Source organism: Solanum pennellii, chromosome 11 (genome assembly GCF_001406875.1).
Source record: "Solanum pennellii chromosome 11, SPENNV200".
NCBI lineage: Eukaryota > Viridiplantae > Streptophyta > Magnoliopsida > Solanales > Solanaceae > Solanum > Solanum pennellii.
In genome coordinates this window covers 19,816,019-19,879,484 of record NC_028647.1, presented here as the reverse complement: position 1 = coordinate 19,879,484, position 63,466 = coordinate 19,816,019, and the positions used below count along the sequence as shown (strand labels likewise).

At 34.5% G+C, this 63,466-nt stretch overlaps 1 long non-coding RNA gene and 1 pseudogene across 1 annotated transcript in view; one reads left to right on the top strand and one right to left on the bottom strand.

Moving 5' to 3' along the window:
* Nucleotides 1-2,722: 2,722 nt before the first annotated feature.
* On the bottom strand, nucleotides 2,723-38,389 carry LOC114074721 (annotated as a pseudogene).
* Nucleotides 38,390-60,313: 21,924 nt separating this feature from the next.
* The window catches only part of LOC107003453, an 8,713-nt gene continuing 5,560 nt past the window's right edge, over nucleotides 60,314-63,466 (top strand). Inside the window, exon 1 of the long non-coding RNA XR_003575008.1 lies at nucleotides 60,314-63,189. This is a non-coding gene — a long non-coding RNA (uncharacterized LOC107003453). The remainder of the gene's footprint in view (nucleotides 63,190-63,466) is intronic.

Genomic DNA, 63,466 nt, shown 5'->3' with positions numbered 1-63,466 from the left:
AATTTGAGATAGATGTTCTTGTGATGATGACTTCCAGATTTTGGGGAATTAATAGATGTTGATTTGTTTTATTTAATGAGTTTAAGTCTTCCGCATTATTTTCTGTTGATATATGTTAAAATGATAAGGGTTAGATTGGTTGGTTCGCTCACATAGGAGGGAAATTGTGGGTGCCAGTCGCGGCCCCGGTTTTGGGTCGTGACACACAAAGTACTGAGACTTTACATATCTTGATACAAGTCATGGATGTGATGAAATAAGTTAATTGTAATAAACAATGACTTTGATTCAATCTTAATATTTTTTTGTTATAAGAGAAAATTTTTTGGTTGGTCCTTGAGGAGTCGTACCTTGAAGTTAAACCCGTAAACACCTCATCATAAGTACGGGGAAGCAATTTTACAACATTAACCCACATATCAAACTCTGAAAATATCATGTGAAGGTGTAGTTTCACTTACTATTTTTCTGGGTGTTACATTTTGTCCCTCTTGGGAACAAACGTTCTCGAATGACATTTTTAAATACCTCTCTGAATTAAAGACTCAATATTATCAAACCATCATGCATACAACATACTAGCTGGAGGGAACATCAACTCCATCTCAACATGATTAATGAGACATAAGGAAATAGGAACTACATCTAACAACCCACAATTCATGAAATTATCATAAATAGTCATGTTCCAGGAGGAACTACCTTCTCCTAGTCATAACATGCTCAACACACTCTCATGGATCTCATATGTCGTTTACTCTAAAAAAAGCATTTTATTCAAGGAGAAATCTCTCGACTCCATAATAAAGCATGGTCATATATTCTTCATATGAAGTACAATAAGCAACTCATACTCACTACACTACAAAATGAGGAGAAGAATTCCCAGTAACTCATTTTCTGTCAAAAACAAGTTTTCATGAAAATTCATAGCATAAAGAAATCATGGGAACACCTAAACACATAATAACCTTGCTACCTAGCTACACCTTTTCCACATTGGGAGTAAGGCTATAGAAACTCTTCTCAGCATCATCTATCACATAATCTTAGGAGGAACTACCTTCTCCAACTATGGAGCCAATATGGAATTTTACCAAAAGAATACAAAGCATGTTCATCAAATCATCTTATGACACATGAGGAACATATATATTAGGAACACTCATTCTGTACTAAACATATATTCTCTTATAAACATGCATAAAATAAGGAGATCATGGAAATTTCAAAAACACTCATGACTCCAAAGACGTAAAACAAGACTGAAAAGAAATCTTGGTCTCAAGCTAGAACGAAAATAGAAGAAAGGGATGAGTATATCGGGACTCTCAATCAATCTTTCTATCTAAGCATATCTATCCCCCTTTGGAGTAAGCCCGTTACTAAGATCTCAAATACTACTCATTTCACACAATCCCAAAAGCATCACCAAAACTCATAATAACCTTATCGAGTTCTAAAACCAATAGAGGTTTAATAACAATGCATCCAAATCCTACCAACTTTAACAAGAGTAACTCTATGGTATAGGCAAATGGGACATCTTCTATACACTCTCTTAGCCAGTATAAACCGAAATGGTTCTAATAACTCTTCCGTGGGAACATCAAATCTCAATTCCATATGAGGCATCACAAAAGATAAGGTAGTACTGGGATCCAATAAAGCATATACATTACTATGAAAACTTTTAACCTACCGGTACATTTATTCGGAGATCCCTCTAAGTTACATGAATAGATAAGTGCATAATACTTCACTTGCCTTGGTGTACTAGTACCCTAACCACTTGGAGGAGCTTGCTTCCGTTCTCTTCTTCTAGCCATGAGAATCGGGCAATCTCTCATTTAGTGACTACTTTAACCACAACTATAGCAACCCTTCATGCCGGCTAGACACTTACCATCATTTCGTTTTCCATACCTATCACAAGTAGTCCTAAACACATAAGATCTACCACTACTCAGTCCTTGAGATTTAGGGCTAGCCACACTCTCTTGATTAAACTTTGGGGGAACCTTAGGAGAGATTTTTCCATAAAACCTTTGTCTATTCCTTGAATGATCTTGCCCCATGCCACCATTCTTCGCAGGAATTATCATCAAGAAGCCTATACCTCTATTTTCCTCTAGACCTTTTTTCAAGTTTTTCCCTTTCACTACACTATTTTAGGCCCACGTCCACCCCTATAAAGTGTACCCTAAACTAGCAAAGGACACACTTTTTTACTTTAGACAACACTGTTATAGGGGTTGCCTAAACCAGCGTAACCTTTGATAAGGCAACACTTTTTTAACTGTTTCCTTATACACAACTCTTAAAAAGTGTTCCCTATTCTATATTATAATAAGGCCACACTTCTAGAACCTTATATGAGAACATTTTTATTACCTGGAACAACACTTTTTATGTGTGGACTTTGCTTCCTTTTTGGTCACACATTCAAACGTTCCATTTGATACTCATCTAAAGTAACATTTATGAAGTGTGGTCTTTACTACTGTAAATGAAGTAATTTTATCAATAATCCACATTATTGATGTCTCTTTGATTATCTAATAAATAACACAAAAACATATAATTGCAATTTACTTTGAAGAAGCAATAGCAAAAACGTCCCTTGATTTAACAGTTTAATATTCAAAAAGTCGCATCAACTTCAATTGATTGAATTGACTTGTGGCCACGATTTTAATATCCCTTGACATATCATCCTGCATCATCGTATCACCGCTGATATACAATCCCAACCAGAAAATGGAAACCTACATAAGATAGATTAAATACACAATCATTTAAAAAAATATTCATTAAATCCTTATTAGAATCCTTTCAGTACTTTCTACAACTAAATTTAAAAGAAATACTTGGATATCACAAATGTTACCGTGCAAACAATCTGTAGCAACAATGGCTTCTTAGCCTTTTCTTATTGAATCCTACATTTGCTGCAATAATAAATAGCAATTTGTGTTGTTGCAAACGCATCCAGCAATCAGAGTCCTATTTCAACACATGTTGCTCGAGAAACGGAAAAATTAGACAAAATTTGAAACCAAATGATGGCAAACTAAACATATTCCATGGAACACACCGTTAAGTCAAACCAGATGTAATTCAGGTAAACACATAAATATATATGTATTTGATACTTCCCTTGACCATGGGACATGCATATGCAAGGCCATATTAGCATAAACATTAAGATTAGATGATTTCTTTCTTAGCAGTAATAAGTCACCTTTCCCTTAGTATGATCAGCTTAAATACAAATTTACAAACGAAGAAGGTTAAGAACACTTGAAAATGCTATCATAACAATAATTTTTGAAAATCCATAATTTTTTTAACAAGGATTTGTCAAGTCTGGTTGTCTAAAAGGAAATAGTAGTAGATTCAAAACAATATTTCTATTTAACTTCCTAACTTCTGTGACAACCAGATTTTATATACGTGATCACACAAACCATGAAAAAAAGAAATCCAGCTTACTTTTTTCAAGGTCATGCATGAGCCTTTGAAGTTGAATTCCAACATTGAAATTGATCAAATAGTTGTTAGTAGTTAAAGTAGAACAATGCTTATAATCCATTGCTAGCAAGGAGGAAAAAGGGAAGAGAAAGAGAGCTAAGGTTATCTGAAAGAGAATAAAAGGCAAAACAATTCCTCCATTGTATAACAGATCATACGCCTAACTCTCTAAACACAATAACAACTAATACAATGGCGAAGAAGTAATTTACAAATATACACAAATGATACATCAAGATCAGGATATATCCTCTAAAAAATCAGGGATTACATGACCCATTTAAAATGTTCTGTGTACTTCCACAGTGAAATTTAGATTGACTTATGATCAGAAAAGAGTGAATTATGTAGAAACATATGAGATTAGGTGATGCATAAATGTTTATAATTACCTTCTGAGCAGGTGAAACAGTGTTGAAGGAAACATCAGGATAGTACCAAAACCATGAGGTCTGCTTTGGTACCAAAATTTCATCTTTTTCAAACTGATGAAGACAACAAGAAGTGAACTTATGAGCTATCAAGTTTCGGAATAAAGAGTAAAAGCTGACTATCAATGTGTTGCGATAAAAATAAGAAAGGTTTACCCCCTCTAGATGTAACCAGCGTCGTCGTCCTATTTGAGGACTAAGACTAGCCTCTTAGTCTCATGTCATTACATTCATAGATTGAAAATGCGGAAAAATTTAAAACATTTTATTTCATCTACTTAGAGGTTTATATAGACTTCTACATACACATAATAGATATGTATCGAGTATACATACATAGATCCTTCGTATAGGAAAGTTATATAGCCTTCAACTCTTATTAAACATACATATATATAAGATAGAAAGATAGTCACAAAGATTGTCTCATCTCATACCATCTAAAAGATCATCACAATTTGGGCATAGCCCTGCAACAAATGTAAAGAAGCAACATATAGGCTTATACAAGTCGTACGCAATGAAAGTGGAATGAACATAGAAGTATTAGAAAAACAAAGGAACTTCATAGGCAAGATATTGATATCGCCCTCAGAAAGTGAGGACCTACCCACTTGGATGATAGAGAATATCCAAGCCTTCTTCAAGTCGTCTCGAATGAGCCTTCAACGACCAGAACCTAAAATATTTGGAAAAAGGAAGAAAATGGGGTTAGTACTCCACATGTACTAAGTATGAGACCATATACACATATAAGAGCAAAACATGATAAAAAGGGACATTTAGTCAAAACATGTCATTTTACCCTTTTAAAAGTCTAATGCAAAATCAAGCAAGTCATACCAATCAACCAACATGCTTACTAACTCAAACAAGTAATATGTATCCCAACGTACTTGAACCCATAATTTATTACAACCCTATCATCAAGGAATAACATCAAAAGCATGACTAAGAGTCAATTTTATCATAATAAGCAAGACAACTACTAATGAATCCTTAACAAGACAACAAGTGTAATGACCAAGCAAAGCCCCATAATTTTACTCAATCAAGTATCCCCAACAAGAAAACCATAACCAATATCGAACTCCACATAGTATAACATTTAGATATACATTTCATCTTATTTTAACAATATAAACCAACCCATTCTCATAAGTGAACTAATCAACATATATTATGAACAATGTGCATGTTCATTATGTACATATCATATATTATCATATGATAATCATATATAAGAACATCCTCCTAAGACTCCCCTCAAGTCTAACTAGTGCAATACTTAGGTAGAGTCTCATACTCCTACCTAGACTAAGCTAGACCCCTTAGGTTATCCAAGTTAGAGTTCAAATCCTTTGTTTCATTTTACCTTCTGGGAACATCTTGGCCTAACAGACATAGACCACATGAGCTAGTGTGGAATCCGGTGTCATGAAACCCTACACCGAAAGAAGGCGGACTGCTTGCAATGTTCTTGTTCATAGAGGGAAATAGTCTTCACAAACATAGACCATGTGAAATACATGGAATCCAGTGTCATGCCCCACACCGTAAAGTGGTTTCCTACTTGCCTAAGGTACAATTGATGTTTATTAACTTAAATGAATCCACCAGCTGAAGACCTACATGGACATATAGTTATAAGATAAGGAGATTGTTACTAGAAACTCGGACTTACTGAGATAAAAGGTTTCAATCTTATGAGATAACTCTTTTGGGAACGCTGACTAGCGTAAAAGGAATCCATTTAGAAAGCCGGACTAACTAATGTAAACTCTTTTATTTGGAATTCCAGACTAACTTACATGAACTCTTTCATTTTGGATACCAGACTAAGTGACATAAATTCTTTCATTTGGGATGTCGTACTAACTGCATAAAAGCTTCTATCTAATATTCATATCCACTCGGTGATAGGTATATTTCCCTTTAAGTTCATGTTGAGTCTTGACTTAAGTTCATGTTTATGGGAGAGTGACTTAACACTTAATCCACAAAAATATGAGGATATATCTTCTAGGCTCATTAGGTGAGAATTGCTTTTCAACCATAGAATCATTTATATGTGACTAAACCTTTCATATCATTTTCACTGTGTGTTCATGCGAATAGCCTTTCATTCAATACAACAAGATTATCATAGTCATATAACTTTCATGATTAGCCATGTGTAAGGGTTTATATAATCATAACGTTTCAACAACACCATAGTTACATCATAATTACATTCATGCATGAAGTGTGTGTGAGGTTGTCCTTTCAATAACATTACGATAATATCATCATTATACACACTTCGCTTTAAAAGTGTTCATAAAACATGTACATAATATCGCAATCATGCATAATTCTCATATCTTGAATTCAAGGATCACATATCATATTAAATCAACATATCCAGCCCTCACTACACTAGACATGAATAGAATCACATTTCAGCCAATGCAATTAGTTTGTGCTCAAACTCAATATTACTCAACCATGATCCATGATATAAGCCCTAATATACTTAATTCATGTGTAGGAGATTTAATTTTAAGTAATTCATATCCAAGTGCTCTAATCTCAAGCAATTCATAAAGAAAGTCATCAATCTTTAAAGGTCACATCTAAGCCCTCAATCCCCTCTTTTATAGCCTAATACTAACTATATCAATTTCACCCTAGAAACACATATTGAATTAAGAATACATGTATAATCATAATAAAATCATTTAATTTCACGATATACAACAATACCCACACTTAAGATGCAAATTGGGGAAATAGGGGATTTCATGGGTTCTTGGGGTAGTTAATCATAAACCAAATAATTCATCAATTCAATCATAATTCATCGTAAATAAACCATTGAAATGTTTTGTAAGACAACCCATGACTGTGAGTGAAACCCTAATCTTTTGGAGAAACACTAGTTTCAAAATTGAACTTTGAAGGGGTTATATGGGTGAAAGCTATCATATATGATAAAATACCATAAAATATGAGTATTCCTCATGAAATTGAGTTAAAATATAAGTCTTTGAACCTTAAACCTTAAGATGTTTTTCTTCTACAATAGTGGTTTTAGTGAGAGAAATATGTGGGAAAAAAGGTGGTTATTATTTCAGTCTTGTGATTTCATAAAAAGTAATGTATTACTACAACAATATTAAACTAAGCTACAATAAAATAATTAAAATAAGAATTACCAAAATTAAACTTACCATGGCTGAACTTAGGCAAATTTGCAAGAAGGATCCACGACCTAGGACCCACAGTCTGTGAGTAGACTCATGTTGCATCCTTCTGGTCCTTATATGGTGGCCTCAAGCTCACAGTTGGGGTATTCACCCACGTGGTGTGGATGGACCTACGCCCCTTAGTTCCCATCCGTAGCTCACTCTTTTAGGCAGTTTTAGGAACTGCTTTGGGGTCCTCCTCAAGGACCCCTTTGGTTTGTCCTTGAGGACTCGTACCTTGATGTTAGACTCCTAAAAACCTAATCCTAAGTATGGGAATCAATTTTATAAAATTAACTTACATATCAAAATCAAACTCTCATGTGAGGATCTAATTTTACCTACTAGATTAAGGTTCTTCAATTGGCAGGTAAGAACACACTTCAACTCAAAGATGAATTTTACTTGCATTAACCATGGTTACAACAATGTTTTCTAACCTCTTATCTTATGGTTTTAACTTGGTATTTGCATTTCTTGAAAAGTTCCTTTTTAGCATGACTTTGTAAATCTATGCATTTCTATAATCAAAGGTACATTTTAAACTAACACATACTCTTCCCTACATTGTTTTTTCCCCAAATGTAGGGTCTGACATTCAAATTTTCCATCTCTGTGGCTAGGGATCACTTAATATATGTTGAAGATCGGTGAGTCCTCATATTCCTTGGACTGCGCCTTCGTTTCTTATTATACCTAATTTTCTGTATTATTGTGATATAAGGGTTACGTCCCAATCACTATTAATGTCATAGATGGATTTTGAGACTATTATCTTTTTTATGCATTGTAAGTGGCTTTTGTAAGGCCTCTTGGTGTCGTATACACCATGTTACAAAAAGGGTATACTTTGGATCATGACAAAGTTAGTATTCAGAGCATAAAATTTAGGAAGGTCTTATGATTTGTCATTAGCCTTGTCAAGTAGAGTCTTGTTCATAAGTGTGAAGAGCGTCATATATATATTAATGAGAAGCTATCAAATGATTAGGAAAAATCAACTTCTTTCATTACTCTCAGTCGTGCGATAGAGTGTAACTCTATATGTCGTTTCTCCTACCCCTATCGAGTAATTTTTAGGAATTGCCCCTCGAAAAGCATGTGTTAGGAGGAATGTGAATGAGAATATGGAATAAGAAGCTCCTCAAGTTTCAGTTGATCCTTTGGTCAAGCAAGTGAATAATGCAAAGTTTAGGGCTGCTTTTAAAGTGTTGGCTCAATCCACTAGGTAGTTGTTGGTTCTCCTGAACTCTAATAAGGGTACGACGACATCTAGAGTAAGAATTCACTAGAATTAAATCCCCAGAGTTTCATTTTTCTAAGGTTAAGAACATCCTCAAGAATTCATTTATGAAGTGTATAAGGTGTTGATAATAATGGGATTGACACCAGTGAAAAATGTGGGATTTTTCTGTTACAAATGTAAGGGTGTTGGTCATGTTTGGTTCTACCAATGGAAGGAAGGGAGGGTAGATTATTTGGGTCCTCTCAATTGGGAAAAGTTTAAGATTGAATTGCTTGATAGGTTGTTTCCCCTTAAGATGAGGGAGGCAAAGGTTCATGCATTCATCAACCTTCGTCAAGGAAACATGAGTCTAGGTAAAGGATGAGTAAGTTTGTGTTTGAATTGTATGAGATAGTAGTCAAGGAATATCGTATCACTATGCTTCTCAATGATACATTTCTTGTCTAATAGTACATGCTACACAAATAGAAGAACAGAAACTTAAGGGAAGATTACAGGAGTCAATGAAGGCAAGGACCGGTGATGGTTACTTTTCACATTCAAGGTTCAATGGATGTTGTCATTCTAGATTGAACAAATATAATGTCTCTAATACTAAACCTCAAGGAGGAAATGTTAGTATATCTTTGTTGTCTACTTGTGCTAAGTGTTGAAGGAAGAATGGGGGTAAATGCTTAGATGCTACAGAATGTTATGGTAAGAGTGTTTGTAAGATAATAGATTGTCAAACACTTACGGCTAAGGGAACAGTGTAACAACCCGAGAGCACACCCATGTCACTACACTGTGTACTCAACCTCTCACAGATCTTATACTAGCCCTTAGACATCATTCATCGCATATATATGAAAAGCAGTGGTGAATTAAAATTTTTCACAACAGTAGTCTAAATCTTTATAGAATTTAAGAAAAAATTAAGTATCAACATACTCCATCTTAGACACATATAATATCATAGAGTCACGACCCTTACATCAATTTGAAAAGGAAATATAGTCTATTATAAAGTCTTTTAGAAAAGGAAACAAAACATAAGCCTTGTCCTCGAACATATGAGGACATACAAATCTTAAGAGAATGCTATTCACAAGATTTAACTTCTAAGAATAATCTTCACTTGCCACCTACACTTGTAGACCTAGAAAACATGTGGAATTAGCACATTGAATGTACAAAGTATCATGAACATGCAAGAAAGCTATGCTAAAATAGACATTTACTTTAAAATATACTTTTCATGCTCTTTTGATAGAAATCTTCCTCATAAGAGTTTAAAAGACATATACAATTCAACCAACACATATAAGAGATGTTCAACATTAACTAAATAAGCCTTTTCATTCCTTTAGACCCTCTACCTAAAGTTTACTCTAAAACTCACTAGAATAAGACATGAAGAGGTCGCCATACACCCTCTTCAAGCACACCTAAGTTATCCTCAAATCTACCTTAGATAAGAACCTTTTCAATTAGACATTCTTTACTAAGAGAACCTTATATATTAGAGTCATTTAAAAGACAAACAAGCAATTAGAGGACTTCACATAATGGTCTTGCAGGACCTAGGGAACCCATCCTAGCATTATCAAAGCCTACTCGTTCCATGTATAGATAGCGTCCTATTCCACTACCTACACGTTGTAGATCTTCTCCAATACTACAATGCACATACCATATGATGAGAATAGGCACTAACAGACATAGACCACACGAGCTAGGTATGGAATTTGGTGTCATAAATGACCCTACACAATGGAAGTTGTTTTACTTGCCAAAGGTAGAACTAGTAACCATCCCATGTTGGCATAACGGATATCAAGGGCTTGTTTGTACTCTAGTCTCCTACTCAAGTAGAGCTACTACCATAAGCATATCGTCTCGGTGGTTTGACTTGTTTCTTATAGAGTAATTCATTCCCTACTTGTGTTAGAGAAGGTACCATCAGTATTTTTCACCAACTCGTAATACTTCTTCTTTTAAGGATGGGTCCATTAGGGCTGCCAAACAATGTCTATTAGGAAAATTCACTTGACTACTCTTGAAAGGGCGCCTTAATCCTACTAATCAAAAAGTTATCATTAACCTTCTTTACATTATTCAAGGATTCACATTAAATTAAGGTTGTAGATTAATCAAGAAGGGGCACCATGCTTAGGCCTACCGGTCAAGACATACTCTAGAATACCTCATATAATCATTCAAAGGAAGGACACTAACTTAGGTCTACTGATTCTAGACTTTTATTCTTTCATTCATTTAATACCTTTCAAGTTACAAGTAGGGACAACTAGTCTACCACACATTATACATCATCATTTTCTAAAGGCTCTCGCTAGTCCTTTACCACACATTATACATCATATGTCAACAACTAGAGAAGCAATACATTCAACCATATCCATACAAGATCATCACATGAGTACCTTCACTTTATACCTTTGCATATACCATATCATGATCATACAATAGTTCACTTAATAATACAGACTAGGTCATGTACATAACATATAACAATTAACCACCGCCACTATAAGTGGAACTTACCAATCATTGAGTATTGAATCTCAATTCGGTGTTGAACACAGGAATAATGTCAATTCACCACCTTCAAATAGCCATAATCACCATTCCCTAGCCTTTCCAAAAAATCCATATATCAAGAGACCTTTTACAGTAATAGTGAATATAAGACTAGGCCAACAATTCGTTAAAGCATGCTATGAACAATTCTAACATTGATCAATGCACAATTAAATAGCACAATACGATCTACACATAAATTCAATAAGATTAACTCATGATCAATTCACCCACTTTAGAGCAAAAATTAGGAATTCATAGAATGCATGGGTTCATAGAATTTTTGACCTTAACACATTCAATTAACATTGATCAATCCATAAAGCTTAACTTAAAACCTTTTCATGCAAGACCCCATGCTTAGACTTCAAAATAGGCCTTTAAGGTTTCAAATGAATCTTCGAAAAGCCTTTGGAATTGGCTCCTTTAATGGAAAGGGAATCAAGAAAGAAACAACATGCCTTAATGAAGAATTTACACGAAATTGATGGAGAAATCAATGAAGATCTTCAATCCTAGATTCAACCTTCCTTCAAGCTTCAATGGAGTCTAGAAAAACTTAATTGATCTTGAGTTTTGATTTTGAAAAGTGAGGTCTAACTTAGGTTTAGGTTTATAAACTAACTTAAAATACCTAAAAACACCTAAATTAACTGTCGAGGACTTAATTATGACCTTGGTTTATTTCCTAAAATACCCTTACCTTGGTTGAGGAGACACATGCAAAAAGTTGTAGTTGTCAAATGACGGTTGCATTTACTGGTTGTCGTTTGATCAATGAGGCATCCTTCTGGGCGTCGTTTTGGTCAGATACTGGTATTTTAGGGCTAATCTGCCACCACTAAGTGTGGAGTCAGGACCCAATTGATGGTGCGGTGATGGAACTACTGGACGTTATTTGAGGGTCGTGGTTTGGACTGCCTTTTGGCAGTTTCTTGCAAAGGTTTGGATCCTCCTCAAGGACCCTTAGGGTGGTCCTTGGGGAATCGTACCGGGATGTTTCCACCCTAAACATGTTACTATAGGTGTTCGAGTCCTCTCCTACCAATTTTGACATCAAACAATACATAAAACATGCAAAGTCGCACTCAACGACTAGTTTCCCAACGTCTTGGTTGTTCTTTGATGTTTGAATTCCAAACTCTACAACCTGACTTCTAATGCTAATATTCATATTTTTAACACCTTATTAACGCATAACACACATGATAGTCTCTATTATAACCTAGTTCATTTTGAGGGTTGTGACATTCTCTCCCACTTAGATAAACATTCATCCTCGAATGACACTAAAATACTTTCAATACTTTCAAATGATAAAGACTCAAGACTAGCAGCTCATAACTATACCACATCATACAAAAACACATATAGCTAGGAGGAACATCAACTCCGTATAATCAAGGGACTCAAATGACAACAAGAAAGTAGGAACAAAATACATCTTATAATGCAATAAGACTCTACCTTTTCATTTCACATAGGAGTAACTTCCTTCTCCTCATATCATCATATTATCACATTAATTCTAAGAACATTTTGCCAAGATCTCATAAAACACATTTATGCATTAACTTCAAGAAAATCATTGTTAAGCATGCCTTCAAGCTCACTCATGCAACATATAAGCAATTTACTATACACGCATAACAATATGCAAGACAAAATCATATGAACCCAATTTACACATAAACATAACCTCATGGAAATATGCACAATGCAAGGAAATCAATGAAATTCATTTTCACTTATACTCCTAAACACATGCAACATGCTGCTTAAAGTTCTAACTCTCAAGCTTAAATAAAATAAAATAGAAGAGAAGAGAAGAGACATGATTCATCAACCCAACTATTCACCTACTCCCCCACTTAGGAAAAACTCATCAACACACAAAATAGAGAACCATAACTTACCGGGACCTTCATCTGGAATTGATTTAGCTTGGGAGTGATAGAAACAACAACAATTTGGAGGAATAGAAATCGTACCTTCACTATGAGCTTTCTTGACCTTTCTCCCTTGCCGCAATAGTAGGACAATCTTTCACCTAGTGATCATCCTTTCCACAACCATAACACCCACTAGTACTGGCTAGACTTCACAAAATGTTTCTTCCCACAATTTGAGAAAGTAGGTTCATATATGTGGGAACCACCACCCCTCTCATAGTTAGCCTTAGGAGCATTAGGAACATCTTAATTTGGAGTTCTCTTCTTAAACCTAGGTTGACCTTGCTCATTGGTTCTTCCCCTCTTAGCATCTCTACCTCTCCTCCCAAGCTTAAACTATTCAATAGATTGACCATACACCATAAGCCTAGATAGGGTCATATCACCATGAAACATTAGCTTATGACACTTTTCCTTCACGAGGTCGGATACACCGGTCAAGAACATACTTATCTGATCTCTAGGATTAGACACCAAGGGTGGAGGAGGAAACTTAGACAATAGGGTAAATTCAAGGGATACTTCTCAACACTCATGAACAAGACTCTACTATATGTGGATTTATGAGACTTTGAATCCTAAAGACTACTTCATAGCCTTGATCAGATTTAAAGTTTGTAAGGATCCAAGAGCACCCCCAGGTTGCTAAACTGTGTACTCAACCTCTCATAGGTCTTATAACAGCCCTTAGACATCATTCATCTCTCTCTCTTACACACACACACACACACACACACACACACACACATATATATATATATATGAAAACTAGTGTGAAATTAAAACTTTTTATAACAATAGTCTGAACCTTTATAGAATATAAGAAAGGCTAAGTGTCAACATGCACTGTCTTATACACATATAATATCATAGACACGAACCTTACATCAATTTTAAAAGGAACTATAGTTTATTACAAAGTCTTTTAGAAAAGGAAATTAACATAAGTAATATCCTCGTACATATGAGGACATACCAATCTTGAGAGAATGTGATTCCCAAGCTTCAACTTCTAAGAATAATCCTCACTTGCCCCTACACCTTTAGACATAGAAAATATATGGAATTAGCGCATTGAATGCACTAAGTATGGTGAACATTTAAGAAAGTTATGCTAAAATGTAGATTTACTTTAAAACATACTTTTCATGCTCTTTTGATAGAAATCTTCATCATAAGAGTTTAAAAGACATATACAATTCAACCATCACATATAAGAGACATTCAACATTCACAAAATAAGCATTTTCAATTCTTTAGACCCTCAATCAAAAGTAACTTTAAGACTCACTTAAGTATGACATGAAGAGACCGCCCATATACCCTTTTCAAGCAGACCTAAGTGATCCTTAAATCCACCTTAGATAAGAACCTTTTCGATAAGACATTATTTACTAAGATAACCTTATACATTAGATTTATTTGAAAGACAGGCAATCAATTAGAGGACCTCACATGATGGTCTTGGAGGACCTAGGGAACTCAACCTAGCTTCTTCATGTACAAATAGCGTCCCATTCAACTACCTACATGGTGTAGAACTTCTCCAATACTAGAATGCACATCTCATATGATGAGAATAGACACTAAGAAACATAGACCAAATGAGCTAGGTATGGAATCCGGTGTCATAAAGGACACCACAGCGTGGAAGGTGTTATAATTTAAAAAGGTAGAACTAGTAAACATCCCATGTTAGCACATGGTTAAGGTATCAAGGGATTTTTTGTACAACTGTCTCCTACTCAAGTAGAGCTACTACCACAAGCATATTCTCTCGGTGCTTTGCCCTGTTTCCCATAGAGTAATTCATTTTGTAGGTGTATTGGAGAAGGTACCATCAGTAAGTGCTACCAACTCATAATACTTTTTCTTCCAAGGATAGGTCCACTAGGGAAGCCAACCAAGGTCTACTAGGATGGATCACTTCACTACTCTTTAAAGGGAGCCTTAAACCTACCAATCCAAAAGTTATCACTAACATCTTCATGTTATTCAAGGTCTCACATTCACTTAGGGATCTAGAATTGTCAAGAAGGGGCACCATGATTAGCTCTATTTGTTCAAGACATACTCTAGAATATCTCATATATTCATTCAAGGAAGGGAACCAACTTAGGTCTATCGATCCTAAACTTTCATTCTTTAATTCATTCAAAATACCTTTCAAGTACCAAGTAGGGTCAAGTAATCTACCACATACGATACATCATCATTCTCTAAAAGGCTCTCCCTAGTCCTTCATCATCATATGTCAACAACTAGAGGAGCAATAAATTCAATCGTATCATTATAGTACTCATACAAGATCATCACATGAGTACCCTCACTTTATCGCTTCACATATATCATATCATAATCATACTATAGTTCACTTAATAATGCTGACAATGCCATGTTTATCACATATAACAATTAAACACCGCCACCATAAGTGGACCATACCAATAAATCTAAATTCAATATCAATTCTATGCTAATCAAGAAATTAGGTCAACCCACCACAATCCAGTATCCATAATCACTATTCCTTAGCCTTTCCAACAAATCCACATAACAAGAGATCTTATAATAAAATGAATACAAGACTACGCCAATAATTCATATAAATGAGCCATCAAAACTCAATATAGATATTAAATGTATAAATCAAGCTATGAAAAACTCTAACATTGATCAATACATTATTCAATAGCCCAATACAATCTACATTTGTATTCAATAAGATTAAGTTATGATCAATTCACCCACTTTAGAGCCAAAATTAGGAATTCAAAAAATACATAGGTTCATAGAGTTTTTAATCTTAAAACAATAATTAACATTTATTAATACATAAAACATCACATAAAACCTTTTCATGCAAGAACCATGCTTAGAATTAAAAATAGGACTTTAAGGTTCTGAAAGAATCTTTAGAAACCCTTTGGAATTGTCCCATTGAGTGGAAGAAGAATAAAGGATTAAAAACCATACCTTTAATAAAGAATACCTTTAATAAAGAATTCACAATAAATTGATGGTGAATTAAATGAATAACTTCAATCCTAGCTTCAACCTTGCTTCAAACTTCAGTGGAGTCTAGAGAGAACATAATTTGATCTTGGGTTTTGATTTGGTAAAGTGAGGTCTAATTTAGGTTTTAGGTTTATAAAACAACTTTAATACATAAAAAGAACTAGAATAAAAATCTAGAACTTATTTAAGACCTCAGTTTAATTTCCTTAAACACCCTTACCTTGGTCAAGACACCTGCAGAAAGTTGTCGGTGTCAAATGACGGTTGCATCTACTGGCAGTCGTTTGATCGGCGAGGCATCCTGTTGGGCATCATTTTCGTTAGACACTGTTCATTTGGGGTTTGATATTTCACTAGTAAGTGTGGATCCACGCACCCAATTGATGGGGCGTCAATCAAAATAGATGACGTTGTTTGAGGGTCGTGGTTTTGGACTGCCTTTTGGCATTTTTTTCATGGTTTGGGTCCTTCTCAAGGACCCTTAGGGTGGTCCTTGGGGATTCTTACCCGGAAATTTCGACCCTAAACATGTTCCTCTAGATTTTAGAGTCATCTCCTATCAATTTATTCACCAAAAAACATGTAAAACATGCAAAGGCATACTAGCACACACAACGACTAGTTTCCAAACGTCTTGGTCATTTCTTGACGTTTGACTTCCAAACTCTATAATCTGACTACAAATGCTAATTCTCATCCTTTTATCACATTATTAACTCATAACACATACAATAAGCTCTAGTTTGACCTATTTTATTTTGAGGGTTGTGATACAAAGGTAGGAAACCTCCGCCTAGTGGATTAGGTTCAAGTGCTCAAAGCAAAAACATATTTCATGCACTCCAGACTTTCTGAGAGCAAGAGGGTTCTCCTAATGTGTCTTACGATATGTTGCAAGTCTTTCATCTTGATTTTTATGTTATGCCTTATCCTAGTTATACCTTATCTTTTGCGACGCCATATGTCGATATGAGGTTTGATATTCTTCATGATGTTTTGTTAGACCTGTTTTCTATCTCTACTCCTATTAGTGAATCTATTGTTGCTAATAGAGTATATAGAAATTTCCATGTTTCCTTATCTCTACTCATGTTGATTTTGTAGATATTTGTCTTCTAGATATTGATGTCCTTGGTATGTATTGGTTTCCTTCTTGTTATGCTTTTATTGAGACTATCCTAGAGTGGGAAGGAGGAATTTCTATGTCGAATGGTCGGTTTGTTTCTTGTCAAAAATGTAGAAAGATGATTTTCAAGGGTTTCATATACCATCTCGTTAGGGTGAGGGATATGGGTTCTAAAACCCCTACTTTTTAGTCGGTTCCCTTTGTGTATGAGTTTCTGGAAGTGTTTCTAGATTGTATATCCAATATTCCTCCAAAAGCGTTATTGAACTTCTCCTAGATACACAACCTATCTTTATTCCATCTTACTAAATGGATCCAACAGAACATAATGATATGAAAGAGCAATAGAACGATTTTTTAGATAATTCTTTTATCCGACCGAGTATCTCTCCATTGTTTCTCCGGTTGTGTTTGTTCGAAGGAAACATTTTTTGCTTGGTATGTGAATGGATTAATTTAAAACCCTATATCCAAAACATAACAAAATGAAGATTTTTAGAAGTTGTAGGTGTCATCGACGGAGCCAACTACAGACCGTCAGTCGACGGGCCAGTCAACTCCCAGTTCTTAGTCGCAAATGACAGTCGACCAGTACAGACCGCCAGTTGAATCCGTCGATTGACCAGCTAACTTCCAATTTTAGCAACGAAGAACGGTCGACCAGTACGAACCGTCAGTCGACTTACGGTCCGCCAGTTGACTCCGTCGATGGGCCAATCAACATTCAGTTCTCAATCACAAACGACGATCGACCAGTTCGGACTGTCAGTGATTCCAAGAGTGTTTAAGTCAGGGGTCTTTTGATATTTTCCTTGTTCATTTGTCCCCTAAGCTACATCATTTAGACTCAAAATCATGATGTTTTATTCTATTTAAGCCTAGAAAAATAACTAGAACTTACCTAAAGAAAAATCATTAATCAACACTTAGAAAATTAGAAGAAAGAGAGGAGAAAAATGTCAAGAACCCTAGTTCAAGAACGCGGAAAGTTTCCATCTATTCCAGCCCAGAATCGAAAGATTTCTCCGTGGAATTCATCGCCAGGTATGTGGAATTTTGCTAGTGGGTTCCTTTATCCCATTGGGTCCCTAGAATTCAGTCAGTTTCCTTATTCCATTATTATGAATAGACCTAGGGCTTCTAGAATTATAGCATATCATCATGAAAGATCCTATTTAGCATGACTTCATAACTCTATTCATTTCTATCATACTTGATACATTTTTGTACTAACACATACTCTTGCCTACATTATTTCCTAAGTATAGGGTCATTTTTGTACTAACACATACTCTTGCCTACATTATTTCTTAAGTATAGGGTCCGACGTTTTACTTTCCCATTTCCGTGGTTAGGGATCACTTAGTAGATATAGAGGATTGGCAAGTCCTCATGTTTCGAGCACGGAGTCTCTATTTCGTATTGTCATTACTATTCAGTATTGCTGTAAGGTATGGGTTACATCCTGATCACTCTTGATGTAATAGATGGCTTTTGAGACTATGTAAACTTCTGCTATATTTTTATCGAACTCTCTATGATGTGATTTATCTTTTAAAATCTCTTGAATTTCTATTATCTTGTTTATGCATGCTAAGGGGCTTGTGTAGGGCCTCTCAGGGTCTGATACGCAGTCTTACTCCTAGGTTATACTTTCGGTTGTGACACCGACACATTGGAATAACAACTTTTGAAAAATCACTAATGAATCGCTGGTAGAATCTCACATGTCCAAGGAAACTGCTCATTTCCTTCACTGATATTTGGGAGGTTACTTATGAATCACTTGGATTTTGTCCTAATTTACTTCGATACTTTCTCAAAATTTTTGTGTCAAATCACAATTCCTTCCTTAACCATAAAATAACATTTCTCCAAATTAAGAACCAAGTTTGAATCAACACATCTTTAAAGTAACAACTCTAAGTGCTTCTAGAACTGTTTAAATGAATCCCCAAAACCCGAGAAGTCATCCATGAATACTTCCATAGATTCATCTATCATATCAGTAAATAGTTATAACATGTATGGTTGGGAAGTGACTGATGTGTTGTATAGCACAAGGGCATTCGCTTGAGAGATAAAGTCCCATAAAGACAATTGGAAGTCATTTCTTCCTTGATCATCTGGGGCTATAAAATCACGATCCAGGGGTACACCTTATATTTAACATGGTGTACAAGACATGTAGGGACCACATACAAGCAACTTAGCTTTCATAACATAAGTTTATTAAATTTAGCGCACATTTAATATATTTTCAATAATATCAAATCCTTTGTAAATCAAAGCAGAAGTTTGTTACACTTTGTGTAAAAACATCTAAAATATGAATAATCTTGGGACAAAACCCACACAATAGTTCAAAACATAAAATGAAAGATTGAGCAAATATGAGTAAAATCCTCGAATACTATGAGGACATACCAATCTTCAATTTTTTCTCTACTATGATCCTAGCCACCGGGATGGAAGTCGATATCGCTAGACCCTTCATTTAGATATGAAATGTAGGAAAGAGTATGCGTTGGTACAAAAATGTATTAGTCAACCTAAGACATAACCCATAAGCATAAGAGATAAAAACATAAGTCATAAGCATAATCAATGCACATAAATAATCATAAACTATGTGAGCAATGGGCATCGAGTGTCAGTCCCGTCTAGGGTGTGTAGTCTAGGGCGTGACATTCATCTCTTTCAGCTAAATTTGTCTTGTGAGGATAACCCTTTTCTTTGTCATTTTTTATTCTCCTCGTAAACTATGCGACATGATGACCTGGTTTTCCACAAGTAAACTTGGTTAAAATCGGGACTATAAGGCTTGTAACCATTAGATTTATTAACATACCTTTTGCTGTTACTACTTTGGTCTTGTACTAAGTTTGCTTGCAGTATTTATTCCTTTGCTTTGAATGACTCATTTATGTAGTTTGTTGTACCATAACTTCTGATACCATGAGTGGAATTGTAGTCACTATGGTAGCACCATTATAAATATTATTAGTAAAATAAAGACATATTATTTGTTATAATTTGTTAGATTGTTGGAAATATATAATAGATGGGGAAATTATAATATCGAAATAATAATACAACAATTAGGATAAATACAACTATAATAATATTTTAAGTAATATATGTAATACATGAGTCCTGCTAGACACTATCCTAAGAAAGTATCAACAGTGTAAAATGTTTCCCCATAATTGAACAAGTATTCTATAATTAATTAGAGGATACAAAAATCAACAAAATATAAATACCCAAAAAGACAATTGAAAGAATGTGTTTGAAAGAAAAGTGTCTTCTATGTTTTTTTGGTAATTTGTTCTCACTTAGTTCTCTCTAAGTGAAATCACAATTTCTTTATATAGAGGTGATAAGGATGTTAATAACTGACTTACTTTGGTAACCAAGTGAAGGCAACAGTTTTGCGCCAACTAAGACAATACTTTGGCACCAAGTTAGGCAATACTTGGTCACCAAGTTGGATGACAAAGTAGAATAAATATCACATGTTAAATGTTTTACTTTGGATCATAGTAACTAAATCCTTTGAAATAATAATAATCTTGCTAACAATGTAGCCCTATAATGACAAGATTGCATTATTCAAATTATGATTTAAGTGAGTGTTAGTTATTTATATTGTCAATTACCTTATGGTAAATGATAATCTTCGGGAGACTACGATTATCATTTATCCTAAATTGGGTGACCATCCAGATAACTAACTCTCACTTTAATCGTTTGTCTAATTCATGTAATGTTGTTATTAAATATTGTTCTTACTCAACAAAAATAGATGTATAAGATTATCAAGCAGTGATTTAAAGAGTTGTGATCATATTAGTGCTTTGTTTTTAAAAAGTGATCCAGTGAGTGGTTTTAATGGTGAAGTCCCGATCGAATTTCAATGTTAAAGGAGCTTGTGGTGTTTGATTTAGACCATATAAACAGTACATCATATTACTGTCTCGATATATGGTCTGAATCAAACACCACAAGCTCCTTGAACATGGAAATTCGATCGGGACTTCACCATCAAGACCACTCACTTGAACATTTTTGAAATAAAAATCATCAACATGGTCACAACTCTTTAAATTACTGTTTGATAATCTTTTACAGCATCTTGCTGAGTAAGAATAGTATCGTACCGAACCAGAAGCTTTTATGCTTTTGGTTTTGTATGTAATATTAATAATTTGAATTCTGTTCTACTTATTACCTGTCATTGAACTCTTATAAAGTTCATGCATAAATATTAGTACTGGCTAGTTAATAAGTTAATCACTATAATGTTAATGCATTTATAGGTTTGATTCCCAACTTTTTTTTCTTGATGCTTCACAAAATTGACAACCTTACAAATATTTATCTACTTAACTAACTAAACATGGATGCACCCCCGATTTGTTGCATGACATAGCAAATTGCCTCAAACTCTTGTCGAAGCATGAGACTCTTGATAAAAAAATCGAGAGAAATGTTAGATTCACCCCTAAATTTGATAATAATTTAGGGGTATATTTTACTCATGTTTCATATTTAGTGCTACATTTAAGTTCAGTTAGTCAAGTAAATTTATATTTTTTAAGTTAATCACCAGTTTAGAGATGAAACTAATAATTCGTACCTAATATAGGCATTTTTAATACTATATAATATTTTTTTATATTACTAAAATAAATAAATCAAAATAAACATTTTAACTTTTCATATAAGAAAAAAACATAATGAAACTTAAAGAGTATTTGAATATCTTATGATGATAGTAAGTTTGACCACATGCCATAAATTATGATTTCGGAGATAGAAAAAAATAATAAATCATGTTTGAATCACTTAATTTTGACGCATTTATAGTATTATACTTGTGGTTAAAAGGATCAAAATTATTCTTTAAATTATTGGAAATAGGGTACTTTACCCTACTTTATCTTTTCGTATAAAAATATCATGATTATCATATAAGTATTACACAACTTGTTAGGATCGAAATAAACAGGTTTAATGCAGAAGCTAGCATAGTAAACCTGTAAATACCACGAGTAAGAAGATAGATGAGAAATATACCAAAAGACACAAAATTTAACATGGCTCGCTCAATCGACCTACATCCACAAAGGAGATGTAACACATCAGAACCCAGACTTAGAAAAGTGCAGAAAAATTTCACCTAAACCAGTTAACCATAACAGCGTTCACAGACCGTGATAGGGTCCACTACCCGTTGACATACCCATGTACTTCAGTCGTTACTCTTCCCAACAGAGTTGGACCACGAGACCCTTCATAGATTGTGGACCACCACACAAGCCATAGGATAGCTCGTGAGAACTAGGCAGAACCCCACCAAGTCCATTATTTGACCACGGGGACCTTTATGGTCAATAAATCCTCCGACATCCTAAGATAGTTCTAGTGGGCAATATCACCTACAAGGAAGAGATCAATGTCAGTGTTATCATTGCCGAGGAAACATTGTTAAAGAGATTTATAAGAGTGGGTAATTAGTTTGATTATTTAGGATTGATGTCTATAACTTGCTTGAAAATAGTGTCCCGAGCCTATACCCCAGGGGAGGCTAGCACTTAGAGACCATTGCTGGCCCCTAGCGAACCCCTGGCCTGGCTTGGTTAACTGAACGAAAGACAATATGCATAATTATAAAGATAGTAGCACTTAACTGAACTAACTAATAAAATGAATGTGAATATTTTAAGATTAATCATTCAACTTGGCCAAAAATGACAACCCAAAACAAATGAATAATAATGAAAACACCCAAAGGAATAACATTTGACTGTCTATCTATGAAGCCTTTATAACTGAGATGGATATTGGGACAAACCTCACAACATCCTAATGAACTGAAATATGACTGGAGCAATAAAAGGAGTCCTTCAGAAGGCAAGAAGGCTCACCAAATGACTCTGAGCTGCTCACTAGATTAAAATGCGTTGGATACCAATCTTCGTTACCTGCATCTGCATTATAATATGATACAGACCAACTTGCATTAGTATATTGAATGCACGAATAAGAGAGTTGGAATGTTTACCATAACATAGGCTGGAAAAAATTCTGAAAGAAACACTTACCTGGGCTTTACTTAACTCAATTGAACTTAACTGATTTCAATATAAAGTTGTATAAATAAATGTAGTATAAAGAAAAGCTGAAATATGATTTTAAACGGTGTATTTAGAAATACAATAATAATTTTGTATATACGCAAAGATACAATATGAACTCTGTTTGTATATAAAAATACTAATATTTCTAATGTATATAAAAATATGAAATACTTCTGTGGGAGTTTTTCTTACCGACAACTATCACTTAAGAGCATTAGTTATGATATAACACTTCACCTCATGCTACCAAAGACCATCCTATACCTTGTCAGGGTATAGGACTTGACTCACTAAGTTGATCCACTAGTTTATGCTAAAAATCACTAAAGGAATATTATGAAAAATAAAAAATATTTCTACCCATCATGGCTACATGGTTTATGGGGTTGTGAGTTATCTGAACTCTCCTTCATATCGATGCTCAATACTACTCCAAAATATGATACTAGCTCTTATATTTAAAAACATACTTCTTTTTGTGATTTAGATAATGGTCAAAAACATAGCTAAAAGGCTATCTTGGAAATCAATGTTTCACCTCTTGCTTAAATGTGAAAGCATTTACTCATTTCTGAAAACTTTCTCAAAGGCTCTTTGGAAATCTCATTTTCCGTTGCTATTGAAATGTGAAAAACATTTTGTAGTTTTTGGGAATACTTAGTTCATATATACTTTCTTTGAAGAAAAGAACTTCAAATCTGAACACTATCCTTAACTTTGTAGCTTAAGTCTTAAAACAAGTTAAAACGTTTGTGAAAGACTTTTGAAAAACTTTAAGAACTTATCTTGACTTGACTCTCGACTTCTTGACTTGAATTTTTATATCTTGAATTGACTCTTAACTTGTTGGCTTGACTCTTGACTTTCCTTGAATTGAATTCATGAATTCAAGGATCATAATTTGTGACAGAAAAGATCTCATGATGTTCACAAATGGTTTTAGATAGGAAGAACAAGGTTCTTGAGAACCTTTGATAAGAACTTGAATAGAAACCTTGAAGCCGTATCTCAAAGGTAAATGATCAAAAAACTTTTTTGAGATTCTTGAATTACTTTCTTGGAATCTGTATGGCAAATAATTAAAATTTTCATTAGTAAAGATAAAAATCTGATTCGTTTGAACCTTTTATTAGTTAGGAAATTATTTAGGGTTTTTTTGGAGGTAAAAAAACCCTTAATAAATTTGGTGGTGTTGGAAAGTAGATTCAATTACCTTTAATTGGGTAGGTTATAGCTCATGTAACTCCTTATATTCTAAGAGATATGATTAGGTTGTCAAAAATGAACCAAACATAGGTAACCCGCTTAACCCGCCAAAAATTTACGGGTTGGGCTCAAGATAATTTGAATTGGGTTCAATCTCAACCAATTAAAGCTTATCCCATTTGAAGATAATTTTAAGTTGAGCCCAATTCAATCTTCAATTTAAACCTGTTTTAAAACTTTTTATTAAGATATATTTCTATATTAAAGGTATGAATTATTATCTATTTAACATCTTTTAGAATTTACATATCTATTTATTACTTTTTTAACAAAAAATTCCTGAGCAGAAATTCAAATTGTGATTATAAAAGTTAAATATCAATATGTTAAATTATTGAGATTAATCAAGTCAAATTGGGCGGGTCAAGACCCAACACATATTTTAGCCCCCATTTGAGTCCAAAGTAAACTTGGGCAGGTCAAGACCCAACCCAATTTCTATTCAACCCATTTAAATATTTTCAATTTTAACACGACATGCCCATTTGACACCTCTAGATATGGTCATATTAATTTGACCAAGTAGAAACCTACATTAAAACTTAATTGATAAGGAAAATTCAAGATAACTTATCAAGAAATTTCCAAGAACTCAATTTGAAAGATTTCAAGAACATAATTCGTTGTAAGAGGCCTTATTCGGCATGGACCTTGAAGTCACACGCATTCCTTAGCATTCAGAGAGTCAAGGCGAAGTCCAAACTATGGTAGGGTCATTGGCTACCTCAATTCCTTGGTATTCAGTGTTAGGAGGACTGACCTTCTCTAAGGGTACACCTCAGGTAGGTGCATTTCTTGGTGCATTTAGTGCTCTACTTCTCTAAGGGTACACCTCAGGTAGGTGCATTTCTTTGTGCAGTTGGTGATCCTTAGAGGAGAGTTGGGTTGATAGGTCCCAAGTATGGTTCGTCATCCATTTTGACTATGTGTTGGGATTTCTAGATTAAGTAAGGCATAAACTCACATTGTTCCCTTCAGATAAGCAGTTAAGTTAGGGGTTGGTAAGAGGGTTGGTTTTTCCTTTCCAGTTAGCATCGAAGCATCAAATATAAACGGGGCACATATGTCCCCATGTCATGTGAGGGTTTTGGACCAGTCATTCCTTGAGATTTACAATGATGGTGCTAAGAGTCTTCCCATGAGTACAATAGTGACATAATTAACTTTGAGGTAAGTATCAATTCAAAAAGGGAGATCTTTCTTTTTAACCAATGTTTCCTATTGAGATGGCATCTCAGGTTCTAGAGAGTTGTAAGGTAGGTCATTGTGCTGGCAGTAGGTAGAGTTTATACCAGTATTCTTATGTTGGTAAATTGGACATTCCAGTGTTGGGTTTCATGTTATTCCATTGGGTATTTACATACAGTTGCTCTTTGTAATGGTTTCAAGTTTTGATGCTGATAGGCAATTATGTTAGTGTAACACCCCGCATTCTATGTATACTAGTTCTATTTATAGGACGCTTATAATTTCTTTGACGTATAGTTATGGACTCGGTTCATATGCGACTAATGACAATAGAACAATTTAAAATGAATTGTCTATAGATATTAATGAGTCTCAATTAAGTTGAAATCATTGGAAGTATTTAAACTTGAAATGGTGGTATATGAGTTTAAAGTATAAATTGACATAATGTATATGAGTAGTTAAGATAAAGGTATCAAGGTCTATAAAATGAAATAAAATATTGAGGTGCTTGCTTGACTTAATTATACTAGTAGTTGATAAGTAGGTGCATCACCTACTTTGACTTATTGACCGCCCAAACAACCAAGTAGGTGCATCACCTACTAAAAATCTTTTGACCATGCTATTGGGACAAAAACACTACAGCCTACTTGAATTAATCTAGAACAAGTTGGATTAGAAGAATAAGGGGAAATGGAAAGCCAAGGACCGATATTCTCAAGTACAAGGAGGCCCAATTTAAAAGTCCAAGTAGGTGGATCACCTTCTTGCATTAATTATAGCCAAAATTGACAAGAATTGAGGTATAATTGGAAGCAAGGCCCAACAAGTATTGAAGTCACAATGGCCAAGATAAAAGGCCTAGTATGTGGGTCACTTACTTGAAAATATATGGCCAAAAATTGTCCTAGTAAGTGGGCCAATGCATCTCCTTTTTAAATGGATAAAGATCAAATCTTTATCTTCATTTTTAACTTGCAAAGTTTAAGGTTTATTAAGTTTCTCTCTTGGTCTTTCTTGGATTAACCTAACATCCCTAAAACTCCTTATGGTTCTTGAATATTGTCCATTTTTTGATGTAAAAGTTTGAAGGAGAGATACAGTTCTTGAAGTACAAGTTTAATGGATGAATTTCTAGAACCAAGGTAATACTACTTCCATTTATGCCTCATTATAAATACAGGTTTTGGGTGGAGAATTTTGTATAAATTTGTCAAGAACTCATCGATGGTTATAAATCCTTTGGTTAAATATTTTCCTGTTATGCTGAAAGATTTTTGGGGAATAATAGTTTTTTCCTTATGTATATTGTTGTTGGAGGCAGCTTGGGTACCTTGCAAAGGATGTATGAAGTTGTATTAATGTATAGAAGAAGGGTGTGATGGTTCACCGTTTGTGTAAGGATTGTATGGTCCTACATTCCGTAAAATGTTTAGCTATTTTTTTTTGGAGGGCCTAAATGTTATTAGCTTCCAACATTAGATTAATCATGACTTATATTGTAGATTTAGCTCCAAAAATGTTAGTTGAATCGTGATAGTTATATTGGTCAGAAAATAAGGTATATAAGGCTATTTTATTTTCTATTCCATTGGCATGAATCCAACACCTGTATTACAGAGTACACTTGCTAAGTTCCCTTCGTAGTGACTGATTCATAGTTGTCTTTCCTACTCCCTAGAGCATTAAAGTGAGTACTATAATATGAGTTTATTACTAAACGTACATGCTTACTCTACCAAGTATTAGCATGCAAGGTTTAAGCATACTTCATTGTCAATGTAGCCTTGGCATATATTCCCCTTATATAAATCAAAAAGATCCTAGATTGCACATGGTACATATGTTTATATGTTTGATATACAATTTGCCCATATCAAACCAGCTTGTTTCACCTTTCTATTCCCTGGTAAATGTCATTTTTTCACATAGTCATATATTCTCTTTATTAGTTGTTATTCCCACTAGGTTAGACAGTAATGTTACCTCACAAAATTTCTACTTGCTCTATTGTACATTTTTATATGTACTTACTTGGGATATGTATCCGTCCATAAGTTGAATTGTCCACGTTCTTCCTTGGTTTAACGATCATATATACATTGTATTTGATATTAATTAGTGAGTATTTTGGCTATCATATATAGTTCAAATCTCTTGGCTGAATGTACATATCTTCACTTGATGTTCTCTAATTTGAGATGTCAACATGCTTAGTGAGTCATATGAGGTCCTAAGTATTTCGTTGGTGTCATATTTGCTTCCCATGTCATTGTTATTATTGCAAGTCCATATTCATATGTCTTCTACTACTGGTCCATAGTTCTAAGACTCAACAATGACTATGCCCACCAAAACAAAAATCTCAGAAGAGTTATGATTATTGAAAGAACAATCTCAAAAGAGTCATGAACTGATAAACAAAAATCTCAACGATTAAATTATCTAAGTGAAGCAATCTGTATAATTATGGGTGGAAGCCCAGAGGCAAATGCCTAGCATGGGTCGATTCTAATTGGTATAGAACATCTCAGGGGTGAAAGCCTTGCATGGGCCGATCGCAATTGGTATAAAAGGTTGGCGAAAGCCCAGCATAGATAGATCCCAATTTGTGAAATTATGAGGTCAACATCCTAGGGGTTAAAATTCCTAGCACGGGTCATCCTCTTCTACCATTGATATGCAAGTCATTTGTGTCATATAACTTCAAATGAATATGACAAACAGAAAGGTAAAGAGAAGATTGTAACATGCACGATTCCAAAAGTATACCAAAGGTGGTCTCTAATCCCTATCTATTGGTATTTCGTTTTAGTTGAGTTCTCATTTCACATATGGTTGTATTATACCTTAAATATTCCTTACATTCTTTTGTACTAACATCCCTTATTGGGGATGTTGTATTTCATGTTGTAGGTACATGCACTCAACTAGTAGTTCTCCCTAATAGAAGAACATGATACTTTTCTGCCTCACCTAGGGTTGGGGTGTGACAAAAATGTTATTTGAGCAGTTCGTCCTAGGGAATCTACAAAGTCGTGTCTAGTAGAGCCTTACTTATGAATGTGTTGTGCACCACATTTATAATTAGAGGGCTTTCTTAGGAATTTAGCAATTGTTACTTTTCTTCGTAATCCAAACTCTGTGATAGAGCAATGTTAAGAAGCTAATTCCACTTGTACCTGATCATTTTATTCTTATAATGCTTACTATGGTTAAGGTTAATCGTTTCTAAATTGTCATTATGTAATATACAGAAAGGATCATAAGTTATAAAATTTCTAATAGATTGGGCTCATTTTTTTCTACCGTCCCAGATAAGGCATGTAAAGCTTTTTATGGTATTTGCATTTTAAGTTGCATTTGTACCCATTTATATCACATTGGTTCAATTGAGAAAGTTATTACTATGCTTAAAAATGATTGGTTACCTAGTTACATCTATGAGCTATAGCGTTTCCAGGCAGATCTAGGAGGATATCATCGACTCTTGAGTTCTATATTTCCTCAATAACTGTAGGATATATTCCTATAGAGGACACTCGTTCTTAGTCTGTGCTATATATTGAATTGACGGCATTACACATGTACTCGAAAGTGGTGTAGTTGAACCAGTTTCTTTTAGTTGGAAGAAGGCAGTGACACAATCTGATAGGTGAATGCATCAATGCAATGCTGTTACTATCGAATAAGTACTAATAACATTTGTTCTTTTTAGGGTTTTAAAACTTAAGGATAAGGGTGATAATTGCTGAAAATGATATATGTATGTTAGTGCCTATTAGGATCTATGTTTTTGCTACAGAGGATTAGGAGATGACTAAAGGGTAAGGTTAACAACAAAAGGAAAATTTATTAGCTAGACCAAAGTTGTGATTAGTCAGGTTGTACATAGTTGGATTAGAGTACATGAAGCTACTAGTTTTGATCAAAAGGTACTTGTTAGATAGAAAGCATGTGAGAATGAAGCTTGAATGACACGTGCAAAAAATGTATGTAGAGCTTCTAGTTAGAAAGAGATGGGATATGTCAATTTTCTAAACATAGGGGTGGGGATGATATGATGCACTAGAGGAGTTAGATAGGTGGTTATAAAAGAGTGATTGCAAGTGTATGAGGCAAGAAAATGGTATCAATTATTAACCCGAATGAGTTATAATGGTGCACCTAGGAAAAATTTTGTGAACCTTTGTTAGACAAAGAAGTCAATTTTAGTATTGATTCAAGTCTTGATATAAGCTCTTGATAACAACAAGAATTAGAGTTGAATAGAAAGGTTACTATATAGAAGATACATGGGCATAGCTCATCCACATAATTAGTACAAAAGAGATGTAGAGCATTATACATATGTATAGACTTTAATCAAATTGATTAGAGTTACTACATGATTCATTCAATATATACCTGCATTAATTTGTTAATAGAGGAAATATTGATCACATTCTAGTTGTTCTTATTTTCTATTTTGCATGGGAAAGGAGTCCTAGAACCCTTAAGTTATACAAAAAAAAAAAGAGGAATTCTATTATTATGGCTAGACCTATCTAGTGAAGCCCAAAGCGGCTACTCTACGATTTTACAAATCCTGATATAACTTTATGGTACCTGCCATTTACTTGTTAATAGATTTCATATTTTATAGTAATTTCAAGCTTCACTATTAATTTTCTATTATGACTTTCAAAAGGCACCAGACATTGAGTGTGATGTAACACAAGCTAGTAATGAGGGCGAAGTTCACTTCGGCCTCCCACTCCTAGAGATGAACTATTGAGAATTTTCTTTTTCTATCTTAACAGAATTATTTTTATTGGCCTAGATTGAAGCGAAGTCCCATTAGCATAATACCAATAAGAATTGTTAGGAGATTCAAGATCGTAGACGGGGAAATAAATTGTATGTGCCTTGAAGTGAGTAAGGAATCTGAGCAGAACTACCCCACCGTGACTTAGCGCTTAAGATAGCGTGTTCTCCCTTAATATGGTAGAGTGGTTCTATAGGATATCTCATAGTTTCCAAAGATTGCTTGTTAAACATTATACAAAATACATGTTCTATACTTTATCTATTTGTATATCATTTGCCCTTGTGGATCACTTCCTCATATGTTACCTAATGTCATAGAATGATTACATATTATTGTTATCCGCTTCAAAGAACCTTGTTTAGTGTTATATGTTTTTGTAGGACCTGTCCGTTACATGTTATTTATTGCACATGTTACTTTTCACATATCAGTTGTCCATATTGTGTGAGTAATGCATGCTAATTCATCATATGCTATGGCAAAAAAAATAAGTGCTCTTGGATTATATGGCTCATATATCACTTGTTTACATATCATATGCATCATAAACAATACATAGCTTATTTTCTTAAGCATTAGAGGCCTTATAGATTTTTTAGACATGTGTCATGTGGTCATATATCATGTGTACTTAATTTTACATGTTAGTCCACCAATTCGTACAATATAACATACTTGCTCAATGTGATTGTCATATGATAGTTCAATTTCTTATATGTCTATATGTCATATAGTCTACTTGCTTACGTATTATATATTTCTTAGCTTTTGTACTCATGGATCATATGCTCATCCATTCAATTTCCTACATTTCTTATGATAGTTTATTCACATACACGCTACCCTATAGTTTATATGCGCGCGTACACCACATATTTTTTTTATAGCTTAATGCATGTGTACCATGCTCTCCCTTTTGGGCTAGTCTGCAAGCATGTTTCATACCCAATGTGACTTGTTTATCCGTATAGTATTCCCCTCTGTGTTTATTGACTTGAGTTTTGAATAATTTGGGAAAATGTTTCCTTGTAACAATATTTAGTGAAAAATTTGATCATAAAAGGCTCGTCATATAGGTAAATTTTATCACAACCATAGATAAATAACTTAGCATAATACCTTATCAGAAGGTGCGATATAAAACTTTAGAGATATTATTAATAACTATGTGTTCTTATAAGATTCACTTTTGAAAAGAGTCATAGGATAAAAGAGAAGGGAAAGTAGAGCCCCGATAGATTACGCCTATGATTTTATATGTCAGGTCCATATAAAAGTTGGGAGACACCATAGTAATTCTTGATTTTTAAGGCCTGGAGGCTAAGCACACAAGGCGTAACCTCTATTGAAGTATTGTTGAAGGACTAAAATGTAACATAAGATACTTGGGGATAGAAGATGGTAGAGATCCTAAATACATCTCCTCATTCTAAACAGCAACATAAGTATCTGAGATCATGTTGTCTCCTTATATGATCATAAGTCCTACAAATATTTGTTCATTTGATATGTCAATTGCATGTCTCATGTTTAGGTATATTAAATTCCTTATTTGTATGAGTTGTACTTGTGTATCTTCAGTGAATTACATGTTCAAGAAAAGGGTTTGATTTCTTATATTCTAATTTCATAAAACATATGTATTGAGACGTCATGCGACACTTATCTATATGTGTTGGTCAATATATTTTTGATAGTTCTGTTTGCAGAGGAAACTCTCGCAAATAACCCAATGATATTCCAAGGTTAATTAAATTGTCAGCTTCACCTATCATTCGAGGACGAATAATGATAATGGGGGAGGGGGAGAATATAACACTAGTACACGTAGAATAGTTATGGAATCGGTTTCCTATGAGACTAATGACAACAGAATAGGTTTAAAGTGAGCAATATGTAGATATTAATGGGATCCAATAAATTTAAAATGGATGGAAGCATTTAAACTTGAGATGATTGTATTAGAGTTTACTGTTTAAATTGACATAGTGTATATATGTTTTAAATTACACTAAAGGTATTAAGGTATAGAAATGGAACACAATTGTACAATTGTGAGGTGCTTGCTTGACTTAACTAATCTAGCAGGTTACAAGTAGGTGCATCACGTACTTTGACTTATTGATTAGCCCAAAGGACCAATAAGGTGGATCACCAACTAAGACTCTTTTAACCATGTTATTGGGCCAAGTATACTACCACCTAATTGAATTAATCCAGCCCAAGTTTATTAGAAGAATAAGGGGAAATGGAAAGCCAACGCCCAATATTCTCAAGTCCTAAAAGGCCCAATTTAAAAGTTCAAGTAGGTGAATCGCCTACTTTCATTAATTATGGCCCAAATTGACAAAAATAGAAGGACAATTGGCAGTAAGGCCTAACAAGTTTTGAAGTCACAAAGACCCAAGTTAAAAGACCAAGTAGGCAGGTCACCTACTTTAAAATATATATGGCCAAAATTGTCCAAGAAAGTGGTCCAATGCACCACCTTTTTAAAAGGATAAATATCATATCTTTTACTTCATCTTTTACTTTCAAAATTTAGGATTTATTAAGTTTCTCTCTTTGTGCTTTTTTGGATTAACACAGCACTCATAAAACACCTTTGGGTTCTTGAATATTGTTCACTTTTTCAAGTAAAAAATCACAGGAGAGTTTTAGTTCTTTAAGTACAAGTTTAATGGATTAATTTCCAGGAACTAAGTTAAGGCTACTTTCCATTTTTGCCTCACTTTAAATAGAGGTTTTGCCTAGAGAAATTTGTATACATTTTTCAAGAAATCATGGATGGCCATAAATCCTTGAGTTTCATATTATCCTATTACGCTAAAAGATATTTGGGGAATGCTAGTGGGTGCCTTATGTATATTGTTGTTGGGGGAAGCTTGGGTATCCTTGCAAATAATGTATGAAGTTGTATTAATGTATTGAAGAAGGGTCTGGTGGTTCACCATTTGTGTAAGGGTTGTATGAGCCTGATTTCTGTCAAGTGTTTAACTACTATTGTTGGAGGGCCTTTAATGTTATTAGCTTCTAACATTAAACTAATCATGACTTATACTGTAGGTTAGCACCAAAAAGGGTGGTTGAATGGTGATAGTTATATTAGTAAAAAATAAAGTATGCAAGGCTATTTGATTTCCTATTTCTTTGGCATAAATCCAACACTTGTATTACAAAGTAAGATTTCTAAGTCCCCTTGCTAGTGACTTATATATAGTTGCAGTTCTTACTCCCTAGAGCATTAAAGTGGGTATTACAATATGAGTTTATGACTAAATGTACTTGCTTATCTTACCAAGTATTAGAATGCAAGGTTTAAACATATTTATCATCAAAGTACCCTGACACTTATTCCCCTTATATAAATCAAAATGATCCTAGATTACAAATGTTTATATGTTGGATATATAATCTGCCCATATCATGCAATCTTGCTTCACCTTTCTATTCCATCATAAATGTCATATTTTCACATCTTAATATATTCCCTTTATTAGTTATTACTCCCACTATGTTAGACTATAATGTTACCTCACAAAATCACTACTTGCTCTATTTTACATTTTTATATCTACTTACATGGAATATGTATCAGTCTTTAAGTTGAATATGCCCACTTTCTCCTATGGTTCCATGTTCATGTCTAAATTATATTTGATATTAGTTAGTGAGTGTTTTGATATCATATAGAGTTCAAATTTTATGGCTGAATGTTAAATGTCTTCACTTGATGTGCTCCAATTTGAGATGTTAACATGATTAATGAGTCATATAAGCTCCTAAGTGTTTCGTTGGTGTCACGTTTGCTTCCCAAATTATTGGTATTATCGCAAGTCCATATTAATATGTCTTCTACTACTGATCAGTAGTTCTAAATCTCAACAATGATTATGACCACCAAAACAACAATCTCAAAAGAATTATCCAAAGAACAATCTCAAAAGAGCTATGAACTTGTAAACAACAATATCAATGATTAAAGAATCCATGTGTAGCAATCTGTATAATTATCGGTGGAAGCCCAGGGGTAAATGCCTAGAATGGGTCTATCCTAATTTGTATAGAAGGGTGGCAGCTGAGGGGCTAAAGCCTAGCATGGGCCGATCGCAATTGATATAAAAGGGTTCCAGCTCAGGGGTGATAGCCTAGGATGGGCCGATCCCAAGTTGTGGAATTTGTAACCTATGTAACTACTATTGTAACCTATGTAGCCTATGAAACTCCTAAGGTCATTATCTTCACTATTTACTACCTCCATTATCTTACTATTCAATGCTAGGAAGATTTTTTCTAGTATAAATAGTAGTGGTCTTCATTTGGATTGATAGATACAATACACAAGAGAAAAAACATAGAGTGAAAGTGTTAGCCTAAAAGAGAGTTCTTATTATTTGAAGGGAGGTGTTCTTTTTTGTGGAGCTTTGGACTCAAATCTTGTCCAGAGTTTTTGAGTTATAATTATTGAAGGTTGTTGTATCTTGGAGGGGACAAGTCAAAGAGGACTACTACTGGACCGATGAAAACATTTGCTGTAGTGGGCTTGAATCTCCTTAAAGAGAGTGAGATATCCGCGCCTTAGCCTTGAAGAGATATATTTTCTTCATTATTTATTTTTTTCAATTGTAATATTGTATTTTTTGTTATCTAGTAAGTTTTTCACTAACATATATTATTATAAGTTAGATGTTCCAAAAAAAAAGTTGAATTACCATTTTAATTATATAAAGATAAAACTAAAAGTCCAACAACTATAATTTCAAAAATATAAAATTTATTAATAATCATATGCATTGAACAGGATAAATAATAGATGGTTCATCTACCAGTAATTATTATAGTAGCATATTTCCTCAATATTAATTAGAATACAACTTTTTCACATTTGAACATTCATTAGTTTGATTGCAGCGTCTACTTGTTATATTTGTTCATCTATCAATACTTGCTTTTATTATCTTGATGTGTAGTAATTTAGAATATGATGTATTCTCAACAGAATATTTTGTTTGATTTTGTTCATTCTTTTTCTTAGTTTTTTGTACTTTCAATGTATAAATATCATAACAATGGATACACGTAGTTGTGGTTTGGAAAAGCCTTTTCGTCTCCAACAATAAAAATTTTTATTTTCATTGAAGCATATGGAATAGATAAGATCATTCATTATCAAGATTGATTTTCGATCCTCTTATATGTCATACCATTACAATAGCTTTGATTTGAGTCTTTTCTAAGCTTGGAGTTATTCGAAACTTCAACTTTTAATACCTTGAATTTGCTAAAGTTGGTATAAAAAAGCGGATAAATGAAAAAGATATTCATAAATAATTTTTTGGTGATATATGTTAATTAATGTTTTCCTAATTATATAGTTTAAGTAGATGAATGAAACTACTCTAACCGTTGAAATCGATAATCGAAACAACAAATGGAATATATATCAACAACATTACTTATAAAAAGTATCATGTAAATATATCAATACTTAAATTTTGGTCAATATATATATAATTCACTATATGTTTTACCTATCTAGATAAATTTTGTTGCTGAATTTTGTAGTTTCAAATAATATTTAATCATCTAATATTGTACTTTTTCACGTTATTCACTCATTACAATGTATTTTTAATATGATTTATTCTGTATGAACTACTTGTGTCACACACACACACACAAACACGCGCGCGCACGCACGCACGCACTCATAAGCACGCACAAAAAAAAGTCCAAAAAATAAATTGTTTAGTGGTCTTATGATATGACACCCCTAATTGGTATTGTCACCTTATTTGTCACATGTCATAATTTTAGTGACTCATTTATTTAACTTGAATGGCCATGTCGTTGAACACGTGGCATGAGCCTGAATTTAATCTGAAGTCCAAACATTTTGTTACTATTTTAAATAAAAACAATAAGAAACAATACAACTTGTTCATTATTAAACTATGTTGATTAAGTACCTTGTTATTAACATCACTAAATATGGTGTTCATAAGTTTCTTGTATCTACGATTATCATTGGTCGTCTGCCAGTTGAGCAACATCGGCATATGGTCATCAACCTTTTGAGTGACCTAGAAATTAATACTCGAACTGCACTCAAACAACCATACTTGGAATACAATAGGCATTCCACTGATTCTATAAAATTGTTTTTTACTATTCAACTTTTTGCTCAAGCTCTTCATCAGCAAGTAGAAAACTTTTTTCCCACATGGAAACTGACTGTACCTTCCAGTTTCAACAAGTTCAAAATATAATCTACGAACTTTTTTGGTAGCTCTTTCACCAGAAAAAATCACTGTCTGGATGAAGTATAATATTGCAAACTTCAGTCCATCCTAATCATTCTCCCCCCACACTTTTTGATGAAAACTCCTCTTTATATCGATTTTTTTGATCAAATTAGCACCCTCAAAATATTGTTCCATGAACCTATTTGGTTCTGACTTGTCCAAGATGAAATCATTTTCTTCATTGACACAATTTAATCCACTAATCAAAGCAAATTCTCTCAAAGTGAAACGCAACGTAGATCCATTTACACGCATTACAAATGCTTGGCGAGAACTACAATTGAGTTCTAAAGCCATGCAACACCTATGTATTTGTCCGCGAGCACGACGTCGATGCATTTCCATATAATTATTAAAACAGGTGCTCTCACGGAATACATTGTATACATGACCATGTAAATACTTCACCAAATCAGCTTTTATGTCATGTTTAAAAGAAACAATGAATATGGGGAGCTTTTTTGGTTTATTTTTGACATAAAATTCATTTGACTGCACATGTTCGACAATAAAATGAATACGTACTCAAATATTTACTGATATATAAATCTATTTCTAGTTCATAAAATAGAATAAGAGAAACTACATTGTATACAAATGATTGAATGTTCATTCAGATTCATGAATATTGTTGGCATAAAAATTAAAATGAAACAAATAACAAAATACATACTAAAATATACTATAAATCTATTAAAATTTGAATACATAAAGATGCTGAAAAAAATATAAATACATTATTCAACAATCTAATATATGTATACAACAAAATATGGGAAAAATATAATGGCTAATAGAATACAGTTTGAGGGAAATCTACTAAATTGGAATATATAAAGATAAATATTGTATTCATTTTCTTAATATTGACAAGCAAATGAGAAGAGTCTTAAGTATAAGGTAATTTGTAGCATCCAATATTAGTGTTTTGGTACTTTTAGTGATACATGCACATTTTTGGTTGAAAGTTCTTTTACATGAATACTTTTTGTTGGACTAACAAGTTCTATATTGAGAACTGTACAGAAATAACAAAAGGCTTGAAAGAAGCAAGATTATAGTACTCACTTAAACTTTTTATCTTTTTACTTAGATGCTCACAGGAAATGTAATTTGCATATTTGCACAACTGACAAATATTAGACCTTGTTTTAATTGTATCCGTAATTTATCGCATCACATTTAGGGATGCAAAAATATTTTCTGTATTTAAAACTATAAGCTTCCAATCTGAAAGACATATACAATTTCAAACACAAAAACAACAATAGACATAGCATAAAAAATCTTTTCATGAATAATTTAATACCTCTTCATCGTCATGATGTAATACTTCATCACTTCGATATTTTTCTTGTTCATCAGGGGTTTCAGAGCACAACACTTCCCTTTTTTTTGACGAGCTCTCTATTGCCATTTTAGACTCTTGTGCATCCTAGCCGCAGATCCTACATTATCGATCAATCCCTGAGTAATGCACAAATCAAATGAGGGAAATTGCAGAAAATTTTGAATGTTGTCGTTTATACCTCTAGTAATCCTAACCGAATCAGCCATTGCATACAATACAATTTTTTTTCCAACATTCCAAAAATCTGGATAAAAAAAGTTTCTTTAAACAACTGTTACACCGTAGTGAACATCAAACAAAAATGATTCTATATATATGAATTTTCATAATCTACCTAATCTTAAACATTGAAAGAAAATCATAAAAAAAAGGACAAAAAAAAACAAAATCATAAATGTATGATGAATATTAAAACAAAATCACATAAATAATCCATAAAATCGTGATATATAAAATCAGAGGGTTAACAAAAAAATTTAAAAAAATCAAAACCGAAAGTTGATCTAACCTTGCCACCACGAAATTTGCTTTAATAATAATCCTTTATGAGCTCGAAAATCTACTTGAATCCTTGATAATCAATGGCTTTGATGAAGAATCTGGAAATTTTGATGAAAGAAACATCAAAATTGGGAATAATTTGAAAATTTTGAATGTGATTATGTTTTACATTTCTTGGAACGGTAAATGTAATTATTAATTTGTTTTTTTATTAAATGGTTATTTGGACCAAGTTTTTGTCCAATAAATGAGTTTCAATAAAATACATTAAATTAATAATACTAATATATACTAAAATATAAAATACATAAATTTAATAAAACTAAAATCTACAATACATAAAATTAATAAACATATTGCGTTTCTGTCATTTTCCCTAAAAATTTTAAATTGTTGTTATTTTGATTAGTTATGTTCTTAAAGTTGTCTTAATTACTAAATTTCCCATTTATGTGAAAGTATAATTGTATTAAATAATACGCTAATAATATTTTTCGATTCATGTAATTTTCTCCTTTAGATTGCAGATTGGGCCAAGCCCAATTTTATAATTAAAATCGTCCAAAAAAATACAAATAAAATGAAATAATAAAAAGGCTAAAAAGCCAACCAAGAGAAGTAAAAATCTGAAAAAACATTCTCCCTCTAGAACAATTTTTATATGATTAACTTTCTTTTTTAGGCCTCATTTGTTTTCATTAAAATTAAGAGTTTTGAATCTGAATGCACATCTGAGTATTAAGATTAACATTAAGATTAAGATGTCAGAATCTGAATACTTGTCTGAATATTAAGATGTAGTTTCTAGGTCTGAACACTAAACCATTAAGATTGTTTTCAATATCTTAATGTGCATAATATTTTTAAAAATTAGAAATTAAGCGGAATATCAATAAAAGATATAGTCCGAATAAAAAATACTTATTTCAAACACTTGTATCAAGAATTAGATTATAAAAAAGACGATTCATCTATTTTCTTCGACAATTTTTACTCATGAAACAATGATAACTTCTTCCAAAGAAGTTTTTACAACAAACGAATTGTGACAAGAAAAGTTCTTCATAAATAACAATTCAACCAAGAATATTTTAAATATCAGAAATATTAGATAAATACTTGTAAAAGATTATGAAAACTTACTTATTCAAAAGAAAAAAAATGGCACTTAGTTGGAAAATAAATGAAAGAAACTTGATATTTGTCCAGAAGAGAAGCAAGGAAGAAGTGAATTTGCTTATGGAAAGAATGCTTGTTATTTTTAATCTTAATGATTAAGATTCAGACCTAAAAATCAAACGCACTTAATGGACTGAATGTGAATGATTAAAATTCAGACCTCCATTAAGTGCAAACAAATAAGGCCTTAGTCAGTACAAAAAAAAACAACATATTTCTATATTTATTAACAATTTAACTTTAAAATGTTCATTTTATCCTTAATGAAATGATTTCTAGTCACACAAATATTTATCACTCATTTTAGACCGTAAATTTAAAAATCTTTCTTTATTTCTTAAGCTACATTAGTTTTGGCAAAAAACATCCTTCAACTGTACCCCAAACATAAACTACATCCTTAAGTATCATTTTTAGCAAAAAAAAATCCTTTAACTATACCCAAACTTAAACTACATCCTTAAAGTGTCATTTTTAGCAGAAAACATCCTTTAAGTATTTGTAAGTGAACAACTTTTATCCTTTTGTTAGATATTGTCAAAAAATTAAGGGATCTTACGAAAGAATGAGTAGTTAACATGACTATTAACAAAAGTTATTCTGGAAAATTTCATTACTTTCCACAAGAAATTCATAAAAAATAAATCTTAGACACTATTGCTCACGGAAACTAAAAATGATTGGAAGGTGTGAGTGCACATGATTTGCCTTTTTCGTAATGAAAAGAAGTTGGAGATTAACTATTTTTACCTTTTTCTAACCAACTAAATGAATAGATTTTTGGGTCAATCTAATATCAATATGACCAAAATATTGATTATGTCTCGTATTTGAGTTTCATTCTACATTATTAGAAGCGAAAGTCTCGTACAAATGTCACTGCTAGCATATTCAATTGAGAAGAAATATATTTAAACAAATAATATTTTTAATTAAAATTACATGAAAAATGAATGAAAAAGGGTCAAATTAAAAGGTTTTGCATAATACTTAACTCAATTACGAAAAAGTTCAGAATAATATTCTTGGCATATTTAAGAATAATAATTAGGAAGGGACGACTTAATTTTTGTGGGATATATCGATTAGTTTCTAATAAATTCAAGTAGAAGGATGAAAATTGATTACTTTAAAATACTTGAAGGATGTTTTCTGCTAAAAATGATACTTTAAGGATGTAGTTTAAGTTTGGGGTATAATTAAAGGATGTTTTTCTGCTAAATATGATACTTTAAGGATGTAATTTAAGTTTGGGGTATAGTTGAAGGATGGTTTTGGCCAAAAACATTCAAACTAACTCATATATATTGGGACGGAGGGAATACCAAACACAAATAGAATTGTAATGGGACATTCTTGAAGATTTGAGATCAAGATGAAGCTCATCAATGGTGTCCACTCACAAGTAACAAGTTATCCCATGATTAATTATTCAGGGATTTTAGTTACCCTCGGATAGCTTATTTCACCATGTATATAAGATAACTTATCTCATCATTATGGTATAAATGGTGGGATAAGTTATCCCAAACATGACAACCAAACAAGACAGTAAAATTTTATCTCATGCCTATACCAACAAGACAATAATATTTTATCTCATGCCTATTTTTATATCCCAAGACTATTTATTCTTATCTCTCACACCAAACGTCCATGTAGTTGAGTAGTTGTGTGGAGTGTTTATATATATATATATATATATATATATATATATATATAAAACTACCGAGAGTTCAAGTATTTCATGTTACTTCTAGGGGGTGCTCTCTGTTGTGACAAACGTGGTATAAGAGCATCAGGTTATAAAAGTTGTTTTAGGGTCCAAAGTCTCATATTGCCACGTATAATAGTGTCTCATTCATTGGTGGTGAGTCTTGACACATCTATGAGCGAGAGGCTATAGAACGATAGAGTTTCCCTTCTTCACTATTCTCATGTCGTGCCATAGAATTTAACTCTATAAGATCTCTCTTATCTTTTCTAGTCCGGTGGCATTTAAGATGTTATTGGTTAGATAAGAAAGTATCTCTTTGCTTGAGGGAGAAAAAGGTGTGTTTTGATGCTTATCTTGGTTTTATGGTTGGATGAGTATGTGTGAAGGTTAATTTTGGTATGCTTTGATGATGTGATGCCATTTATGGCTATATATGTGATCTATCTGAAATTACATGTATGTGAAGATTTATGTCATGATATGGTTATAGCATGTTAGAAGTTGTTATGGTTAAAATGAGTTTCCTTTTGGAATAATAATTTCCTATTTTGGTTTTGCATGTGATAGTCTTATGATATGGCTTAGGGTTGAAATGCTTAGTAACTAGCCAAAGATGCATGTTGCCTTTGTATATGTTTAATGGTTCAATGTTGCCCTTTCTATGTGTGTAATGCCTCATAGTTTCTTTATATGGATTGGAGTCCTTTTTATAGGCTTGGTCCTAGAGGTGAAGGTAGTGTGCTTACCTTGTATGGTGATGATGTGGGTTGGAATGAACTAGAAGTTACCTTACCCTAGTGTTGAAAGAAAAGAAAGAGGCCCTATGGCTAAGTCTCCTGCATTGTTTCCCCTAAGGTTTTCATGACCCTTTAGTAGTCATGATATAGCTGAGACCTTATGTGGCTAAATAGTATGACCTAGCTTGACTGTTATGAGTTTCATTTGGGTGTTAGGCTTGAAGGAATGATGATGGTTGAGTTAGTAGACTCCTTCATAAGAGATTAGGAGTGAAGACCCTCAAATGATTTTAAAACTTCTTGTGTGAGGTGTATATAGTTTGGTTTTGACTTTCCTTGACCTTGTGTTCAAGGATATGATGTGATTACGCTTTCCCCAAGTGGGGGATAATGTTCCTAGATGGTAAGTTTAGAGTGCCCTTGATGTGCCTAGAATGAATTTACCCTAAGTGAGGGCTGGTGATGAGAGTAGTAAGGTGGTAGATATCCTTATAATGTCCTTCTCTTCTGACTAGATCTTGAGACTACAATGTCCCTAGAAGCTTGTTCATGATAAGAGTCTTGCATTAAAGTATGAGTTGTATGTTCTCCATGTGTTATGTATGTCTTTATTAACACTATGTAAAGCATGTTTGAAGATTTCAAATTGCATGAAAAAGGATTTTGATCAAATTCATATCTTCTCATGTTGATTCTGCATCTTGATGTGTTAGTTGTGCATTTAACTTCATGACATAAAGTAAGAAGTGTGTTTGATGTCACATCTAATGGTGGTGTTCTAAGCCATTAATGAGAAATTGAGTCTCCTTAAAATAAAAAATGATGAGTCTCTTGAAGTTTATATGAATTCTATGGTTCGGGAAGTATGAGTGTAGGCTCATTCTTGAAAAGTCAAGGTATGTGTTGTCAATGTCCTTGTGTGTGCCTATGATTTGTAAGATTTTCCCAAATTCATGCTTGCTTATGAAGGCTCTTGTCATGCTATAAATTTAAATTATGTGAAATGACTTCCTATTGTTGCAATGTGTGTGGTGTGACTTACCATTTTTACTTTAGTAGGAAGGGAATATGAGCATGCTTTGGTTAAAAGTTGAGAATTTCTCATTTAAAATGGATTGACCTTTGTGCATTGCTTGTGTGTGAACTCATGAGACATGTAAGTGTGTTGAGTAGGACATTCCTACTTAAACATAACTAACCATGGTAAGGTTGAATATGACCTTCATGGCATTATGTCTATATGATAAAGATCTTTTTTTAATCTACTTGACTCAAGATTATGTGCATTGAAGTATGAGTTGATTGTGTGCTTCTTGAGTGATGTTAAACTTGCCTATGTGTGACTTAAAGGCTATTGCATAATGAGCTCTTAATAAAATGAAATGTAAACACCATGTTATGATTAGGAGAAGGATGTTCCTCCTACGATCATGACAAGGGCCTATGTGTTTGATGCATTTTGAAAGTGAGTGAATAAAGATTTTTCTTGCTTGTGTTGCATTGTAAATGGCTTGAAGTTGGTGTTCCTTGTAAATGTGGTGCATTGACTTTTATCTGAATATGTTATAATTGTTGTGAGCTGCTCTATGGGTCATAGAATTCCTTGATGTGTTTGAAATGTCCCAAGTGTTATTCGAGGACGAATGTTTCCAAGTGGGGGATATTGTAAGACCCTCAAAAATGAATTAAGGTGCTTAGAGCCTCATACGTGTCTACAAACGTTTTAAATATGTTAAATAGGTACTTTACAGTATGCATGCTTAATTTGAAGTCATATGGAGGTCAATCGTCCAAGAACGTTCGATGACATTTGAAAGTTAGCCTTGAGACGTGCATGTGTGTCTTGACATGTTTTACGTGTTTCTTTTGGTTGAAATTGATATGGAAGATCCTTAACTCATATATGAGTGTATTTACGTTGGAAACATCCGGGTACACTCATCAAAGTCCCTGCAAAAGGCCCTCAAGTACCCAAAGACTGCCAAGACACTGCCTTGTAGTGTCTACGTACGAGCCTACAACGACGGATCGTCATGTCACCTACGCCCCATTGTTGGGGAGGCGTAGCCTCACACTTATACTGGGATATAAAGCTTCCAAATGTTAACCATCAGACCCAAACGACGGTTGCTAGTACGTTCCATCAGTGGGTGTACTGGGCGTTGATAGTGGGTGTCGATGCAGCCTGGAATGCTGACAGGCGCACTGTTTCATTAAGGGGTGAATGGGAAATTCACCCCACGTCCTAACCTGATCCTAGGTGGTTAATTTGGATATTTTTGTGTATATTAATTTGGTTATTAAGATCAAAACCCCATACCCAATTCATTATTCAAAATTAGACTTCCCTCTCCAAAAGAAACCTTGAGAAACCTCCATTGGAGATGAAGCTCAAGAACAACTTGGAGATTGGATTGCCATGGATTCTTCATCAATATTTCGTGGTCTTTTAATGTATTGAGGTATGTTGATCTTTCATCCTTAGTCAACCTTTCTTCTAACGGGTTCATTCAAAGCTTTTCAATGAAAATTCATGATCAAACCATCTATCTTTCAATCTAGCCATGAGTTCTTTCTCAAAATGATTTCAAAAGCATTCTTATGTCAAATTGATGATTAGCTATTGTTTTTCATGTTGAATTCAATCCAATCTCATGATGAACCCATGATCCCTCCCAATCTCGATTTAGTCTATATTGTAGTATCTTGTGATCTTGGTGCTAGAATGATTGTAATGAGATTCAATTATGATAAATTGATTTAGATACTGCCTATTATGTAAATTGATGATGAAATATGTGTAATTGATCTAATGTGGATCAATGTTGGAAGATTTGGTAAGGTTGATCTATGTTCTTCTATCTTCTATAGATTTATAAGATAATTTACATAAAGTGAGCTTGAATCCTATAGTAATTGAAGCATGGTTTCGTCTATGCTATGATAACTTTAGCTACTGCCCTATATTTGTATTATTGATGAATTATGTGTATTGATCATTGATAATCAAAGCAAGGGAGATTTGGTAAGATTGCTCTATTCCTCTACTTTTCTGTAGAATTTCTAGATGACTGACCTTGAATGGCACTATGGTGGCGGTATTTACCTTATTTTCAATGTATATGTGATGTGATCATGGCCTTGAAGGCAATTGGGTTATGATAGTGTGGTGATGATGATCATCCAATGTGGTGTAGCATGCCTAACCTTCCGTTCTAGTTTATGATCTAGGTTGTATTACTAATGTTATGAGGATGTTGATGTCTACGTTACGGTGATGTTTAGGTGTTGTCATTGATGATGTAAGAATAGTTAATGAATCCCGGTTAAGGAATCCCTACCTATGCACCCCTATATAAATTTGTTATTAGCTAAAGTTTGGAGTCTTGAATGTAATGTAAAGTTGTTTTATCTCCTATGCTAGTATATGATCTGTGGTCTATGCATTATGGTCTTAAGAGGGTGGCTGCCTTAAAGTAATATTGATAGCCATTATGTGATCATGTTTACCAATGTATACACACTTACACCTTATGCATGCTTACAAGTAGTATAGGTTCATGGAGTCTAATAAAAAGATATTCTTATGTGCACTAATTTCTACCACTATGCATGTAGAGTATATGTCCATGGGTATATTATGTGTCCCTTAATTAGGATGAATTGATAGGTGTACTAGTATTTACAAGGGTATGGGACGTAACTATGCATTGCACATGTGTGCCTTGATAGGATAGTTCCTAGGTTTGTTATCTATGTACATGAGTATGAATGCATGAGTATGTTAAAAATATGCATAGTGTCTAAGTGTGTTTATCTAAAGGTTTCCTTATATAGTTACACTTGTACACTTATGCATGAATGAAATGAATTTAGAACGTGTGTGGTCTAAGACTGTTTATGTGAAAGATTTTCTCACATGTAACACATGAAAACATTTTCATTATGCATGTATGATGATCTAATATATAGAGGGGCCTTGGAAGGTGTTCTCAAGTGTATCCTAAACTAGATGGTGCTTGAATATGATATGTCCATGTGAAGGTTTTCTCACATGATTTAGGTTGATGAACTCTCATCTAAGACCTATGAACTAAGCATATGGAGATTCAATCTCCTAAAGCCTACTTTTATAAAGTAATAATTAATAATGACTTTTCAATAAAGGGAATTATCTTAGACCGAGTGAAGAAGATGAGCGGTGTCCCTTTCCAATGTGGGAAGGTAGGTTTACCATAGTCTCTCGAGGTTGTTATCTTCAAGGCCCAAATGGCATAGAGTGATATTTCCATATATGCTTCCAAGTTCCATAAACTATGCTAGCCCCATAGGATCTAGCAAGGGATATCACCTAATATGCTAGCATGTTATTAGTATTTTGCGTTGGAAAGGTAGAGCACCTTCCCTAGGTTTAGGTTGTACAACACCAAATTCTATGTTAGCACCCATGGTGTTAGTGTTGGTTAAGGTTATAGTTTCCTCAAAAGTAAAATGAACAATGGAAGTAAACTAATGGTTCCTACCTAGGATAACCAAAGAGAAGTTGCTTAGTGTAGGTGAGGATATGATATTTTACCTATGAATTGCACAATTAACTCTTCAAGGGAGTTCTAGGAAGGTGTTCTAATGTATATGACTATGTTTATGTTCTTTATGCATGACATTGTAGTGTTGTCTACTTGTTGTGAATGTATGCATGGTATGAGTCTATATGATATGGTCTTACCTTAGAGGCATAATGTGGGTCTTATTGACCATATGATGAAGGTATTGCTTTGCATTTAGGAAGTTGTCTATACTTGTCTTATAGATGTATAACGTAAATGGTAGGCTTGTAGTCTCTTTGTAGGTTTACTTAGTATGTGTAAGGTTATGGGACTTCACATGTACATTGCATTAGTAGGCTTAGAATGAAATTATAAGTAGGTTTATGTGGTCTTGTGATGAGTTCTTCTATGTGGTCCATAAAGAATGTTGGGTCAAATTTGAAGTGGATGTCTTGTTATACTAAATAGTTCTATGAGTGCATGTGTTGGATGTAATGAAGGTTGTATATATGATTACCTTGTGGCCTTAAGGTGATGCTTGAGTGCGGATAGTGTAATAGGACATTATCTATTCATTGCACCTAGTATCAAGGGTTACTTGGGAAGATAAGGAGTTAAGAAGAAAAAAGGCTCACTATAAAGGAAAAAGGGGTTATTGTAAAAGGGAAGGAATTTAATGTAAAGTAGTTCTAAATGTGCCATAAATGCAATGTGTGATTTTATGTGATATTGTGACTATTGTATATGCCAAAACAGAGTATGTGAATTGTATGATGCTTATGATATAATAGTTTTTATGAAGTTTTCACAAAAAGGCATGATGCATGGTTTCGAAGTGAAATGTCCCTTTTAATGCATATTTTTGCATGATTGTCATACTTAGTGCATTCTTGTACTAATACAATTTGTCTTTACCTTTTTACAAAAAGTATATGTTATGGATGCTTAAAGGATGTCTTTACGGTGAAGAGCTTGATACATAATTCCCAAGCTCAAGGAAAGAAATTCTTAAGTTCAAGAATTTCCTATGTCATGGTTTATGTAAAGTTTTGTAATAGTTTAGTTAATGATTTATGTTAAAAGGGCCGGGTCTCTATTATAATCTAATGATGTCTAGTCTAGGATGACAAAGAGACTTAGAGTCCTATGACAATGCAATGAATGATAACTATGAGCTAGTATAAGACCTTTTAGAGGTCAAGTACGCCATGTTACTTCTAGTAAGAAGGCAAAGTTGACTTCACACAAATTAAGGGATGTTTCTCAAGTGTGGTATACCCAATGGAAAGATAATGGGCCGATTGAGTTGGGTCCTATAGAGTTGGAGGATTTTAAGGAGGTTTTCTTATGGAAGTACTTTCCTCGTGCAAGGAGGGAGGTGAAGATTGAGGAGTTCATTAACCTTAGGCAAGGGAACATGAGTGTCGAAGAGTATTATTTGAAGTTCACCTTGTTGTCTAGGTATGATCAATCCTTGTTGTCAAGACCTAGAGAAGAGATGAGTAGGTTTGTGACCGCTGTTGACGACCTTGTGAAAGAGGAGTGCCATATGACCATGCTCCATAATGACATGAACTTGACTAGACTTATGGTGTATGCACAATCCATTGAGGAGTCCAAACTTAGTAGGATCTCAAGGAATTTGAAGAGGCGTAGATCCGATGAGCAAAATCAACATAGGTTTAAGAAGAGGGCTCCAAACCATGATGGACCTAGTGCTCCTAAGGTCAAGGTTGAAGGTGGTAGTAATTCTCAAGGTGTTAAGACTACTTGTACTACTTGTGGGAAGAAGCATTGGGAAGTGTCTACTTGGTACCAGTAGTTTCTTTGGTTGTGGTAGGGATGGTCATAAGGTGAGGGATTTTCCTACTATTGCAGCAAGAGGAAGAGAATCCAAGAAAGTTCCTCCAAATGTTCTGGATAGTTGTGCTCCAAAGAGGAATCACTTCTATGCTCTCCGAGCTAAGGGAACAAATTTGGATGATCATGCCGGTAAGTTATAGTTTTATCTATTGTGAAGTAATGGGTTCCTTCTAAGTGGGGGAGTATGGTGAGTAGTGGAGTTGTGATTTATGGTCTCTTCTATTCTATTCTATTCAAATTTGAGAGATAGAATGTCATACTAGCAAGTTGAATGTTGCATTGTGTGTAGGAGTCGAGTTGAAATTGAATTTCATTGATTCCTTGCATTGTGTATTTCATGAATTTATGTTTATGTTGTAAAATAAGTTTATATGATTTTGTCTCTCATTTTTTTCATGCTTCTATCATAAATTGCTTAAGATTTGCATTATTGGACATTTTAGCATATTTCACTGTAAGGATTTGGTGTTCACTGTAAAGAAATTGAAAATTTGACTAAATTGTTTTTTCATGAAAAATGCTTATATTGTGTACAGAATTTATTTATATGAGCATGATAATGTGTAGAGAAGGAGTTCCTCCTATATGAAATAAAAAATGTGAGTCTTATTGCATGATCAGTTGTAGAAATAGTTTCTGTCTTCTTGTTGTGTTTTGAGCCTCTTGGTTATGTGGAAATTGGTGTTCCGCCTAATTGTGTATTGTGTATTGTGTGATATGGTTATATGCTGATAGTCTTGAGTTTCTTATCTCTTGAAAGTGCCTAAAATGAAGCAAGAGTCATTCAAGGACGAATGTTGTCCAAGTGGGGGAGAATGTAACACCACTAAAATGACTTAGGTTAAACTAGAGCCTAACACGTGTGTCATGAGGTTTTAAAGTCCTAAAATGGTTTATAATTATGTTTGAGGCAGTGTCTAATGTTTGGAGGTTAAACATCCAAGGATGTCCATGACGTAGATGCGCTTGTACGTTTAGGTGTGCCTTTGCATGTTTTATGTGTTCGTTTTTGTTGAAATTGATGTGTGACGTTCCTAACTTGTATACAAGTGTAGTTGAGTTGGAAATTTCAAGGAAAAACTCCCCAAGTACCAATCAAAGGGTCCTTGAGGAGGACCCAACTTGTGAGCAAAAATTGTTAAAACCAGTCCAACCAACAAGAGGCAATCAACGCCCAGTAGGTCAGTCGATGCCCCGTCGTCTGGGGCGTAGGTTGACACTTTAGTATAGGGAGCTTAATCTCCCAAATCAGTCTCTGACCCAAACCACGGACAAGAAGGATGGTCTGTAGGTGGGTCTACGAGGCGTCAATAGGGAACCGCCGATTGACACCTGCAGATTTTCTGTAGGTGTCTCGGCCAAGTCTTGGGCATTTTAGGAAATTCACCTTATGTTCTAAAAATATTTTGGGTGGTCATTTAAGGGTATTTTAAGCATGTTTATAAGTCTAGAACCCCTTTCCAAGTTCATTATTCAAAATCAAAACTCAAACCCCATAAAAGAACTCTCTAGAACACCAATGAAGCTTGAAGGGAAATTGGAGCCTGGAGATTGATTTCTCCATAAATTCTCATTCAATTTCGTGGCTTGGCATCAATTAAGGTATGGTTTTCATTCTTGAATCTCTTTCTTCAAGGAGCCAATCTTTAAAGTGATTTTCAAGATCTTTCAAAAGATGAAATTGTCCTATTTTGTTATATTGCCATGGGTTCTTGCATAAAATGTTTTAAATCAATGAATTATGATTGATTTTATGTTTATTTGATGATTTTAGACTAAATTCAGAAGAATCCGTGCAAATCATTAATTCAATATTTTGACTATATTATGAGTGATTTGATCATGTCTCAATTGTATCGGATTCTTGCGTAGTTTGATTTAGGCTATTGAATTATAAAAGAAGCATGTTAGAATTGTATTTAGTCTGTCCTAAAATGATCAATTTCATATTTTATTATCTTGGACCATTGGATATTGTGATTATTGGATTGAATTGGTGATTATTACTATTTGTAAGTTATGGATTGAATTGGTTTAATTGGCTATGGATTGGAGTTGTTGTGGATGGAATGGTGGTATGTTTACCTAACCTTCTCTATATTGTGTTGTATAGGCGATTGATTCAATTGTGATGTTTGGTATGGTCCACTTATGGTGGTGCTGCTTAAGTGCTATACTTGTGAACAATGTGGCTTCGTCGGCATTATTTTATGAATTGTGAAAGAATGTGGCCTTGTCAGCATTACTTTATGAATTATGATAGTTTCATGTTATAACTTGAATATGTGATTATTGTGAAGGTCTACATGGTTTATGTATATATGTGAAGTCCTAGCATGTGTTTTTTAAGTTGAATATTGGTGATCATGATAGGCTATAGTGATGTTTTCACGCCTGTTGCTTGGTGTTTAAGTGTGAATCTTCCTAGTTGACTAATATGAGTCTTATGCTGAACTGTGATGATGATTCTATAGGATTATGTAGGGTGACTTGTAATATGATTAAGTTGACCCTATGTGCTATTTGAATGATAATGTACATGTGATAAGATAATGTAAGTGTGTCTTGTTTTGGTAGACTTATGTCCATTATTTGAAACATGAACAATGTGAATATGAATCCTTGACTTAGTAGGATAAAACACCTTTGTCATGAGTGTATATGAATGATTAAAATATGATCTTGAATATATTTAAGTAGGTCATTTATGTGGAACCTTTTAGAAAGGAGGTTATGATATCCTTGAAGTTGAAAGTCGTAATGGTATCCTTCTTGTGTGAATAGTGGACTTTAGGGGATGGTTGGCTGGAAATATATGAAATCATCCTTAAGAAAGTCATTGAGCTCCTATTTGACAATTGAGTGGAAGCCCTAGTGGACCCCTTTGGTAAGGTGTGATATGATTTGGTTATGACTTCTATATGGTACCTCTTCATATGCACCATAGATTGAACTATCTATGAGAATAAAGGCTAGCACCGAGTGAGTATGCTTGGGTAATAGCTTTATTTAAGATGAGATTAGACTACAAAGAAACCCTCAATATTCCTAAACCATGTGCCTACATGAGATGTGTCCTAGTTCTACCATTGGCAAGTAAAACACCCTCCATCGGAGTAGGGAAGGCTCTGAATTCCATGCCTACCTAGTATGATCTATGTCGGTTATTGCCTATTCTCATCATGTGGGATACATGCTAGTGTTGGATAAGTTCTTTGTAGTTTAGGTAGTGGAATGGGACGCTATCTAGACATTGTACGAGTAGGCTTTGAAGATGTTAGTATGTAGGTTCCTTGGGTCTTCTCCAAGACCATTATGTGAGTGTCCTTAAGTGTTGAATGTTTCTAAAATGGTTTAATGAACATAATGACTTAGGTTAATGTTATGGTAATTAAAAGGTACTTATCTAGAGTAGCTTTAAAGATTGCTTAGGTAGGCTTGAACTGGGTGTATAGGCGGTATCTTCATGTCTTAGGTGAGTCTTCGTAATTCTAGGTAGGGAGTTAGATTGAGGAAATTGGAATAATCTTATCTTAGGTAATCTAAAGGATCACTTTGGTGTGTGTGAAGGAATTGTATGGGCGGTCACTTCATAACTCACTCAAGTGAGCCTTAGAACAACCTTTGGTAGGAGGGTCACATGTTATGTGTTTAGTAGCTATCTTAATGTTATACTGTGTAATCTGACTATATGTGCTTATGTTGACTTGTAAGTGACTCTTATAAGTTTTCTACAAAAAGAGCATGTTTTATACAAATGTCCTTTTTGCATGATTTTATTGCATTACACCATACTTAGTGCATTCTACTGTACTAATTCCATATATTGTATCTTATCTCTAAAGGTGTAGGTGGAATTTAAGAGAAGTCCTGAAGTGGAAACTTGGATTAGTATTCATTCAAGCAAGTTGGGTATGTCATCAATAGATTCGAGGACATCATTATGTTTAGTTATTTTGATTGAAAGTATTGTAATAGACTTAGATATTTCTATATGTTGATGTATGGGTCGTGTCCCAAGATATTTGTATGTCTAAGATGGCGACTGTAATACTTTGAAAGTCTAAAGCCTAATTTAGAGCCTAACATGAGTGTCTAATAGTTGTTACACTTTTTAAGGTCAATTATAAGGTATTTATGTCATTTAGGAAGTGTTAGAATCAAAACATCAAGGAACGTCCATGACATTCAGAAACTAGTTCAAGAGGTGGTAGCGTGCCTTAGCCTATTTGACTAATTTTATGAGTCAAAAAATGATGAATTAGGTGGTAAGGTTTCTAACATATATTAAACGTCCGGGTACGACTCCCCAAGGAAAAACCAAGGGCCCTTGAGGAGGACCCTTTCACTTTGGCAAAAAGCTGCCAAAAGGCAGTGCCTACCCACGTTGCAGGCGATGAGGCGTCGTTAGATCGATGGGGCTCTATGCCTCCAGCGACCAACACTTAGAAATTATGTCTAATGGTTCAATTGGACGAGTCTCTGACACCAACGACGGGTCTTCAGGATGAAGGGGCACATGGGCGTCGACTAACCTACGGCCCCGCCAGTCAGGGTCTCGTATGTTAGGCCCATGTGTTACTTAGTTAATTTAATTAGTTAATTTAGTTATGAGGTTAATTAGGGATTAGGGGGTTGTTAATTAAGTTAGTTAAGTCCCTATGTAAACAACCCTAAGCCTAAAACCTCGCTTAACCCTCATAATTTCCCAAACCCAAATTGCTCTTCCTTCTCTCTTCTTTCTCTCTCCCAAAGGAATCCCATTGAAGACCAAGGAAGGGTTCTAGGGCTTCAAAGGATAAAGTTTTTCCATCAAACTTAATCAATTAGTGAGGTATGCAATTGTCTCACCTTTGATATTTCTTTCCCCAAAGGGCTCTTTCAAATTGATTTCAAAAGTATGAAATTCAAGTGGATTTTCTTCCACTACGAAATTGATCTTGTGAATTGATTTGTTTATGATTTATTTTGGTTATAATGAGTATATTAACATGTATTATGGTTTCATTATACTAATTGTTGATGCATTGACCTAGTTTGTGGAAAGATGACCTTTTTCCCTTAACCCTAGGGTGTGATCTTGAATTAAATTGTATAGTATTGATATAATTTTCTTGGTTAGTGTGTGAATTACTATCCTATGTTGTTATCATGCTAAATTATGAGTACATTGTGATATATAGTAATCCAATTATGCTAGTTCTTGAATAATTGACCTAGGTTGTGAAGTAGACCATGAACTTGACTAAGTCTCTAATTCTAGGCTATGAACTAGTGATGAATTGTTGTGTAGTGATTCAATTGACTTCATTATTATGTTGGTTACTATTGTGTGATGATATTACACCCACTGTTGGGTTGAATTGGATGGTTGATGGTAAGACCTTGATGATGGAAGTGTGAAGGAGATTGGATAAGTCTTGTGATCTCTATTCTTTACTTCAATTAAAATTACTTGTGATTAAGTGATGATGTTGTGTTGAAGTATACCTTATGTTAGGATTGCTAGGGTTGGTATGATGTTGAATTGAAATGTCTTGAACTATGGACTGTGAGTTGTTAGCTGAGATGTAAATGTTATAAGGTGCCTTATCATGATGTGATTACGTAAATGTGCTAACCTCACATGTATGAATTATAGTGAAATGAAACTAGTCATGCAATTCTTATTGAGCAATGATGATGATTATATAAGGGATAGACCTACGACCTATATTAAGATATGATGATTAATAAAGGCATTAAAGACATTTCAAAAAGGAATCTAGCATAGCACCGAGTGAACTAGAGTGATGAGTGTCCCTTCCCACATATGGAAGGTAGGATCACTAATGTACTCATGAGATTGGAGACTATAATGCATGTAGCAAAAGGAGGGTCCTAACTATATCTCCTAGTTCTTTAATTATGTTGCCTCCATGAGAGTACTAGCTAGTGTATCCACAATAGATGCTATGTTCGTGTTTTGGTACTACCTTGGCAAGTAGTTCGCCTTCCTTCGGTGTAGGGTTCCACGACACCGAATTCCATATTAGCTCATGTGGTCTATGTCGGTTAAGGCAAGATGTTCCCAAAAGGAAAAATAAACTAAAGGAATAAACTCTAACTAGGATGACCTAAGGGGTTTATCTTAGTCTAGGTATGGGTATGAGATTCTACCACATTGCACTAGTTAGCCTTGAAGGAAGGCTTAGGATGGTGTTCTTATATATGTATGTATATTCTTATAAATGTAAATGATATTTATATAATGATCTTATATGTTGATGATACTATATGATGTTGGTTTCACCTATAACATGTGGTTGGTCTTGTGATTGATGTACATGGTCTTGTCTTAATGAATAGTCTTATTGATTGGTATTGTTTCTTGAAATGAGCATAAGGCTTTTCAAAGTAAATTGCATACATTATTGAAAGGTCACTCTTTAGCATGGTTTTATGTTGTGTGTGCATATGGTCTTATAGTTAGTATAAGTGATGTGCTAACCCCATTTTCTCCCTTTTCCCCCAACATTTTAGGTTTCGATAGTTGAAAGCCTGTGACGACTTTTGAAGGAAGGTTGGATTCTCATTCTCCAAATTGGGTAGGTCCTTCGAGGACAATGTCACTTTCTAGCATTGGATGTTGATTAGTCTTAAAGACAATATGTTCAATTCCTTTCATTTGAGTACTAAAGATTGTATAGCCTATATGTGGATTTTATCGCATTCATGTATGGGTTATGCCCAATTGTTATACTCTTGTTTAGATGGTTATGAGATGAGACATTCGGTTTTAAGACTATGTTATACTCTTGTTTACATGGTTATGAGATTGTATAGCCTATATGTGGCTTTTATCGCATTCATGTATGGGCTATGACCAATATGTGCAATAAAAGTAGAAGACTAAGTAATCTTCTTATATGAAGGGTGTATGTATATTCAATAGGAATATATATTATGTTTATGCGAGAGGTCTATGTAAACCTTATGATAGATAGAAGAAAGGTTTATAAATTTTCTGCATTTTAACCTATGAATGTAAGGATGTATAAGAGTGTAGTCCTAGTCCTCGGTGAGGACGACACCGACACCAATTATGTCTAGGGGTGCTCCCCCGAGGTGAAAAACTTGGTATCGGAGCATGAGGTTGAATATCTTTGGAGTTGATGTCTCACTTAACTATGTCTATGTAGATTCTTATTCATAATTGTGAAGCGTGCCACACTTATGAATAAAAAACTATATGATGCTTAGGAAATTCTCCTTTCACGGAAATCCAATGTCGTGCCTCTAGAGTTTTGACTTATGTGCCCTTAGCATCTAATCCTTTTATTGTGATTATAGGAAATGAATACGCGAAGAATAGCCGCTCGAAGACTTGATGAAGAGATTGCCAAGGCGGGAGTTCCTCCCAAAGGAAATCAAGTCCCTCCTCTTGAAGAAGTTTCTAATGATGACCAAGCTCCTGCCAATCCTCAACCTTTGACAGATGGGGACAAATGGGTAGCCTTTCTCCAAATGGCTCAAGACATTACTACCCAAGCACAAGCTGTCACTACTCAAGAACAAGCCACGACGGCCCAAGCTAACCGGGAGGTTGTACCCCAAGCAAACCAATATGTTGGCACTATGGCCTCCCATTTAAGGGATTTCACAAGGATTAATCTCCCTACTTTCTATGGGTCCAAAGTTGAGGAATACCCCCAAGAGTTCATTGATGAGATATACAAGATTCTCTATTAGTAGGAAGGTCGAGTTAGCCACTTACCAACTCAAAGATGTGGCCCAAACTTGGTACGTCCAATGGAGAGAAAATAGGCCTTTAAGAGGTGGACCGCTGACTGGGAGATCTTCAAGAAGGATTTTCTTGATAGGTTCTTTCCTACGGAGAAGAGGGAAGCCAGAGCGGAGGAATTTATCAACCTTCATCAAGGAGGTATGAGTGTACTTGAATACTCTTTGAAATTCACTAAAGTCAAAGTATGCTCCTTCTTTGGTTTCCGATCGTAAGGGTGAAATGAGCTGCTTTGTGACGGGGGTGTTGGATGAATTGAAGGAAGAATCTCGTTCGGTTATGCTACATGACAATATGAACATTTCTCGTCTCATGGTTCATGCTCACCAAGTGGAAGAGACAAGGGTTAAGAGAAAGAGTAGGGATGCCAAGAGGGCAAGGTGTGATGATGGTTCTTCAAAGGATAGGATTGAATTCAAGACAAGCCTAGGTTTAAGAAGAGGTCTTCTAATCAAGTTCCTTGCAAATTTCCCAAGGCTCGTGATGATAGAGTGTCTAACCCTAAGTCTCAAAAGGGAAGAGGTACTAGCTCACCAAGCAAGAAGCCAACTTGTGGAAAGTGTGGCAAGAAGTACTATGGTGAGTGCCTTGTTGGGATGGACAATTGCTTTGGGTGTGGAAAGAATAGCCACAAGGTTAGGGATTTCCCAAATTTGAAGGGGCAAGACAAGGGTAGTGGGAAAGCTCAAGCTAGTGGTTTTAATGTGGATCCTCCAAAGAAGAATCGCTTTTATGCACTTCTCTCTAGGGGTGAACAAGAGAGTTCTCCCGATGTGGTGACCGTTATATTACAAGTCTTCTCTATTAATGTATATGCTTACTTGATCCGGGTGCTACATTATCTTTTACTACTCCTTAGATAGCTAGAAAGTTTGATATTTTGCCCGATATTCTAAATGAACCTTTCATGGTAAATACCACGGTAGGTGAGTCGGTGGTTGCTAAGAGGGTATATAGAAATTGTCCTATCATGTTGCCCAACAGAGTTACTCATGTTGAATTAGTAGAACTTGATATCGTTGATTTTGATGTCATTTTGGAGATGGATTGGTTGCATGATCGTTTTGCTTCCATTGATTGTAGGACTAGAATTGTCAAGTTCAATTTTCCAAATGAACCCGTTTTAGAGTGGAGGGGGGGGGGGAATTCTATTCCTAGAGGTCGTATTATCTCTTTTCTTAAGGCTAGTAAAATGATCTCAAAGGGGTGTCTATATCACATTGTAAGAGTCAAAGATTTAGATTCTGAAAAACCTCCCATTTAGTTAGTCCCCGTTGTAAATGAATTTCCGAATGTCTTTTCTAATGATCTTCCTAGAATCCCTCCCAAACGGGAAATTGATTTTGGTATTGACTTGCTACCGGATACCAATCCCATTTCAATTCCTCCTTATCGGATGACTCTGGTCGAATCGAAAGAGTTGAAAGCTCAACTCAAAGATTTACTAGATAAAGGCTTTATTAGACCTAGTATTTCTCCATGGGGTGCTCTGATTTTGTTTGTGAAGAAGAAGGATGGTTCCCTTAGAATATGTATCAATTATCGCCAACTCAATAAAGTCACTATTAAGAACAAGTATCCTCTCCCTTGGATTGACAACTTGTTTGATCAACTCCAAGGGGAAAGAACTTTTCTTAAATTAACTTGAGCTCGGGGTATCACCAACTTAGGGTGAGAGGTTAGGATATACCAAAAATGGCATTTCGGACAAGATATGGTCACTATGAGTTCTAAGTAATGTTCTTTGGTCTCATTAATGCCCCGACAGCATTTATGAACCTCATAAATAGGGTGTTTTGAAATTACCTAGATTTATTTGTCATTGTCTTCATTGACGACATCTTGGTATATTCAAAAAATGAGAGTGAACACATGGATCACTTGAAGGTAGTGTTACAAGTGCTTAAGGAGAATCGACTATTTTCCAAGTATAGCAAGTGTGAGTTTTGTTTGAGGTCGGTGGCGTTTCTTGGTCATATCATCTCTAGTGAGGGAGTTGAGGTTGATCTAAGAAAAAATGAGGCGGTGAAAAATTTGCCTAGACCATTGACTCCAACCAAAATTAGGAGTTTGTTATGTCTAGCGGGTTATTATAGGAGGTCTGTGGATGGTTTTGCTTCCATTGCCTCTCCCTTGACTACTTTGACCCAAAAGAGTGAAGTTTGAATGGTCGGAGGCATGTGAAAGAAGCTTCTAAATCTTGAAGGATATCGGAGGGTACCAAGGGCTTCATTGTGTATCGTGATGCATCCCGAGTAAGCTTGGGGTGTGTACTTATGTAACATGGGAAAGTAGTATCCTATCCCTCTAGACCTATCCAACTCATAATCTTGAGTTAGTGGCCGTGGTATTTTCCTAATATATGGAGGCGTTATTTGTATTGAGTCCATATTGATGTGTATACCGACCACAAGAGTCTTCAATATGTGTTTACTCAAAAGGAGTTAAATCTCCGACTAAGAAGGTGGTTGAAATTATTAAAAGAGCACGCATGAGTGTTATTTACCATCCTAGCAAGGCCAATGTGGTTGCGGATGCTCTAAGTCGTATGACCATGGGTAATGTGTCTCATGTAAATGAAGCCAACAAAGATCTAGTGAAAGAGGTTCATAGGTTGGCTAGATTGGTTGTTAGTTTGGAAGATTCTTTGAATGGTGGTTTTATGGTCCATCATGACTCTGAATCATCATTGTGTGTTGAGGTGAAGTCCAAACAATACCTTGATCAATGACTAATGGAGTTGAAAAAGTCGGTGATGGGTAGGCTTAATGAGACATTCTCCTTGGGGGGATGGTGTCTTGAGGTATCAAGGAAGGTTGTGCGGCCCCAATGTAGATGGGTTTGAGGAATCGGATTCTTGAGAAAGCTCATGGGCCCCGTTACTCCATTCATCTGGGTTCTACAAAGTTGTATCATGACCTTAGAGAAGTATTTTGGTGGGAAGGCCTAAAGAAGGACATAGCAAAATTTGTTGCAAATGTTCAAATTGCCAACAAGTGAAAGACGAACACCAAAAGCAGGGTGGTTTACTTCATGAAATCCAAGTTCCTACTTGGAAGTGGGAAGACATCAATATGGATTTTGTGGTAGGATTGCCTCAGACACAAAAGCAATATGACTCCATATGGGTGATTATGGATAAGTTTACCAAATCCGCTGTAACAGCCCGTCATACGCATATTCTTATTCTATTCTTGTGATACTGCTGGCCTTATAGTATAGGTGAGGGACCATGTTCCTCATATGATTTAAACAAGCCGGAAAGTGATGTATCATGCCATGCACATTTCAGCGTGTTTACTGTAAGTTGACTCCGCCGGATGTATTTAAACTGGAGATTGTAAGATGGTAATTGAGTTTAAATTTGAAAGTTAAGTTCTAAATTGAAGCAAAAGGATGTAATATTCATAAAATGGAATAAAATAATTCTAGCAGTTGCATCACCTACTTGAGCTATATGGATATTGTTAAAGGTCCCAAACTTGATGGACCAAATTTAGGATTATAGTAATGGGATCACTTGATGCCCAAACCTATTAAAAGAAAATAAAAATCAAAGAAAGCCCAGCAGCCAAATCTGCAAAGGCCCAATATAGATAAAGCCCAAGTGAAAGCAACTTGGTGCATCACCTAGTTTGACATTTTGAGCTTCTTGATGTGCATAAGCAGGTGTGTCACCTACTTGAACAATTAGTGGCTGAAAATGGACCCCAAAAAAGGAGGTTCTAGAGGATATTTTTGTGGTCAATAAAGTTCCATATATATCCAATATGAGCAGATATTCTTCACCCATTTTAACACATAATATTGAGAATTATCTATCTCCAGCTCTCTCTCTCTTTTATCTTCAAGATTAAAATAGGAGTTATTAGGGTTCTTCAAGAAACCCTCATATCTGCAAAACAAGGCAAGTGAAAACACTTGGATTTTGCTTAATTCTCGCATGGATGATTAGAAAAAACATGTTTTTCATGCTCAAGTATAAATACAAAATCAAAAAATTTCAAGAAGCTAATGATCACTTCCTTAGTTATAAAGAGACCTTTTTCTTGTTCTTTGGTTTAAGTGTGAAGGGAACCTAAAGTTCTAGAAGAATTCAAGTTATAAGGAGAAGTTGCAGAAATTGAGGTAAGGTGACTGCCCATTTTTTTGTCTTCCTTATGTATGAGTTTGAGTGAGGAATTAGGGGTGTGCTGTAATAAAGAACTCAAGAGGGTTGTGAATTCAATAATTGGTTGTATGATAAAGAATATTTGGGGCTGTTCTATGTGTATTATTTTTGGTATAGCTTGGTTGATTTTGAGGAAAGGATATATAATGTATGTGTTGGACATAGAATGAGGGTGTGGTGATACACATTATGTTAAAGGGATGGATGGGTTCATTATCTGTCAAAGTTAGCTACTGTTTTACGAGGCTCACGGTGTGATAGCTGCTAATTATAGTTTACCATGACTTAAATTGTAGATTAAAACTGAAAAGGGGAGGCTGAATAGTGATAGTTATACCTGTCAGAGGATAAGTTATGCAAGGCTATTCGATTCTATATCCCTTTGGCATGAAATTTGATTCTTGCAATTAATACTAATGAGGTGATTCTCATAAGTTCTATTCCTAGAAAAGGAATCATAGTGGCAGCGTACTATCTCCAAATAGCTAACAATATTTCCCCCTCTCCGAAGTGCATAGAACTACTTCATTATATGTTCACTATTTTATATTTGTGAAATTATTCCCGCATGTGCTAGTTTAGAAATGGTATTTGCAAAAGCAAGTCTGGTGAATCCTCCTCTTTGTTGTTTGAAGTCAATTCTGTCATTAAACTCTTAAAGTAATGTGTTGATGTTACATAGCTCCTTATGCCATTGTTATCACCTTGAAGTATTATTTTCATGTCTTCTATTATTGGTCCGTACTTCCATATCTCCAAAATGGTTATGACCACCAAAATAATATCTCAAAAGAGTTACGATTATCCAAAGAACAATGACAAAAGAGTTATGAAATGATAAACAACAATGTCAAAGAATAAATAATCTAAGTGAAGAAATCTATATAATTACGGGTGGAAGCCTAGGAGCGAAAGCTTAGCATGGGTCGATCCTAACTGGTACATAAGGGTGGCAGCTCAGGGGCGAAAGCCTAGCATGGGCGCCCTATTGTTATAGAAGGGTTGCAGCTCAGGGACAAAAGCCTAGCATGGGCCGATCTCAAATTGTGTAATTATGAGGACCATATCGTAGGGGTTAATATGCCTAGCTGGTCACTTGTATCACATGCCCTACAAAGATATTATAACATACAGACAAGTAAAGAAAACAATGTAACTTACATGATCTCACAAGGGTAAGCAAATGTGGTCTTCTCTCCTGATGTATGCACTCATATGTTGATACTTGATTTCATTTGAGCCCTCATATTATATATGCTATATTGCCTACATATTCAGTATATTTTTCGTACTGACACCCCTCGCTGGGTACGCTGCATTTCATGCTGCAGGCACATGTACTCTAGCTAGTAGACCTCCTTAGTAGGAGGATACGACATTCAGATACTTTTGATGAGCTCCAGGTTGATCTGGAGCTTTACTGAGTCCTGTGTAAATTCATTTTGGTATTGTATCATAGTTAAGGGTAAGGCGGGGCCTACTCTAGGTCTTCTATCTTTTTAGAGGCTTTGTAGACGTATGTACATGGTTCAGTTGTGTCTTAAGGAGTTGTGGCCTCAACGCCAAGTCTTGTATATAACTTTTTGGGTCTACTTATGTTGGTTTTTATCGCTGCATCCTTTTTAAACTTGTCACGATTGTTATAGTTATATGCATAGTAAGAACATATTTCAGGTTGGTTCTGTTGGGCCCTTAGGGCATCGGGTGCTTGTCTGTCTTAATGGGATTTGAGGCATGACATCCGCTCATTTTATTCCCGTCAAGTCTACCTATTGGGTGGAGGGTTATGCAAAGGATCTTCATAGATGAGATTGTGTGTTGCCATAGTATTTCGTTATCCATCATATCGGATTGGGGTGCACAATTACATCTAGGTTCTAGAGGTCATTCCAAAAAGGAGTTGTTACCAAGGTGAAGTTAAGCACCGCTTTTCATCCTCAAATGGATGGTCAAGTGAAGTGTACAATTCAAACCCTTAAGGATATGATTAGAGCTTGTATTATTGAATTCAATGGAAATTGGTATAGACACTTGCCATTGGTTGAGTTTTCTTACAACAATAGTTACCATTCATCTATATCTATGGCTCCTTATGAAGCCTTGTATGGTAGGAGATGTATATATCCAATTGGAAGGTTCGAAGTGCACGATACTTCACTTTTGTATCTAAAAGTTTCGCCTATGAAAGGGGTGGTGAGATTTAAGGTTGCATACGAGTTGAGGTTACCAAGTGAATTGACTTTGGTTCATCTGGTGTTCCATGTTTTTATGCTTAAGAAGTGTATCAGTGATCCAGAGTCCATTCTTCCTATTGAAGTTCTAGGTGTTCAACAGACCTCTCTTATGAAGAGGTTACGATTCAAATCTTTGATAGATAATTGAAGAAGTTAAGAAATAAAGAGGTGGCTTCCCTAAAGGTGTTATGAAAGAATCACCTAGTTGAGGGTGCAACATAGGAGATCGAGGCCGACATGAAGTCCCGTTACCCTCATATATTTGATAACCAAGGTTAGTTGCTTTTACTATTAATAAAAATAATGATTAAACTTGACGTTGTTTTGATTTTTGGTAAGGTTTTGCAAAAATATTCATGTTACATTGAATTATAGTGAACTTATGCCTATTGACTTGAAAATGTTGTTTTTACTTGTTTTGAGTTTATGTTGTGCATTTTTGTATATTGTGCCTTCATGAATTGTATTGAGCATGTTTATATGTGTTGAAGAAAGCCTTGGCATAATGAATAAGCATGAAATGAATGATGAACTCTTATTATTTGAAAATA